The following is a 72,089-nucleotide window of genomic DNA, read 5'->3' as shown; positions in this document are numbered from 1 at the left end:
ACCGTTGCCGAGCAGTGAACTGATGCACTCATGGAAAGATCCATTCGCAGGAACTAGCAGTGTACTTCTTGGGCGTGCCGAGGGGTGACTGGCCACAGGCGGTAGATGCTCGGCCACTAGCTCAGCCTGAGGAGGGTGCCATCAGCGCATCGTTGGAATTCAGAGGCATCGACACTGGTCGGATGGAGAGTACTCCCCAGTGTCAGAGAAAGTCCGGGGAAGAGGGCAGCGGCAGATGAGCTGGCCCGAAAGAAGAGGAAGATGGCAGGTGCCGTTCCCCGCAAGCCGGGCCGCATATCTCTTGGTGGTGACCAGACCACTCGGACGTGGAGTGTGGTGATGTCCGAGTGGTCGGATGATGACAAGGCTCCAGTAGCTCCTCCTCTGAGCACTGAAGTGCCTCCACGCAACACGCGCGTGGAGGAGCGATCGAAGGGAGGGAAGGGAGTCCCCGAGTAGCCGACGAAGGGAGTCCTGAAGCGGCAGGCAGAGGAGAGGCCGATGGTGGAGACCGTGAGACCTCCACCCCAAGGCACAGGAGTCGATCCCAGGGCCGCGCCTGGGGGCTTGGGTAGGCAGCGCTGGTTTAGAAAAGTGTACCGGCAGGCCAACACGTAAGTATCCTTACCTTAGAGTTATTTTGCTGTCAGATCCTTATCACGGTGCTATTGACGAGCTAATCTGATGTAGAGCGAGGCGTACGGAGGAGTTGAAACCGTCTGCCTAGACCGGCGAGCAGCTAGGGGCTGGTCTCGGCGTAGAGGCGACGCCGGTAGATCCCATCCTAGAGTCTCTAGGTGCTTGGTAGCCTACGGAGGAGTCAAACGCCCCTGCTGATGGACTTGGGGCAGCGAACGGTTGGCACCGACGGCAGACGGGTCAGCGGCGGTGCCTGGGGCTATGGCGGTAGCCGCCAAGTCTTTGGAGGTGGACGCTAGAGTTGCTGATGATGCACCAGAGTTTGCAGCGAATAAGCCAGTGGTGCCCGAGGAGTAGACAACGCTCCCTCAGGCATAGGAGCACATGGTCGAACACGTTGTCCGGCCACCAAGCCCCTAATGGTGCCGCCAGCTGTGGAGGAGGAGGACAAGGTGGAAGAGATCAAACATGAGGAATCATGACCCCAAGCTGTCTGAATCCTCTACAAGCAAGGCGATGAAGTGGTGGTCGTTGAGGAGGAGGACACCACCAGGGATTTTAGGAGACTAGAGTCTACCCTGTCGACGGTGGTGAAGTAGATCAAGGTTAGCATTGCGTCATCAATGTTCATCTTTAACGTTGGAGATTAGAGTTCTTCATAGTCTTGGTGCTATTGCAGGGGATAGCTCGGACTGCCGAACAGTGGCACTAGCTGATCAAGAGGATGGAGCCCCTTGCCGAAGAAAACGCGAAGCTGAAGGAGGCGATGAAACTTATGGAGAAGAACGTCTAGAGGGCCTAGCGCGAGCGAGATCTTGCTGAGTCTCAAGCGCATGATCTGGAATACCAGAAGGGGGCTCTATCCGAGCAGCTAGCGACTGTGTTCGAGCAGTTGTGGGGCTGGTCCGAGCAGCTAGCCACCATCTCCGAGTAGCTAATGAGTGTTTTGGAGCAGCTGGAGCGGAAATCCGAGCAGCTCTGAAACGTCTTTGAGCAGAGAAAAGGCATGGCATATCGGTGACTTTGCTTTGCATTGTTGAATAGTCATGTTGTTGTTGATGAGTGTTGTGCTTGTAGAGCAAGATGCGGAGCACGGCCAGCTGCGCCAAATCATCGGGCAACTCCAGGAGGAGAAGAAAGCGACTGGGTGAGCGGAGAAGCTGGCCAAGGAGCTAAAAGGTGAGTACTTTGTGGTCGGGGTTACTAGTGGAGTAATTTCTTTGGTTGACAGATCCTTGTGATGCCTGCAGTGTACCATCGAAGGACCAAGGCACAGTTCGATGTGTTGGAGTAGGAGGCCAGAACCTAGAGGGGCAAGCTCGATGCCGTAGTTGCTGGAGTCAAGCCGGTGCTCGACTGTGTCGACCTTGAGGTGGCTCCTTAGCTCGACGGTAGGCCGTCGTGTCCAGACACCATCATTGATAGGTGCAAGGCAGCGTGGGAGAACTTCAAAAGCTTCAACCGTGACACCACCGTCACTGCTGTTACACACGCCCTAGCGGTGGTCTGGTCCCACTACCCTGCCATTGACCTTCAAGCGATGGGGGCTAGGTTCGCCAGAGGGACGAGCACGACAGAGCATCAGCAGCTGGAAGATGAGGTCGAAGACGTGGCGAAGATACTGGCCAGCAACATCGACCTGTTTGGTGAGATGGACGGCGATGGCGGAGCCCAATGATCTGCTCGAAGAATATTCTGTAATAACTAGAGAGGGTAGTTAAAACGCGCAAGAGCGCAGATAAACATTTATGGATATGTATAAATGTTATAAAGTGACAAGTGCATGTTTATGCAGTTTGCTAGTATTGCGGTGAAAAAATCATTGTAGTGTTAACCCTAACGCAGTTAGTTCGTTACTGAACTCTTGGCCTTGGCTAGCCCATAGTCCATAACATCGAGCGCGGAGCCCATGCACATATAGGAGGAACAGGCGTGACCGAGGAACCACAGTCGACCACCCATAATGTAGAGCGCAGAGCCCGTAGCACGTGTAGGGAGAGATCGGAGACTGGGTCTTCTCCATAGAGAACAGAGCAGAATAGGTGTTGCTCAGCGGTTGACGAAATAACTTGGAGATATACGTAGTATAAGTAGCGTCCGAGCAGTTAGTTCTTTACTAGGCTCCTGGCCTCGGCTAGCCCATAGTCCATAATGTCGAGTGCAGAGCCCGTGCACGTCTAGGAGGAACAGGCGTGACCAAGGAATCGCAGCCGACCATCCATAACATAGAGCATGGAGCTCGTAGCACATGTAGGAGAGATCAGAGACTAGGTCTTCTCCATAGAGAAGAAAACCGAATGTGTGCTGCTCGGCGGTTGGCGAAGTATCTTGAAGATATGGAGAAACGCGCCAGAGCATTTATGGAGATCACGTATTGGAGTTTATTAAGGAGTAGCTTAGAGCTGGCGACCGCAAATGGAGATTAAATCATAATGGAGAAATAATGGAGACAAATTATGGCGACCAAAACTTCATTCATTGTGGAGTGAAGAATACATATCTAGAGCATTTCAAGGATAGAAACATATAAGGTGCTCGATGTGCCATGAATTGGGGACATCGAGTCTGTCCAAGTCGCATAGCCGGTAAGACCCTGGTCGAGTAACCTCCTTAACCACATAGGGCCCTTCCTAGGGGGAGGACAGCTTGTGCATCCCTTCGGTTTTCTGTTTTCTATGGAGAACAAGGTCACCGACAGCAAATGAATGACCTTTGATGTTGTGGTTGTAGTATCTCCGCAAGCCTTCTAGATATTTGGCTGTGCGGACGTAGGTGATCAGGTGTTCTTCCTCGGCCCTGTCGACGTCCTTTATCCGAATAGCTATGGCTTGCTCTTCATTATAATATTCCACCCTAGGCGATTGGAAGGCAATGTTCGCTGGTAGTATGGCTTTTGAGCCGTAGACCAAGAAATATGGAGACACACCGGTGCTGCGGCTAGCTTGAGTGCACAGTCCCTAGACCACAGCTGGTAGCTCTTTGAGCCATCTGCCCAGATGCTTTTCTTCTTTCTGATATAGCCTCTTTTTGAGGGCATCAAGGATCATGCCGTTCGCCCGTTCGACCTAGCCGTTGGCTCTAGGATGGGTGATGGAGACGTATTTGACGGAGATGCATCGGTCTTCGCAGAAGTCCCAAAAATGATGGCCAGTGAATGTAGTTTCGAGGTCGGTGATAATGTTGTTCGGGAGACCGAATCTGTGGATGATATCTTCGAAGAGCTCAAGTGCTTTCTTTGCGGTAGCCGAAACAAGCGGTTTGTATTCGATCCACTTGGAGAACTTGTCGATGGCAATGTACATGTACCGGAAACCACCTGGCGCAGGCTTGAAAGGCCCGATCATGTCTAGTCCCTAGTATGCAAAAGGCCAGGAAGGTAGGATGGTCTGCAGTTCTTGTGCCGGCACGTGGATTTGCTTGGCGAAAAATTGACATTCTTCACAATGTCAGAACAAGGTCTTCTGCATCAGAGATGGCTGTGGGCCTATAAAAACCAACTCGTAAAGCTTTGCCGACCAGGTTTCTTGAGGCTGCGTGGTTGCCGTAGGAACCAGAGTGAATTTTGAGAAGTAGTTTCACTCCCTCTTCTTGGGTGATGCATTTCTACAGTATCCCTTCCTTGACACTTTTCCTCATCAAGTTCCCGTCCACTAGCACGTAATGCTTGCTTCGTCGGATTAGGTGTTCGGTTTTAGTCTTGTTGGTGGGTACGTCGGAGCTGGTGAGGTACTTGATGAGTTGTTCCCTCCAATCGGCGGCCGACGAAGGTACTGTAAGTACCAGCTGCTCGGTGGGGGGAATTTCTTGCACTTCTTTCTCTTCCTTAATAGACGATGTAAAGAGGTCTAGAACGAAAACCCTAGGCGGAATCGTAGCGCGAGAAGAGCCTACCTTAGATAGGTGGTCGGCGAGCTAATTTTGATCTCGTACCACGTGGTGGTACTCGATACCGTAGAACTTCCCTTCGAATTTCCTAATTTTAGCGCAATATACGTCCATCTTCTCACTGGAGCAGGACCAGTCTTTGTTGAGCTAGTTGATGACCAGTGTGGAGTCCCCGTATACCACGAGGCATTTGACGCCGAGCTCAATGGCTATATGGAGTCCATGGAGACACGCTTCATATTTGGCGGCATTGTTGGAGGCCAAAAAATGTATTCGGAGAACGTATCGGAGTTTATCCTTGGTCGACGTAGTGAACAGAATGCCAACATCAGCACCGTTAATGTTGAGGGCACCGTCGAAGTACATCACCTAGTGCTCGGGGCAAGTAGCGGGGATGGGCTCTTGGATCTCGGTCCACTCAGTAACAAAGTCAGCGAGCGCCTATGACATGATAGTAGGCCTGCTTCTAAATTCGATGGGGTAAGTGTTGAGCTCAACAACCCACTTGATGATGCGGCCATTGGCCTCTTTATTGTGGAGAATGTCCCCCAGAGGGAACTCGGTGACCACAACGATCTTGTAATGCTCGAAGTAATGGCGGAGCTTGTGTGACGTGATCAGAATAGCGTATAGCAGTTTCTGAACTTGAGGATAACGAGTTTTGGGCTCATTAAGGACCTTGCTGATGAAGTAGACCGGACATTGCACCTTGTAGGCCTACCCGGCCTCCTCGCGTTCGACGACGATAGCTGTGCTAACGACGCACGAAGTGGCGGCGATGTAGATCAGTAGAGTTTCGTCTGGTCAAGGCTCCATCATGATCGGAGGCTTCGTTAAAAACAACTTGAGCTACTCAAAAGCTGTATCTACCTTCTCCAACTAGGAGAACCACTTAGAGGCCTTGAGGAGTTTGAAGAACGGTAGTCCCTTTTCACTGAGGCGCAATATAGAGCGGCTGAGAGCAGCCATGCAACCTGTAAGCTTCTGTATATCCTTTACGGATGTTGGTCGTTTCATGTTGGTGATGGCGGAGACCTTGTTGGGGTTGGGTTCGATGTTGCTGGCGCTGACGATGTAGCCCAGGAGTATGCCGGATGGAACTCTAAAGATGCACTTTGAATGGTTCAACTTTCATCTGTACCATTTTAGGTTGGCGAATGTTTCCTCGTGTTCGGCGATAAGATTGTCGACGGTCTTGGACTTGACGACCACATCATCGATGTAAGCTTTGACATTGCGGCCTATCTGTTGATCAAGGCACATCTGGATGGCCCTTAGGTAGGTTGCCCCAGCATTCTTGAGTCTGAAGGACATGGTGGTATAGCAGTACGCACCAAAAGGTGTGATGAACGACGTCTTGATTTGGTCATCTTTCTTGAGGGAAATCTAGTGATAGGCGGAGTAATAATTGAGGAAGGAGAGCAGTTCACAGCAGGCAGTGGAGTCTACAACCTTATCTATCTGAGGCTGATCGAAAGGGTCTTTAGGGCAGTGTTTGTTGAGATCAGTGTAATCAACGCACATTCTCCATTCCTTATTCTTTTTTTGAACAAGAACAGGGTTCGCTAACCACTCAAGATGATACACTTCTTTTATAAATCAGGTAGCTAGGAGCCATTTTATTTCTACCCTAATAGCCTCCTTCTTGTCTGGCGTGAATTGTCAGAGTTTCTGCTTGATCGGTTTGGCGGTCGGTAAGACATTCAAGGAGTGCTCGATCTTCTCCCATGGTACCCCTGGCATGTCTGCAGGTTTCCAAGCAAACACGTTGGCCTTGTCACATAGGAAGAAGATGAGCGCGCTTTCCTATTTGGGGTCGAGGTGAGCCCCAATCTTCACAGTCTTGGAGGAGTCATCGAGGCTGAGGCTGACCTCCTTGGTTTCTTTGGACTTGGCGGAGGCGCGAGGAGACTCCAATGATGGGATCTCCGGGTTGTCGGTAGGCACCGTCTTGGCGTCGGTGACCACACTAGCCATCTGGATGGAGAGGTTGCTGGCTTCGGCGAGGGCAAGACTCTCTGTCTTGCAGGTGTAGGTGATGGAGAGGTTGGCCCGTAGGGCCAGGACTCTTTGCAGGACTCAGCACCAGATAAGCGTAGTGTGGTACAGCCATGAACTTAGCTAGAGCTAGCTGACCAAGTATGGGGGGTAGGCGGTGTTGAAGTCGGCAACGTAGAAGTTGATGTGTTTGACACGGTAGTTGCTAGCCGTGCCGAACTGTACTGGTAGTATGATCTCTCCAAGCGATTTGGATGCCCTGCCAGGTAACACACCCCAGAAGGAGGAGTCGGAGGGTGTAAGATCTCCTATCCCAAGGCCCAGCTCCATTAGGGCTCCAACGAAGAGGAGGTTCAGAGCACTCCCATCGTCGACGAGCACTTTTCTGAAAAGCACTTTCTGGATGGTTGCGTCAAGGACAAGGGGGAAACACCCTATGTAAGGGATGTCCACCCACTGATCGGCCCTGCTGAAGGTGATGGGGACCTCGGACTAGGGGCGATAGCTGGGGTTGGCAACGGCGTCTTCTGCATTGACGGCGAGCACTCGGCGGGCGGTGAGCTTCTGATCTCTTCTATTTTTGGCGGTGGCAAGGCCTCCAAAGATGGTGGCAACCACCTTGTAGTGATCCTAGAAGGCATTGTTGTTGCCCCCAGGTGGTCGGCGGTCTCTGGCTCCATCATTGTTGTCGTCGTCCGGCTTTTTGGCCTAGAACTCCTTAGCCAAGCCTAGGCAGTCCTTCATCTTATGCTTGGCGTTTTTATGGAGAGGGCACGAACCTTTGAGGATCTTCTTATACTACTCATCATAGTTGCGCTTGACACGAGGTTCATCAATGGCAGTGACAATGTGGTCTGGTCGGCGGCGATGATATTGACTAGATCTAGATCCTTTTGGCCGATCACGACCGCTATCCCGATGGTGACTGCGGTCGTCATAGCGGCGGTCGCTATGGCATCGGTCGTCGGGTCGCTCGTCGTTGCATCGAGTTGGGCGATGAGTGCCTATGTCCTTGTTGAAGTGCACTTTGGCTTCTTTGGCGTCGGCATACTGGTTGGCAGTCGTAATCATCTCGCCAATCTCTATGGGTGGCTTACGGTTGAACTTTGAGCGGAGGTTATGGTGATGGAGTCCTTGAACGAAAGCAGTGATGACCTCGGCTTCCATGATATTGGGAATAGAATTCCTCATCTCAAAAAAGCATCTGGTGTAGCTACGGAGGAGCTCAGATGACTTCTGGTAGATGCGGTTCAGATCATGCTTGGTGCCCGGCCGAGTACACGTAGCCATGTAGTTGTTGGTAAAAACCTTCTTCAACTCTTCCTAGGATCCGATGGAGTCCAGGGCGAGGCTTGTGAACCAGTTCATCGTAGTTGGCGTAAGCATAATGGAAAGATAGTTCGCCATGACGCTGGTATCTCCCCCGGTGGCGCACACAGCAGTGGCATAGGCTTGTAGCCACTGTGTGGGGTTCATCCGTCCTTCATAGGGCTCAACCCCAGTGATTTTAAAACCAAGGGGCCACTGAAGTGTTCGGAGTGCCCTCGTGAATGCTAGGGGCCCTTCGGGATTGTCGTCGTCATGATCTACGGCGTTGCCGATGTTGAGTGGCTGGAGGGCTGAGTCTAGATCACTGAATTCTTGCTCATATTCTTGACGGCAACGTACTTCTTCTTCATGGCGACCAAAACGGCGCTCGTCGATATGTCATCACGCGTCTTGGAGATTGTTAAGGTGTACCCAGACATCTTGTTCGACCTCCTGGTCATGCTGGTGAGGGTGTTCAATGCGGTTGCCCCTAGCTCCCCCTGGAGGGGTTGTCCATCATCGCGGTGCTAGTTGGCAAAATGACTTTGGCTGGGGTGGCGATTGGATCTCAGCGCAGCTGATCGGCTAATCAAGCTCGTGGAGTATGAAGATCTCTGATCTTGGCGGATCTCGTTGATGTAGCAGTGCGTCGCTTTAAGCATGGTGGCAAGCTTGGCGACCTTCGGTGTCTGCGGAAGCTGGGCGAGCTCATTGGTGGCCATGGCCAAGTTGGCGCTTGGGGTCTTGTAGATGTCGTGGTCGTCAACACGGATAAACTCATCATCAAGGTTGCAGTGGAGTTGGTGTGGCCTTCCTTGTGAGTCAAGCTAAGCCTCGGCTAGCACAAGGGTAGCCTCATTTGCTCGGCGCTGCGCACGGTTGACGTTCCTATTGACGCGGGCAGCGCGGTCCTCCTTGGTTTCCCCTTCCCGCGGGGGGCTATCGACGCTGACATTGAAGATTGCGCCTCCACAGAAAGGAGGGAAGGGAGGTTGCTCGGTGGTGGTTTTGGCGATAGTCTCTATAGAGCCCTGGGACTCAGAGTCTAGATTCTCCTACAGGATGGTTTAGAGGGATGCTCCGGGGCATCGGCCGATGTGTAGCATGTTGATAGCCGATGGGAGCTGGTCGGCGATTTGGTCAGCGGGAGGATGGACAACTCCAACCTGGTTGGCGAATTTGCCCCTTAGGGCATCTTGGTAGGTAGCGACGACATTGGTGAGCCCAAAGGGTAGGGCCATAACCCTTGAAGTTTCCTCTGATAGATCTGAACTGGAGGGTGGTCGACGATGAACCAGAGTGGTCAGAGCCAATTCCGTGATGGAGAGGCAACCGACGAGCTTCTAGCCAACCTGATCGATGGATGCGATCATATCATCGTTGTTGATTTGCCTCCTCTGGTAGCGGGGGAGCGGGCAACGAATTGTCAGCAAAGATGACCTCAGAGGGGGTTTCGAGATTGGATCTGTAGTCACAGGTGTTGGGGTGATCGACGCAGTATTGATCTGCACCGGCTCGAAGAGCTCTCCGACTCCGTCAGCATTGATGATCCACGAGATCGATACGACCATGAAGATCTGGCCAGGTTGTGGGAGGGACGAAGAGCTTGCAGAACGTACCATCTTGTTCGATATGGAAACAGCATGCACACACCTACCTAGCGTGCCAACTGTCGATAGAATATCATCGACAGTCCTCCGAGGGGTATCCCACGAAGGTAGATTGATCGGCAGAGATGCGTGTAATCGAGAACAAGAAGGCAACAGAGACACATGAGTTAGATAGGTTTAGGCCGTCAGTATGACATAATACCCTACTCCTGTGGTCTGTTGGATTGTATTGGCTATCATATGATATTGCGTGAGTTCGGAGGGGGTTCCTGCCCGCCTTATATAGTCCGGGGGCAGGGTTACAAGTCGGTTAGATCTAGGAGATAACCGGAAAGTAATAACAGATTACAGGAATCATAGGATCATACGTATCCTAACAGATCTCGTAGTATCTTCAGGATATCTTCTCGGTGTCTTGCGGGAGACGCCGAGCAGCGTCGTGCCCCGCAAGGCTTCATCTTGTGGGCTGGGCCACCCCTGGGGGCGCAGCCCATGTGGTCCGCCGTGGGTATCCGAGGTTGTACCCCCCACACCATGTCAAGATAATTGCAATTGCAAATCCGACACCAAATCCCAATCCAGCAAAAAGGAATAGTACAATGTCTATTGATACCTTCTTTGACTGATGTAGAACCATATCTGGTGTCATATTGTTACATGCTTTGGACACTTGAAACCCACACAGATCAATATTTCCTAAAAATGAGAGATCGGAGAATGTCAAGAAGTGGGAAGACTCAGGTATTCTTCCCTGCAGTTTGTTGTAGGATAGATTCAACACTGAAAGAAAGTCCAATGATGCCAACTCCCATGGGATCTCTCCAGAAAGTTCATTTGAAGACAAGTCTAGTGACTCAAGTTGATGTAGCATGCCAAGCTGAGATGGTATCGGTCCAATGAGGGCATTATGTGACATATTTAGCCCACCAAGTAGAACAAGGTCCCCAATTGACTCAGGAATAGTGCCATAGAATTCATTATTAGAAACATCAATGATGACAATGGTCCTCAATATTTTAGAAAAACTAATATCAGATCCTTTGTATGTGATGGCAGTGGTGAACTGGTATGTTTGGCCAAGTAGATCATATTGATTTTCCATGACCAACGTCTCATTGACATCTTTAGTCATCATGGATCCCATTGACGTAAACCACTTGTTTCGCAATAATCCAGAGAAATTGTTTGAAGCCAAGTCAATAATTCGAAGTTTTCCAAACTCACAACTATTTTGATATTCTGAAATAGATGGCCCCACATCTCCAATGAACCTGTTGGACTTTAGAACAAGGACTTGAAGTTTAGGAAGCATACTCATCCAACATGGAAATGTATCATTAATAAGATTCTTCCCAATATCAAAAACCTCCAAGTCTTTGCAAGCAACTAGAGATCTAGGTAATTGTCCTTCAATCTGATTATCACTAAAGTCTAATGCCTCAAATGCACAATCTTGCTTCAGGCTATTTGGTAATCTTCCATGAAGTTGATTTCCTTTCAAATTTAATACATTGAGGCGACTCATATCCTCCATTAAACAAGAAGGGATGGAGCCAATCAAATCATTATTGGAGAGATCAAGGAGCATAAGGCTTGTTGCTTCACAGATTGATTGTGGAATTTCTCTAGACAACTTGTTTCCATGAGCCATGAGTAGGGAAATACTACTTAAGTGAGAACCAAAATTGAATGGCATGGATGAGAATTGGTTGTTTGAGCAATCAAATAGTTGGTTCTGCGGTCCTGGTATAGGTATAGGCCCATCAAATCGGTTATAACTGATATCGATAACAAACATATTAGCAAAAATGATAGGGCCATATCCAATACCACTACTAAATTGGTTGTGTGATATGTTCATCAAGATGAGAGAGTTGATCCAATTATCCCATGCCCACTGTGGTAGAGGGCCATGGATGTGATTGTTTGAAAGGTCAAGAACTTCAACAGAATACATGTGCTTCAAGGTATTAGGGAGCTTGGATATGTTACAAGATGCTAGACATAGAGTATCAAAGTTTTGGATGGATGCCCATGAAGAATTGTATTCTCCATCTACTACGGAAAGCTTGTTGTTTGAAAGATTCAGTATGACTAGGTTGGGCATTTTGAAGAATGAGTTGAGTTGGATGGTACCACTGAAACTATTGGAATGTAAATTTACGATGCCTAATTGAGTAAGATTAAATAGATGTGGAGGAATTTGACCAGAAAAATTACATGCATACAATTTCAATTTAATTAGGTTCTTGAGGTTACTTATGAAGGAAGGTACTTGACCAGATAACCCACAGTTCGAGAACTGTAGAGTTTCCAGAGAAGTCAAATTTGCAACCCAAGATGGTATTTCTCCTACTATACCAGCCCCAGAAACCTGTAGTGATGTTAATGATCTGAGCTCACCAATTGAAGTGGGAAGCTGCTCCTGGTGAAAGTCAGCTGCTGCAATACCTAATTTCTTCAAGGATTTGAGATTACTTATTGAACTCGGAATGGGACCAGAGAAGTTTGTGTTGCTAAAAACCAGTTCCTTCATAATACTATATGATGAGAAATTGGGAAGTAGACCAGATACCTTGGAATTATAACTAACATCAACAGCCGTTAAGTTTATGTTCTGGAAGATCCTCATCGGGAACCGTCCTTCGAGGCGATTATAGGCAAGCTTAAGAACACTGAGGGAAGGTAAGTCAGCAAAGGACTCTGGAATTTGGCCATAGACTTTGTTATAGTTTAGGTTGATCATGGTCAGTGAGCGAATGCTGGACAACGATTCACAAATTGGAGCATCGATGTGTGTGTTTGGTAGGCTAAGAACCTGAAGCTGTGGAGTGGAATTAGCAAAGGCACTGCACCATGTTGCCCCGTTGCCGGATAAGTCGACATTGCCTAGATAAAGCTCCTTGAGGTTGCTAAGGTTAGCGACGAATGATCCAATGTCTGGCTCTACGATGGGCCACCTTCCTTCGCCGAGTGGCAGGAAATAGTCATTGTCACCTTCAACAAGATAAATCCAGTTGGTGAAGTCCAGGGATACCAGCTTGTTGAGCCGCCGTATCCCGTGCGGTATGTTGCCTATGAAGTCGGTGTAGGAGAGGTTGAGGTAGGTGAGCTCGGTGAGCAGCTCAAACCCAACAACCGGGAGCTCCGACTCGTTGAAGCTGTTGAAGGAGAGGTCCAGGTACCTCAGGGAGGTGAGCTCAAAAAGCGCCGGGTGGAGGCCGGCGCTCTGCAGCCCGCATTCCGCGAGGTTGAGGGTGGTGACGCGGCCGTCAGCGGTAGCGCAGGCGACGCCCTCCCAGCGGCAGCAGTCCGTGCCGGGCCGCCACGACGCGAGGGTGCATGTGGAGTCGGTGGTGGTGGTGGTGGAGAAGGAACGCCGCAGCCGGAGCAGCGCCGCGGACTGGTCCGGCCGGCACAGAACGGCTGCTGCTGGTGGTATGGTAGTTTGGTTGCTGTAGGTGGCGAGGGAGTGCGAGAGCTGATGTTGGATCCCAAGGAACAAGTGAACGAGCAAGTGCAGGTACATCAGGAGCTGCTGGCGGTGGCTGTTAATGGAGACCATCATCATGCTGACTGCTGAGAACTTGGGACTGATTCGTCTAGCTCGGTCGTTGCCCACGCTCTGGGCCTCTGGCCTCGTATTTATATTTATATGAAAGCACAGACTAGGTCTCAACCAACAATAAGTATATCCGTAAACTGCATTGCACCAATTTTTTCGTCAGGCTACCTAACCCAAAAATTATATGAAAGCGGCGGCTAACTAGTTGTAGTATATGATTTTTTTTATATATATATAACTTCACTAGATAGTGCCTATATGTCTATAGAAAATGAGAAACTAAATGACACCTTCATTTTTCCATCAACTCGTCAGGCTACCTAACCCAAAAATTATATGAAAGCGGCGGCTTACTAGTTGTAGTATATGATATATATATATATATATATATATATATATATATATATATATATATATATATATATATATATAACTTCACTAGATAGTGCCTATATGTCTATAGAAAATGAACAAGTGAACGAGCAAGTGCAGGTACAGCAGGAGCTGCTGGCGGTGGCTGGTAATGGAGACCATCATCGTGCTGACTGCTGATGAGAACTTGGGACTGATTCGTCTAGCTCGGTCGTTGCCCACGCTCTGGGCCTCTGGCCTCGTATTTATATTTATATCGAGCGACACGGACACGGCACACGCAAGTCACCCACACACTTGTCTGGTGACGTTTTCAGAAACAGAAAGATATATAATACGTGGACAGCTACGCGTTCACGAATCTAATTAACCGCCTTTGCACGCAAGTAATAATAACTACGGTACAACAACTAGAGGCACTTTCAGGGCATATTCGTGGTGACCCCTGACTCGTGACCAAGTCCTGAATCCTGATGCCGTGATGCGGCCGGCCGGCCGGCCGGTCTCGATCAGTCGCGGTTGGTAGGACGTACTCTCAGTACAGGTGGGTGTTTTGACTATATATACAGTGTAAAATAATAACTCTTCTGTTTTCCGTCAAGAGCACGCGTCTACACGCTAGACAGCATTACGCCACAAAGTAATTTGTAATCCCCGAAATAGTATTGAACTTGAACCATTTTTGTCAGGCTCTGTGGCGGCCGGACCGTAGCCCAAAAACTAAGTGCCGGGTAAGTAGCTATAGTATATGAGTTTTTTTTATCATATATATAACTTCACTAGATACCGCCTATACGTGTTTATTGAGAACGAGAGAACTGATCGATGATGCTACCTTATGCACTCGTTTCGGCCCAACGTAGGTCTGCCCCTGGTGAGGCTAGCTTACCTGAGTGTGCCTTTAATGACGATTTTTTAGATGATCAAAAAAATATTAATTCCAGATCCAAATTAATTAACACCTTCATGGAAGGGACATCAGAGATAACGAATATTACAAGCACAGACTAGGTCTCAACCAACAAGTATATCCGTAAACTGCATTGCACCAATTTTTTCGTCAGGCTACCTAACCCAAAAATTATATGAAAGCGGCGGCTAACTAGTTGTAGTATATGATTTTTTTTTATATATAACTTCACTAGATAGTGCCTATATGTCTATAGAAAATGAGAAACTAAATGACACCTTCATTTTTCCATGAACTCGTTTTCGCACAACGACGTAGGTCTGCCCATGGCGTGATGGTAGCTTATCTGAGCAAGCATGTCTTTAATGATGATTTTGTAGATAGTAGAAAAAATATTTTAGTTTCGAACCTCCTCGTGGAAGGGGCATCACACCGTGATTATTACAAGCATAGAAGGTCTTAACTAACAAAAAAAAATGATATTCTTTACTGATAAAGAAAACAAAAGGCCATCCATATGAGCCGCCAAGAAGCCCATTGCTCTTTGGCTCTACTAGCCGACGACATGACTTGCCCATTTCCTCCTTTTGGTCATTGTGGTCATTGATGCGCTATAATAGAGCCTAAAACCGAATGCAATGCATTATCCTGAATAGAGCCCCAAAGAAACTTTTTTGTTCATTGTTGTTAAACACAATTTCATTTTTTGTGAGCTAGATATCCCAACAAAACACTGTTATGCTCTTGTCAATTAATAACAGAAATTATTTGTAGTTTCATCATCGTTTTTTTAGGGAATTGTAGTTTTGTTGTCACCATGTTTATACCAGTTGTTGAACATATGCTCTCTTTATTTTGTAATGGAAGTACTCACAACACAATATATACAACACGCCGTAAACATTTGGGATAATAACATTAAAAAAACAGGTGATAGATAATCTCTTTTTTACTACAAAAGCATCACTTCTTACTACCATTCGGGCTTTTTTACCTAGTTTGTCCTTAGTGCGAATGACTCCCTTTTTTAGATACCACAAAAAATCTTAGTCGTTTTCAATGCAATCTTCAAATGGAAAATTTCTTGCATAACCTTAATTCATTTATTGGCAAGATATTTACATACTGATTTAATTGAAAGTGTTCCATCACCGTGCAATTTCTACACAGATGGATCTAGATCCTCCATTAGGTTAATATTCACGACTCTTGTGCAATATTAATATTGTTCCAATCAGAAAGTTTATTCCCAACTAATGCCCTTCCGAAAGGTACTTGAGAGAATCTGAACTTAGCACTTCCACAATTGTTGCTTGTTTCCTTGGGACCCTAAGCATTTATTTTCTGAAAACCTAATATGGTTGCCACTTTTTAGGTTGTTTCTTTTCTCGCTACAAACAATGTACAGTATAATTTAATGCTTGGGGCCCTAAGCATTTATCTTCCCAAAACCTAATATGGTTGCCACTTTTTAGGTTGAACCTTCCTAGGTTTAGGAATTTGTAACTCCCATTAGGCTTGACCGAAAGCGTGAATCTCCTGCTCTTACTTACTTGAGTTAAAGTTTCCTTCTTGATAATACTGATGTTTGGGAGGGTCTAAAGAAGCCATTTTACTAAATGTTTCGCCAAAAGGTTTTAGTTTCACCAGGGAAGTTATTTCTCTAGCTAGACTAGAGGAGCCGGAGAGGTGCACATAGGAGCTAGCAAAGATAGTCGTGCAAAGTAATTTTGTTCACATAGAAGATGGCTTCCGTTTTGTGGTTCGTTTTCTGCTGAAGTTTTAATATATATATGATCGATGACATTCTGCATCCATGGTTGATGTGGTGGCTAGAATAATTTTATTCCTTAATTAAGATAACATATTTATCGCAACACAAGAGTAGTAGTTTGTACGTCTCAATCATGAAAGTTTCTCTCGATCGATCCATTCATGAAAGCAGGTGCAATATAATAGCTTGTTATAACGACCAACAGCTGAGTGGGACGAGGTGAAGGAGAAAAAAAGAGGAGATCGAGTACCTCTTGGCGCTCCTACACGTATGAACAACCAATATCGTCGATCTATTGCCAGCAGCCGGGGACGGTGATCGGGACGGTGTGAATTGTCAGCAGCCGGCCCAACCAATATCGTCGATCTATTGCTACCATTTTCTCGTTGCACTGTGAGAAGCGAAAGCTGACATGTTGGCATGTCGCGGACCCGTGCGGTGCATGCATGGATCCTTTTGAGAAAAGCGTCATGGATTTCGAAAAAAATAGTGGATTACGCTCGTCGCGACGGTATCATTGGCCACGCTACGTACGTTCCAAATCGCAGGTCGTTTTAGTTTTGTTCTACTCCTATGGGATCGATTCACATTATAAAAGACAATCAGGCAGGTAGTGTGGTGATTGGGGACCATCCCACTAAGCACAAAACCAATTTTAAGAAGCCTCTTTACTTTTAGAACGTCCACCAGACCGTAAGTCCGCTTCTTGGAGACGGGTCCTTTCCCATCTCCTCCTATTGGTACTAACTACTGATGTTGCCAGGTGAAAAAAAACCGTTCTCTTGTGGGACTAACCTTCACTACTACAGAATGGACTTGTTGTCCCGAGCGGTAACAGCCTTTAGTCCCGGTTACCGCGCCGGGACAACGATCCCGGGACTAAAGGTGGAACCTTCAGTCCCGGGTCATCGAGCAGGACTAAAGAGGGACCTTTAGTCCCGGTTGGTAACACCAACCGGGACTAAAGGCCCTCCAGCCGAGCAAACCTGGCGCACCCTTTAGTCCCGGTTGGTAACACCAACCGGGACTAACGGTTCACCCTTTAGTCCCGGTTGGTAACCCAACCGGGACTAAAGGTTCCTTTTCTTTTTCTTTTTTTTTGTTTAATTTGTTTTCAGTTCAGTTACACGTATTTGTTTAATATATAATATGTTTTTATGTACGTATTCTACGCTGCTAATATAAATACACGCATGCGTATAATTACATCTAATTCTCATCTTGAGCATTATTATATTCGAATAAAGTATGAAACTATATATATTATAGATATATATATATATATGTATATATACAACACTTTCATAATCTTGTTCTCGAAAATAACGATATCAATAAACATTTAATTTACATCATTTATTCCTTAGGATCAAAGTAGAACTCGCCGTTGGGATTTAGCACTTTTTCTAGAAGATATCCTGCTATTGACTCTTGAACTGCTTTCAGATGGTCTTTTTGCATGACCCTTCGTTTCAACCATTCAGTCTTGCATTTGAAATAAAAGGAAAAGTATTAATACACATATATGTATATATATTCATTTAAAAATAAATAAAAATTGATATATACGTACTCTGAGGACATCTTCAGGAGTTCTTCTTATGTGCGCAGTGATAAATTCACAAACGTAGTATCCACACAAGTTATTACCTGGTTCCTGCCGCAAACACCACTGTACGAGAAGAAGATTATTCTCATCATCTCACACGTAAATTGAAGTACGATATAGTAATTAAACACGTGGGGAAGTGTATATAGTACAACTTACTGGTATTTCAACTACATTAAGTGGTGCCTTGCAATCCTTGCGATGTTGCCGAATAAACTCTTTCCAAACCCTGTGCGACCAATAATGTACGATCGTTAATAAATTATGGCAAAGTCTATTCAATAATAGTTGTGCGCGAGAGATCGAAATTACCCCTGGATAATGTCTATCATATCTTGGTATAGTGCCCGTTCTTTTCTCAACGAGTCAAAGATTAGTAACCGACTTGAGTTTAACTCAATGACAATGAGTATCCAGTGAAAACTGCATTGGTTTATACACACACGTACATGCATATAAGTTGTATTGATATTACATAAAATGTGTAGACTACATTATTATTAACACTTACTCAAAGTTGTACGGGAAAAGTATTGTTGTCTTGTCGTGCTGCTTCACGAAGAACATCATGATATTCTCCTGTGCTTCAGATACCCATCGCTCCTTGACAATAATACCGGTTTTGAATACGATATAAGGATCAATGAAGCCAACACTGGTGTCTTGTATTCTTTGGAGCTCTGACATCTGGAATCTGTATATAAATATAAGTTACATGTGAGGATAATTATATACACGTACGCATGGAAGTGAGTTTATTAAATAAAAGTAAGAATCACTTACAAACAAAAGGAGCTAATGATTGATTTGTCCAGAGCGTCCATGTGGTATAGTTGATGCAATTCTTCGAAACTAATATGTAAGATGTCATCGCCACGGAAGTAATGATGGTCTCTAAATCTGACAAAGATCCACTGCTCACCCCTGCCACACGCCTGCATGTACCACTTGTTGAGCAAGTACATTTGCGTACCCAATTCATTCAGAGCCGCAGGGTTGTACAGACTTTTGCCATATTTATAAGTCTTCCAGGTATCAACTTCCAGGTTCTGGATTGGAGCTTTGCCCGTCAATTGATCCAAGGTTAAACCAGTATCTTGAAAAAAAGCATTAAGGGCTTGAACCGACACTTCTCCAGAGTTGTCTGGTCGATAGACTTCTATGTTGGAACCATATTGATTAGCAACAACAAGATTTTGCATTGGTTGCTTCTGTTGTCCGAGCTGTGGGACATCCTTCCCTGATGCTCTTTTCCTTTTCTTATCTGCATCATGTGACTTCACGAGGGAGCGGTCATAGTCTGATAGTGGCGAAGGCTTACGAAGTTCAATCATCTTTTTCTTGTGAGCATCGACCTTCTGCCTCAGCACCTCTCGTGGTAGGTAAAAGTACGGCTTCTCCTTAAGCTTCGCTTGACTCTTCTTTTTGGTATCTATAAAAAAATCTTTCACTTTTTTGTCTTCTTCAGCTGCTATTTGCTCATCAGTCTTTTCAGAAAGTATTTCTTGAGAAATAACTCTTTTTCTCGGGGTCTTCTTTGCCGCCGGGACCTTAGACGTCTTTGTAGTGCGTCGCTGTGGAGGGGGTGGGGGCGGTGTTGGAGACCGGCGTGGAGGCGATGTGGCCGGTGTTGGTGGAGACCGGCGTGGAGGCGTTGGAGATCGTTGTGGAGGCGGTGGGGCCGGTGTAGGAGTTGGAGATCGTTGTGGAGGCGATGGGGCCGGTGTAGGAGTTGGCGATCGCCGTGGGGATGAAGTCGTCTCGCCCCCCGCGACGCTGTGATGAGATGGGGAATGAATGATTAGGCTAGGCTGGGGGGAGACCCTGCTACAAAAACAAGTTGTGTGTCAATTATTTTTTAAGCCAATAGAAAATTAATGGAAAATAATATTTCATTCACTTTCATTCGTACCTAGGGTGAGGTAGGGGAAGCGGTGGCGCCCCAGGAATGATGATGAAGCGTTTGCGCCATTGAATAAATGTCTTCTCTGCTTCTCCTAGTGTCTTCTCCCCATCACCGCCTTCAATGTCAAGAGGAACATTGCTGTAACCTTTGAGCACTCTATCGACCGAGACGCTAGCATATCCAGGTTGAATAACTGACCCATGGATTCTTGGTGTCTTCGTTCGGTCTATTGGAGATACAACCCCGACAGCCACCATGATTGATGCATTATTACCATCTGGAATGTGCAGCTCACATGTTGTTAGAGGCTCGGTAATGTCATCAACAGGGAAGCGCAACCCAGCGTCGTCTTGAATAACTGGCAGCTCCGTAGAAGCACAACTGCTTTTCATCTGACCAACGGGGCTAATGGTGACTCCCGGCGTTGATTGCGATTGCATTTGACTCATTGCTAGCTGCACTTGCCTCTTGATCTCCTCCTGCATTCTTGCCTCAAGAGATTTTTCTCGTTCACGTGATTCAAGCAATGCTTGTCGTGACTCATCAACAAATTGCTCCAATGCACGGATTCGTTCTGCCTCCTCATCCTTCTTTCTCTGGCGGCTTCTGTAGGTATCCTTGTCTGCTGGGAATGCGTGTAGCCACGGAACCGCCCCATAGCCTCTTGTTCGACCACCGTGTTCGGGATTCTCTAGGGCATATGTCAATTCATCCTTCTCTCTGTTGGGCTTGAAAACACCACTATCAGCTTCTTCCCTAGCACGAGCTAGTCTCTGTGTTGCTCTCTCAATTTTTTGGCCGAAAATTAGCTTGCCAGTGTCTGGGTCTAGGCTTCCCCCATGAGCGTAGAACCAATTCTTCGCGCGTTGAGGCCAGTTCTTCTCTATTGTTTCAGGTATGATTCCCTTGGCAGTAATCTCTGCTTCTAGGTTCTGCCACTTGGGAATAGCACTCTTATAACCACCTGATCCCATGCGATGATGGTATTGCTTCTGTCGGGCATTCTGCCGATTCCTCATCACACGTTCCTCACTGTCTTGGGATGTCTTGTATTCTACGAAGGCATCCCAATGGGACTCCAACTTGACAAACGCCTTAGCATTGAAATTCGGCGTAGCATTCTTCAAGATAAACTTTTTATACAATGTCTTCTTCCAACTCTGGAACAATGTTGCCATCTTCTTCATTGTCCAATCCCTCACTAGCTCCTTCAAAGCATCATCTGCTTGTAATGTGAAATGCTGAGTGATATCTCTCCAAGCTAGGTTCTTGTCACGATCAGATACAAAACTAACATTAGGAGCGGATATCTTCTGCTTCCATTCACGAGCACTAACTGGGATCCTATCCCTTACAACGAACCCACATTGATTGACATATGTCTGAGCATGTGGTCCCAATGGTTTGCCGGTGTCGGTGTCGAATTCTGATATTATGAAACGGCCCTCTAATGGCTTTTTTGGCCCTCGGACTTTCCTACTTTTGTCGGTGGTTGATGTAGATCCAGAGACCGGCTACATGAGTAGAAACACAACGATTAACAACAAATATACGTACGCATGCATCTATAAGAGATGATAGATAATCGAATATACCTCGCCAGTATTTTCTTGCGCGACAATTTGTTGATCTTCAACCACCGGCATATTCAGGATATCCTCATAATCAGCAAAGTACTGACTCGTGTCATCTACATCCACATTGGTGCCGGCGTTGATAATATCCGCCATTATGTCATCACTCAAGTTATCATCCGGAGCAGCCATTTGTATCTTCAAGATAACACATAGATAGAATTACTATGGTACATAACATAAGTACATGTGATAACACATATAGAATTACTAAATCCAATTAAATATAATAACACATAATATTTCATCAACATGGAAATAAGTACATGTATATATATACACATAGAATGATACAATATATTTTCTCTCTCTCTCAACACATAGAAATAAGTGCATATGTCTATATCTCTAGATATGCATGTGATACACATAGAATGTCTCTCTAGATACAATTTTCTCTCTCTCTCAACACATGAAAATAAGTACATGTATATATACATATAGAAATAATTAAGTACATATGTATACATATAGAATCTCTCTCTAGATATAATATATATAGAGAGATAGAATATATAATTACTAAATCCAATTAAATAAATCTAACATGAAATTAGATAAACTAGTAATAGATAATACATTTTAATCTAACATATATCAAAAACTATAATAAAAAACTATCTAAAAAACTATCTAAATAAAATACTAATTAAATTTTAATACATTTAAATCTAATATATCAAAAACTATCTAAAAATAACTAAAAAACTAACAATAAACTACTAATTAAAATTTAATACATTTTAATCTAACATACAGCCGAGACTTTGTAAAAAAAATCTAAAAAACATGGCCGATCGAGAGCAGCAGATCAAGATCGAGTTCGACGGAGGCCGTACGGCGTGGGCGCGCGGGAAGCGTCGGCGACGGAGGGTGGGGTCGGGTGCGGCGGCGGAGACGGGATGCGGCGATGCGGGCCTGGAGAATGGCGCGGCCGGGCGGGGGTAGACGACGACGGCGGCGCGGCAGAGACGAGCTCGACGACGGCGGATGGCGCGGCCAGGCGGGGCTGAGCGACGGAGGCGAGATCGAAGATGAACAGAACAGACGTTCGATATATATAGCCCGCGACCCTTTAGTCCCGGCTGGTAACACCAGCCGGGACTAAAGGACATTTAGTCCCGGCTGGTAATACCAACCGGGACTAAAGGTCCAACCCTTTAGTCCCGGTTGGTCTTACCAGCCGGGACTAAATGTCCTGTTAGTCCAGCTGGGACTAAAGGTATTTTTTGGCGGGCACCGAAATTGCCGCCCACCCTTTAGTCCCGGTTCTTGGTCTGGGCCGGGACTGAAGCCCTGAAAAATTTTGCCAACCCGCCAGCGTAATTGGAAAGGCCTGGGATTTTGATTTTGTTTAATACTAGGTTAATCAATTAATTCCATAGCAACTTCAATACTTTGCAATATTTATTTTAAAAAATACTATTAATTAACTAATTATTTATTGTAAATAGGAAAATTTTGTAACCTAAAGTTTTTAATTTCTTTTATGAATATAGAATATAAATGTTACTAATACTAAGTATTTTGTTAATGCAAAAATATATTTGTAACTTAAAATTAATAAAACTAATATTATTCGATAGGAAATTTATTATCACATTATTGTAACGTCAATGTTTCAATTTTTTCTCGGTTTTTGACCAAAATTGACAGGAATTTTTTGTTGAACCTATAAAAATAGAGAAAATATAGTATTTTTTGTTCTACAACTTTTTCAAATGAAAAAATGGCCTATATAAGGATTGTATATATTGATGAGCTTAACAAACTCGGTATTCAAAACTTTTCAATTTGAGACAATCTAGGGTTCCGAAAACTAGTTTGTAGGCGTCGAAATTTAAAAATCACAAATTTGAACCGTCCAAACTTTCTCAAATGGAAAGTTGACCAAAACAACAATTGTAGATCTTTTTGAGTTTAACAAACTTGGTATTCAAAACTTTTCAATTTGAAGTCATTTAGAGTTCATAATACTAGAGTCAAAGTGTTGTTTTTTTATTTGACCAAATTTGACTTGGTCAAACTTGCTCAAATGAGACACTAAATGACCTCAGATGAAAAAACTCTGAATACCAAGTTTGATCATCTCAGCAAGATCTACAATTGTTACATAGCTCATTTTCCCATTTGAGAAATTTTTATCAAACACTAGTCACAACTTCTTGAATCTCATATATACTTTCTAAAACTATGTCACACACTTGTGAAATTTGAACTACATTTTGTTCAAGCTTTCTCAAATGAAAAAATGGCCTATATAAGGATTGTATATATTGATGAGCTTAACAAACTCGGTATTCAAAACTTTTCAATTTGAGACAATCTAGGGTCCCGAAAACTAGTTTGTAGGCGTCGAAATTTAAAAATCACAAATTTGAACCAGTCCAAACTTTCTCAAATGGAAAGTTGACCAAAACAACAATTGTAGATCTTTTTTAGTTTAACAAACTTGGTATTCAAAACTTTTCAATTTGAAGTCATTTAGAGTTCATAATACTAGAGTCAAAGTGTTGTTTTTTTATTTGACCAAATTTGACTTGGTCAAACTTGCTCAAATGAGACACTAAATGACCTCAGATGAAAAAACTTTGAATACCAAGTTTGATCATCTCAGCAAGATCTACAATTGTTACATAGCTATTTTCCCATTTGAGAAATTTTTATCAAACACTAGTCACAACTTCTTGAATCTCATATATACTTTCTAAAACTATGTCACACACTTGTGAAATTTGAACTACATTTTGTTCAAGCTTTCTCAAATGAAAAAATGGCCTATATAAGGATTGTATATATTGATGAGCTTAACAAACTCGGTATTCAAAACTTTTCAATTTGAGACAATCTAGGGTCCCGAAAACTAGTTTGTAGGCGTCGAAATTTAAAAATCACAAATTTGAACCAGTCCAAACTTTCTCAAATGGAAAGTTGACCAAAACAACAATTGTAGATCTTTTTGAGTTTAACAAACTTGGTATTCAAAACTTTTCAGTTTGAAGTCATTTAGAGTTCATAATACTAGAGTCAAAGTGTTGTTTTTTTATTTGACCAAATTTGACTTGGTCAAACTTGCTCAAATGAGACACTAAATGACCTCAGATGAAAAAACTTTGAATACCAAGTTTGATCATCTCAGCAAGATCTACAATTGTGAAGTCATAACATATTACATAATATCCGTCTCTAAAACATAATATATTAAACATGCATCGTTGTATCATGCGGGCACAATAGTGAATTTCTTCTTGACGTATGACCCTTGGTTATGATCTTGTCGTAACCATGGAGTGTCTTCATCATTTAACATGATGCTTGGATCTTTCTTCACTATGAAGGGTGGAATTCGACATTTCTTTCGTAATCTTCTGACATGTCTGACTTGTCTTCAATTCCCACTATATTTATTTTCCCAGAAAGAATTATGTGGCAGCTTTGGCTCATTGATCATTGAGTTGATGTCTTCGTTTTTTCCTCTCTTTGATTTTGTAGACATGTCTTTCACATAGAACACCTGACTCACATCGGCAGCAAGGACGAATGGTTCCTCTTTGTACCCAATATTGTTGAGGTCCACTGTTGTCATTCCATACTCTTTGTCGACTGTTACCCCTCCTCCGGTCAGCTTCACCCATTGGCACCGGAACAAAGGGACTTTAAAATTAGGTGCGTAGTCTAGTTCCCATATCTCTTCTATGCGGCCATAATATGTTTGTATATTCCCATTTGGATCTGTTCCATCTATGCGAACACCACTATTTTGATTGGTGCTCCTTTTATCTTGGGCAACTGTGTAAAATATATTCCCATTTATCTCGTACCCTTGGTACGTGAGGATATGCCACGATGGCTGCCTAGCCAACAAATACAGTTGCTCATCAATATTGTCATCGCCTTGACATTCTTTTCGCAACCAACCACTGAAACTTTCCATGTGCTGACGCCTAATCCAAGCTTCAGTCTTCCCTGGAAATTTGGATCGTAAGAACTCCTTATGTATCTCGATGTACGGATGCACCAATGACGAGTTCTGAAGAACTTATGTAGTGTGCTTTATTGAAATAATCGTCTTCCATGCCGATATATGTTTTCTTCCCTAAAGTTCCTTTACCACTGAGTCGCCCCTCGTGTCGTGATTCGGGAACGCCAATCGGGGCAAGGTCAGGAATAAAGTCAACACAGAACTCAATGACCTCCTCTGTTCCATAGCCCTGGGCGATGCTTCCTTCAGGCTTAGAACGGACTTTCACATATTTCTTCAAGACTCCCATAAACCTCTCGAAGGGGAACATGTTATGTAAGAACACAGGTCCAAGAATACTAATCTCCTTCACTAAATGAACTAGGATGTGTGTCATGATATTAAAGAAGGATGGAGGGAACACCAACTCAAAGCTGACAAGACATTGAACCACATCATTCTGTAGAGTAGCTAGTTCCACTGGATTGATTGCCTTCTGAGAAATTGCATTGAGGAATGCACATAGCTTCACGGTGGCTAGACGTACATGTGGAGGTAGAATTCCTCTTAAAGCAACTGGAAGCAATTGCGTCATAAGCACATGGCAGTCATGGGACTTTAAGTTTAGGAATTTCTTATCTGGCACATTTATTATACCCTTTATATTGGAGGAGAATCCCGATGGGACCTTGATGCTGCTTAGACATTCAAACATGCTGTCCCTCTCTTCTTTGCTAAGCGTGTAGCTAGCAGGACTTAAGTAATGATGTCCATCATCTGTCTTCTCTGGATGAAGGTTGTTTCGTTCTTTCATGCCCTACAAGTCCTGGCGTGTTTCAAGTGAATCCTTTGGCTTCCCGTACACATCCATGAATCCTAACAGGTTCACACAAAGATTCTTTATCAGGTGCATCACGTCGATTGCGTTGCGGACCTCTAGGACTTGCCAATAGGGTAGCTCCCAAAAGATGGACTTCTTCCACATGGGTGCGTGTCCCTTAGCATCTTTGGGAACAGATTCACTGCCTTGTCCCTTTCTAAATACTACTTTCACATCCTTGACCATTGCGAGTACATCTTCTCCGGTTCGGTTATGAGGCTTCTTCCGATGGTCTGGCTTACCTTTAAAATGCTTTCCTTTCTTTCTTACTTGGTGATTCAATGAAGGAATCGACGATGGCCAAGGTACATGACCTTTGACATCTTTTCAAATATATACTATCAAGGTCATCAAAACAATGTGTGCATGCATTATATCCTTTGTTTGTCTGACCTGAAAGATTACTTAAAGCAGACCAATCATTGATTGTTACGAACAACATTGCTCGTAGGTCAAAGTGTTCTTGTTTGTACTCATCCTAGACATGTACACCTGGTTTGTTCCATAAAACTAGAAGTTCTTCAACTAATGGCTTCAGATAGACATCAATATCGTTGCCAAGGTTGCCTCGAACCTTGGATGAGGATCGGCATCATAATGAACTTCCGCTTCATGCATAACCATGGAGGAAAGGTTGTAGATACATAGAGTAACTGGCCAAGTGCTATGACTAGTGCTCTGCTCTCCAAAAGGATTTATACCATCTGTACTTAAGGCGAACCTTAAGTTTCTAGCCTCATTGCAAACTCTGGAAATTCCCTGTCTATCGCTCTCCACTGGGACCCATCAGCTGGGTGTCTCAGCATATTGTCTACCTTACGGTCTTCTTTATACCACCGCAATAACTTTGCATGGTCTTTATTTCTAAACAAATGTTTTAAGCATGGTATTATAGGAGCATACCACATAACCTTGGCAGGGATTTTCTTTCTAGGACATTGTTCACCCTCGACGTCACTAGGATCATCGCACCTGATCTTATACCGTGATGCTTTACATACCGGGCATTCATCCAAATTCTCGTATTCATTGCTATGGTAGAGGATGCAGTCATTAGGACATGCATGTATCTTCTGGATTTTTAATCCCAATGGGCAGACAACCTTTTTTGCTTCGTACGTAGTGGTGGGCAATTCATTTGGCTTCGAAAGCATCTTCTTTATGAGGTTCAATAAATTCCCAAATGCCTTGTCGGATATACCATTCTTTGCCTTCCACTGTAGTAATTCCAGTGTTATACCCAGCTTTTTTTGCCCCTCTTCGGCCGTCGGGTATAGCAACTTCCTATGATCCTCAAGCATGCGCTCGAACTTAACTTTCTCTTTTTCACTTTCCCATTCTTGTTGTGCATCACGAATGGCATCGCCAATAGCATCACCGAAATCATCTTCTACCGCTACCTCTTCTTCATCTCCCCCCATTGTAGTATCATCAAAGGCACCATACTGAGCAATAATGTCATCAATGTCTAAAGCTTCTCCTTCACCTTCTTCCATCATGACCCCGCTTTCTCCATGCTTAGTCCAACATATATAGTTTGACATGAAACCTGACTTAAGCAAATGTGAATGAAGACTCATTGAGCTTGAATATTCCTTTAAATTCTTACATAGGGCACATGGACAGCACATGAAACCATCCCGCTTATTTGCCTCGGCCACACCTAAGAAATAGTACAAGCCCTCAATAAAGTCTTGGGAGCGGCGATCGGCATTGTACATCTAATAGCGTGACATAATCTGTATTACACGACAAATTATGAAAACCTTGAACATAATTTAGTATTTTATTACACAACATAAATGACACACACACGGTTGATTAATTAACTAAGTCTGGCTATAACGTAAGCAATCCCAACTATCACTAAACAAACTAAAACTACAATGCACTTCAGTAACATAATTATTTCGTGATCATACGCAACTAAAACAGATAAATCATTCTTCTGTTGAATATCAATAAGCTTTTCCTGCTGGCTCACTGCCTCATCAGCAGCAGCCGCTACCTCAAGCGCACCCAAATTCTGCACGTATGTAGCATAATCTTCCTCCCAGTACCAACTATCGCATCCATTGTCCTCCCACTGTAATTAAAGCCAAAAAATATTTAGTCAAAAATATTCAAGAAAAGCAGGTCAATTAGCCATAATTATAAAATGCGTAAGAAACTCACATCGCGATCCGGGCACTTGTAGAAAACACGACCCTTGTTGGGTCCCTGTCTCTTGACTCGGTACTCTATCACAATCTTCTGCTTACACTTGCCGTAGATAATGAGAGGGAGTTCTGGCCTCAGTCGTTTCGTAACCGAACGAGAGGCCGATGATCCGGTACCAGTTGTCATCTACTTTCTATACTTATTTTTGCAAACTAGTGTAAATTTCATATTTTCTAAAATGATATATTTAAACAAAACTAGTACGGATTTCACATGTTTCAATAAATAATTATCCGTACTAGTTAACCTTGCTTACGTAATTATCTCGGTCAGCATTTTCTCCACCGGACGGCACCATACTTGGCCAAGGAAGAGCTCCGATTCTACGAGAAAGAGAACACGGTCTTCCACGACCGTTGCCGCTCTCCCTCGTAGCATCAAAGTTTCTCCTTGACGTCCGTTACCGCTCGGCAGAGAACATGTTGGCCGAGCTGAACACGGTCCACAAGTTCAACTAGTACGGATTTTCTATAATTTTCTAACTATTTACTAAGTTTTTTATTTCATGGAAAATTTAATTCTAAAAAAAGGCATGATTTCTAAGTAGTTCATTTCATGGAAAAAATAATTCTAAGTGACCTGCTCGATATCGGCGAGCTCGCGGACGTTTAGGTTGCCGAGGATAATAACATTTGTAGATGACATTTGTAGGTCTGAAGTTATCAAATATCCATCAAATTATAGCTCAAAAACATGTTTCAATAAATAACCATCCGTACTAGTTGACCTTGCTTACGTGATCAACTCGGCGAGCATTTCTCCACCGGACGGCACCGTACTTGGCCAAGGAAGAGCTCCGATTCTACGAGAAAAGGAACACGGTCTTCCACGACCGTTGCCGCTCTCCCTCGTAGAATCAAAGCTCCTCCTTGACGTCCGTTACCGCTCGGCAGAGAACATGCTCGTCGACTTGAACACGGTCCGCAAGTTCAACTAGTACGAATTTTCTACAATTTTCTAACTATTTTCTAAGTTTTTCATTTCATGAAAAATTTAATTCTAAAAAATAAAAGGCGTGATTTCTAAGTAGTTCATTTCATGGAAAAAATAATTCTAAGTGACCTGCTCGATATCGGCGAGCTCGCGGACGTTTAGGTTGTCGAGGATAGTAACATTTGTAGATGATATTTGTAGGTCTGAAGTTATCAAATATCCATCAAATTATAGCTCAAAAACATGTTTCAATAAATAACCATTCGTACTAGTTGACCTTGCTTACGTGATCAACTCGGCGAGCATTTCTCCACCGGACGGCACCGTACTTGGCCAAGGAAGAGCTCCGATTCTACGAGAAAGGGAACATGGTCTTCCACGACCGTTGCCGCTCTCCCTCGTAGAATCAAAGCTCCTCCTTGACATCCGTTACCGCTCGGCAGAGAACATGCTCGCCGACTTGAACACGGTCCGCAAGTTCAACTAGTACGAATTTTCTATAATTTTCTAACTATTTTCTAAGTTTTTCATTTCATGGAAAATTTAATTCTAAAAAATAAAAGGCATGATTTCTAAGTAGTTCATTTCATGGAAAAAATAATTCTAAGTGACCTGCTCGATATCGGCGAGCTCGCGGACGTTTAGGTTGTCGAGGATAGTAACATTTGTAGATGACATTTGTAGGTCTGAAGTTATCAAATATCCATCAAATTATAGCTCAAAAACATGTTTCAATAAATAACCATCCGTACTAGTTGACCTTGCTTACATGATCAACTTGGCGAGCATTTCTCCACCGGACGGCACCGTACTTGGCCAAGGAAGAGCTCCGATTCTACGAGAAAGGGAACACGGTCTTCCACGACCGTTGCCGCTCTCCCTCGTAGAATCAAAGCTCCTCCTTGATGTCTGTTACCGCTCGGTAGAGAACATGCTCACCGAGCTGAACACGGTCCGCAAGTTCAACTAGTACGGATTTTCTACAATTTTCTAAGTTTACATATAAAATCATAATAAAGTCCAACATATAAAGTTACACATGCATCTACATCGCAAAATGAGATAAGCTACTGATAAAACATAAGAGGATTAAGTTTGTTACCTCCAAAATCGAAGAGCAACACCAATGGATGGGGAGAGAGCAAGAACAACAGCAAGCTGAAGAACAGAGGCAGTGAGTTTGAATGGAATGGCTCGGGCTCGGGGAGAAAGAAATGAGCTGAATTATAGGTCGGGATTATTAGTCCCGGTTAGGGGTCCAAACTAGGACTAAAGATTAATCTTTATTCCCGGGGCATCACCCAAATCGGGACTAAAAGCTTTAGTCCCGGCTGGTATTACCAACCGGGACTAAAGGTAATACCAGCCGGGACTAAAGATCCCTGCCCCGCGGACGACCGTTGGGCAGGGACCTTTAGTCCCGGTTGGTATTACCAACCGGGACTAAAGGGTCCTTTAGTCTCGGGGGCAAAAAATGCCGAGGCTAATGCTAAATTGGGACATCGTTCTAAAGTCTGTTCTGTAGTAGTGCTTGTCGGCGCTTTTTAGCGTCGTTTCCTCCTTAGAGGCATTGCTAGGCTTTCTACTTCCGCGGTTGCTCCTTTGGCGTCTGGCCATGGTGGTGGCCCAAGCTATGCTATTTGGTGGCGCCCCGACAGGTCGTCGTGTTTCTTCAGTCCTTGTTAGTTGTTATTTGAGTTGTTAGTTGGGTCAATTCGACCAAGTTGGAGCAAGTAGTGGCGTGTGTTTTTATAGTTGTTCGGTTGTTGTACCAAAGTTGTATAGGACACACTAGTAGAGAACAGACCTTTCATCCGAGGCCAAAATGGGCTCTAGTCCCGGCATTTTTTGCGCCCAGGCCTAAAGAGACCTTTAGTCCCGGTTGGTGTCTCCAACCGGGACTAAAGGTCCCTGCCCAACGGCTACTGCTCTCGGCACAGTGGTAGGGGACCTTTAGTCCCGATTAGAGACACCAACCGGGATTAAAGGTGGACCTTTACTCTCGATTGGAGCCACCAACCGGGACTAAAAGTCCTCCAACCTTTAGTCTCGGTTGGTAACACCAATCGGGACTAAAGGGTGACCTTTTAGTCCGAGTTGGTATTATGAACCGGGACTAAAGGTCTCCCACCCGAGACTAAAGGTCCCTCATGGGTCAATTTAAAAGTAGGAGCGCAGAGGACTATGTCACATGTGGTGTGCAGTTGAGTTGGTAAGGAATCTATGCGTGATGATAGAGGTCTTGTGTTCGAATCCCACACAGCGCAAGCGAGGGTCTCAAGAAATTCGTTTATTTTTTCTACTGAGGAGGGAGCTTTACTCCCGGTTATTGACCCGGGACTAAAGGGAAGCACCCTTTAGTCCCGGATTCTTACTCCCGGTTGGGAAACCGGGATTAAAAGGGGTTCCCAACCGGGAGTAGAGCCGGTCTCTCTACCAGTGACAAGTGTCTGCTCAGTCTTCAGGCGGCACATGATGTCATCGGAGAGTCTATAACAACAGTAATGTGGTAACACAAATAAATAGCAATTCAATATGAGACATTATACATAAACTTAAGTTGCTATTCTTAGGTTTCGGTTAGTTTTTCGGTTTTGGTTAACTATATGCCCACCTCTAGTTTTTTTACTAAGCTTTTAGGCCTTGTCTGGATTATATATATACGTTGTCCTAGCCACCGACATCATATTTTACAGCGCGACAAGCTTTGCGTCGACGTCATTGTTGAAGGCAATTATTGACCTTGACACTGACGCCCGTGCCAGCGTTCCCACCATGACTGATTCAAACGTTGATATCCTCGATTTTTTTAGCGGTACAAATCTGCTACCAATTTAGTTTACACTGCAATGATATGCATTATTGTCATCAAGCTAGTAGATCTACGACAATATAAAATGCCTTGTGCGGTATATATGTATCTACAGATAACTACCCTACGCAGCAAGCTGAAGTAGATTATTTGGCATCAATTATTTAAATCATGCAGTAGGTTAAGTTTGAATTTGAATTTCAGCCTCCGAGTTTAGACTATCTATATTTAATATTCCATACATATGTTCAAATATTCGATGGGACAACGTCTAGAATTTAGGAGGTGAAACCAAACACCCCTTAATATAGAAGGCAATAATGCATGGCCGTGCATCCCTGCAGGAAATATATAAACAAAGCAACTCGAAGGCTTCTCCCACAAGCTTACACAACTACTGTCGGCCAGAAGTCAAGTCGTCAACACGTCACGGCATCGGCCAACCGCTCACGCTCTCATGCACGCGGTCGTGCTCTTCGTTTCGGCCTAAACAATCGTGGATTATTACTGCTGACTGATTTAATGTGAGAGAAAAATACTGTTCTAACTTATAATCCACCATCATTTACGACCAAACGAACAGGCCGCTAGCTCCGTCCTGCTGAATCCAACGTTGCAGCTACCTCCGTCCTGCTGAATCCAACGTTGCAATAAGCCGCTGCTCGGACGCGCGCGAGCACCTTGCGTCGTGCAATCCATGTTGACAGTTGACACCCCTTCACGCAGCATCCACCGAGTACCATCCGCCATCGATCTCGCAGCCTTCTCCTTTGTATCCTTCTCATCGCGACGACGCCCACAGTGCCGCACGCATGGCGGCGCCGTTCTAGGCTTGCAGCCGCAACCAGCAACACGCCTGGGCCTGGCTAGAATCGCACGGGCCAAGGACATTGTAAGCTGACATTTAGTGAGCCGGCCCATGTTTATAGATGAGAGCCTGTTAAAATTTTCCACACGCCTAACATTGGTCTTGCTGCGTCACCTTACTTCATTACTCACCCCAACGCAAAGAATCTAATTCTCATTTTTCAATGAGCAATCGATTTCAAATTTGATCAAATATGTATTAAAAATAATATTATTTAGTATTATTAAATCAATCATGAAATATGTTTTTACAACAAATATATTTGGAAATACAAACGTAGGATATTATTTTCTACCAACCTATTCAAACTAAAAAATGTTTGATTTATTCAAAATCTAGGATTACACTCTTTTAGGCCATGATTATACTTCTCCACATATTTAGCTAGCAAAAATGATATATGTGATCTAACATGTGAAGTCCCCCAAATTGGTGGTGAATTAGGCATGAGAATATTCTTTGATTGTTATCCAAATCTGTACCTATCCATCAATGCCATGGAAAATTATATGTTTCTTCCTCTTAATGAAAAATGCCTGCTCTCAAAAAGAAATTTTTTTATAGGTTTCTTCGATACAATTGATTCCTAATTTTCTATTCCTAACGTGCCATCATTGTTATTTACATATAAACCATGTCGAAACATGACCACCTTTTTAACATAATGCGCATTTTACCCCTTTACAATCTTATCTTAAGCTGCCAGCCACAAGTCTTTTCATTCTCCTCCAAATCGGTCACATTCTTGTATAGATGACCAAATGGGTGGGACGACCCTATTAGCTGCATGCTCGTGTCGTGTTTGCCCATGGGTTGTGCCATTAGCCAAGACAAGACTCTACTACAGTTTAGCCGGGCCGGGTCGAGATCGACCTGATGACATGCTAAGGCCGCGCGTGCCAAGCTGCACCACCATGCCACCGTCGTGCTCGAGATGCGCCACCACGTGGGCATTGTCATGCCACAACGTCGTCACGTCCCTAATCCGTAGCACCGTCGTCGCGTTCTTGCTCCACCACGCGTCATGGCGCACGCGCCCCTGTGTTGTCGCTACTACAGCAAACGTTGGGCACAGGGACGTGGCCCAGCACCACCATGCCGCGAAGACAAGGGCCAGGGCCTCGCAATATTTCTCTCCACACGCTGTTCGGGGCCACCCGCCATCGTCGCCTCAAAGTGCTAGCCGAGGTCGTGTACCGCCCTCGTGCCGAACGGGGACGAGGCTACGTCGCTTCTCTGCATGCGTCGAAAATACAAGAGAAGGTAGAGAGAGAGAGGATAAGAAGTGGCAGCGGTAGTGGAAATGACAGGCTAGAGTAGAATGAAGGCATGTTCGCTTATCTTATAATTCATTTTTTTTCAGCTTGTTTTTTCAGTTGGAACAGTGTTTTTCTCTCACAACAAATCAGCCGGAACAATGTTTCAGCTTGTTTTTTCAGCGAAGCGAACGGGTCCGAAGACAGGTTAGGATTAGGTTATAATTGCTTCAGGGCAACACTTTGTGCTAGAGGAGTGGTCCGGACATGATCCTATAGTCGAGCTGTGCCGACAGGGGCGGGGCTTCCTAGTTCAAAAAAAAAAATGGGCCATGACCCCCTCTCAAACACAATTTGCACTAAGTACACACCGCATAGTTACATATGCCTTGTTCGTTTGGCTGATAAGTCATGACTGAAAGTACTGTTGGCTGATTTATTGTGAGAGAAAAATATTGTTCGTTGGCTGAAAAAATATGGCTTATAAGCGAGCGAATAGGGCGATAGACGGATCCCTCTTGTGATTTCTTATTAGTCAAGCTCTGCCTCTGCGTGCGGGCCCGGGCCCGGGCCCGATGACCATCAGGTCGGGTCGGGCCGTGCCTAGATAAGGCCGAAACATCAGGTCATGGGCTGTGCTAACGACCGTGGGCCATGGGCCTTATGGCTATCTAGATTGCACAAGTCTGTGCCGGACCACACGAGTGAGGAGCGCAGGCTCAGGGTGGCAGGACTAGCTGGCCATTGACGAGGGAGAGCCGGAGAGGAGAGGAGAGGGGCTTGACGCTTGGGGGAGGTAGGAGACAAGCGCCACGTAGGGCAGCAACAAGCAAAGGTAGGGTTTAGGCCGGGTGCGCGCGCTCTCACTCTCTCTCTCGCGTGGCGCAGCGCCGCAGCTGGGCGACCGCCGTTGCAGACCTATGGCAGGCGCCCAGGTCTAGCCTCGTCGGTTCCTTCGCCAGGTCTTCCTCGGGCCGGGGACGAGCACCCACCAGGTATGCGCATCCCTTCTCTTCCCTTCCTGTTGTGCGAAACCGAGCACGCGAACCCTAACTTAACCTATATGGGTATTTGTATATTCGGATCTGATCTAATTGCAAGTGTATTTATGTATTATTATGCGTACCAGCTGCGATTATTTTGGCGAAAAATATGGACCGTACATTTGTACATCTGGACACCCATGTACTTTACTGGGTCCGCCCCTGACCCTGAACTCATCATCTTCCTGTGTTACAATTTATTAAGTTTGTTAGGATTTGTTGGAAAGGGCATCCTTGGAGTTTCAGTAAGAAATGGAGATGGTGAAGCAGTTTCCTTCTTCATGAAATGAAATGCTCCCATGTTGTGTTATGTCTTGCATCAATCTTTTTCATGGTTTGTTTTGGTATCATAGGAGGTTAGGTCATGCTGTTAATGCCATATCAATGGAATTCTTAAATAGAACTGCACAATATTATTGGGATATGATTGGATTTGCCGGTTACCACTTTTTTGAGAAAAAGAAAGTAGTTCTGAGGTTGCTTTGCAAGCTCTAGTAGTCTAGTTTGAAGCTCTGTTTGATCACATCATAGAGGCTACTTTATGCCATTTTGACTCATATGTACTCCTCCAGTCACAAATAAGTGATATTTTTGGGCTGTGTGCAAAGAACCAATCTAAACTTGGACAGCAGATCATTCATAATATATCACAACAAGAATCAGTGGTCAAAGTTGTGTATTCAGGACAGTGCCGATGTCTATAGCATCACTTAGTTTTGACCGAAGGGAGTAATACTATGACAAATATCATAGGCTGTATTCATGAACAATAACAGAGCCTTTGAAAACCCGCAAATATTTCTTCAGTAATTTCTAGGCCTGTACAGATTTTATGTGGTACGTTAGACTTCCCTTCTTAATATTCGGTATATTTAAGTTGTAGTACAAACCTGATTTTCTTCTTTAGCCAAGCATGGCAGGATGTTGTACATATTAAAACAAGAATTTATTTATGATAAGTTTTTGCACATGTTGGATTTGTTTGTTACCAAAATATTCTTAGAATTGAGTTTTCAGATGATTCAATGTTTGCAGTAGTGTTAATCTATTGTAGTCCAGCAGTTATATTCCTTCCAGTTTTACAATGTTCTAATGGATTGAATTCACAATCCAGGTTAGAAGGTATACATTCGTCTTCATATTGTATTTGACTGAAAAGATTGGGCCTACGCATGGGGGCTCCAAAACAGAGGTGGACTTCTGAGGAAGAGGCTGCTCTTAGAGCTGGAGTAGCGAGACATGGAGTTGGAAATTGGCGTATGATATTGAATGATCCAGAACTTAGCTCCACATTGCGCTACCGCTCGAATGTTGACCTAAAGGTTAAAACTATTCACTCGATTCCTTTTTTTACGTAAGTTTGCTTTAGTGAAGGGACTGCCATATTTGGGTATTCCTTGAAATCATGTGTCTTTTGGTTTTTAAATTTCCAGATTCATCTTCAATCTTAATGCTCATATGTTCTTTTCTATTAATCACTACTTAGGACAAATGGCGCAACATGAATGTAATTGTCACTTCATCGAGTGCTCGTGACAGGGGGAGAACTTCCACGAGGAGAACCCGAGCTGCTCCTAAGAATAATGATCACTCGTTGGCATTGAGCACAGTTACTTCTGATGTTGATGATGAGATTGTTGATGTAAATCCTATTCCTATAGCATCAGTGCCTGTTGAAGCGTGGAATACTTCAAATTCAAAGAAATCTCACTCAAGGTGATTGCATATGCATAAATGTAATAATACATAATTGTGCCGTTTAACTTTTTTTCCTCTCTTTGTTATCTCAATAGAAAACTAGATAGACTGGAGTCTTCACTTAGTTTAATGGCTTTAATGCAGGCTAGACAATATTATAATGGAGGCTATAAAGAACTTGAATGAGCCTACAGGGTCACACAGAACTACTATTGCTAATTACATAGAGGTGTGCATTCTTCTCTTGTTTTTGTTTCTTTCTAGGACTTATAGACTTATAATATGCTTTATGGTCTGTCTACATTTCCATTTTCCTTTACTTTTGAATGTCAACATTATTTGCCTTTTTGTTTGTATTTAGTCAGCCAAAGCTTTTTATACACAAGATATCTTGTTAATAGTAAATTTATTGTTTTTATTTTGACAAAAGTGTATAAGAAATCTACTAGGTGGCACTACCCAGCCGTCATGAACTCATGATTTTGCCCAAGTTGGCAGGTTGCCTGCCTATGCAGTGATGGCTGGTGCCACCCATATCTGTTGCAAGGATCATTACTCCTAAACACCTAAATAAATAGTGAACACCGTTTCATACAGAAACAGAACTTCAGTACACCTGATTTGACTGTATAAAAATGATATATCACAGATATCAAATATTAGAATCCAATAAAAAAAAGCATGTCTAGCTACATTAGATTTCGTCCTTTTGTTGGTCAAAAGTTAGCTATTGCACTATGTCTTCTTGCAGAGTTCTGATTTCATTTTGAAATCATCATGTTCTTTCTTATTAGCTAATAAAAATTCTTGGCCAACTGGGTCATGGTCTATGTGCACAATCAGGTTCTTACCCTGGTTTTATGTAGGAGCAATATTGGCCACCTAGTGATTTTGATCACTTATTGTCTGCAAAACTGAAGGATTTAGCTACCAGTGGGAAATTGTTAAAGGTAAATATGATTTTTGTAGCTCTCTACATCATTTTATGCTATGAGAAATAAAGTTAATTCAAAGATGAAACTACTAGGTGATACCACGTGAGTAAATTCAATTAATGTTATCACCAAAAAAACCTCTTCTTGGGGGAAAGTTCTCCCCCAAGGCACTGCATTAAGGAGAAACCGTAATTACAGGGTCAAGAAGGCCATGAAGGCTGACTGCCCAGGATGCAACTGTGTATATCTCTGAAAGCAGTTACACAGTGAGGGACCTTTTGTGAAAACCAGGGTTCAAACCCTGGTCCTATGGCACCACAACTGGGTGGCCACTGGCCAACCACCACACTAGTGCATTCTCATGATATCATCTAATGAAGTAGTCCTAGATAAGTAAAATCTGTGCATAACACCATCAGAAGCCTAGTTTTCATCCAACTGGAACAACTCATATGCCATATTTGTGAATACAAGTATATGAAGGTTTATCATGACACATATGTTTGGCCATAAAGCATGTGCTCTGAGAAGGTGCACACGCATAGGCTTGTTCAGTCATGCACCATACTCTACTATCTGTCTATTATTACAGTGCCAAACATGTTTATCAGTATTAGCAAGCACTGATTTCTTGTTTAGTGATGCACAATACTCCACTGTTAGTCTATTACATAATGATTTCTTGTTTAATTTCATGTAGAATCCTTGTTAGACTGCAGGTTTCCGGCTGATCTTACTTTAAATGCTATTTTCAGCACAACTCAATTTGTGGGCTTTATGGTGTCCATGAGCCAATGAGCCATCTTTCATTGCTGAATGTTCATATTTTGATCCAATCAGAAGTTGCATGTTCTCAAATTGAAGAACCTTGAGCTTTTCAGCATGACCAGTGGAAGTTTGCAGGTGAATCGGAAGTACAGGATAGCACCTAGTTCACCACGCTTAGAGAGCCGAAGCCCCAAGATGATGCTGCTGGAAGACGTGCAAGGAGAACCCTTGAAATTAGGGAGTGATGCTAGTAGAACCCTCACGAGATCCCAAGTTGATGCTGAATTGGTTCGTATGGCAACTATGACTGCTGAGGCAGCTGCGGCTGCCGCTGCTCATGCAGTTGCAGAGGCAGAGGCTATCATGGCAGAAGCTGAAGCAGCTGCTAGGGAAGCAGAGGCTGCAGAAGCAGAGGCCCGAGCTGCACAGGCCTTCGCTGAAGCAGCAGTTTTGACACTGAAGAACAGAAATGCTGCGAAACTGGTATAGCTCTAGTCCATGAATCTTTTAGATATGCCCTCTTGTCCTTTCACATGTAGAATCCAGTTCCGTAGCCCCTTACGCAACTGATTGGTTACTAAAAGAACCTGAAATCAGAAGTTATCATGAACCCGCTGGCTTATTCACCAAAGATTATGATTTCCAAAGGTAATTATGCCATGGCATAGGGAAAAGCATTCATTTGAACCTACTTTTGAAAAACAGAGTATGCGGGAAGCAGAATCAAACTGCTTTTGAGAAGTAAGAAACAACCAATGGAATCTGCGGCTCTACCGAATTCTGACTCCTTGATGTTCATGTGCAGATGGCCCAAGCTTGATGCTACTCGGAACTGTTGCGTTCCAGCGGTGCTGCAGGGGCAGGCCACCTATGCATGTAGTTCATGTTAAACTGTTGTTCAGGTAAACACAGCTGTCCCTGTAGCCGTATAAAGTTGTGTTATTGGATCCATGTGGGTTCCAACACACCAACAGCGATGCCGGCAGCTTGGTTGTATTCCCCCATTGGGACACCATTTTCAGAACTCGGTGCCGTGGGTAAACTCAACATCAACATGCCTGTTTTCGCTGATTCTGAGCACGAGCGCGTGGACTGTACCAACAGCATTTGCATCGCTGCATGTGTTTGGACCTATCATGAAATAGGCAGTCTGGGGAGATAGCGATAGCATGGTCGGAGCTCTGCCATTCTGTCCTGCAACTGCAAGAGGAGCTCTCCTAGGGCTAGGAAGAATACTGGTCCACATGCAGTCTGACGACTGTGCGTCTCTTTGTAGTTTGGATTGGACTTTGGTTGGCTTGTTGGTGTGCCGCCGATACGGCCATATGCGTCGGCGTTTACCCTCCATAGAGGGAACACGCTTGTCAAACCTAGCGAAGATAACTAGAAACTCTTTATATATAAAAAGCAAACAAACTAGAAACTGTGTTTGGCAATTGGTCTAGGCAATTGGGAGGCGAAATGATTGCTTGATCAGGATCGGTTGGCAATCGAGAATAGCTAAATATCAGAATAGGAAGTGATGACAAGCTAATTCCTTAATTTTAGACTTGTGCCAAGTGTGTGGACATTTAAATTTCCATTTCATTAAAAAAATACTATATACATAGATGTACTCATGGGCCCCTCGTGGCATGGGCCCTGGCCGTCGCACCGGCTGCTGCCCAGCTACAGGTAGATATATGTTGCCTTTTGTGTTTATAATATGTGCGAGGCTGACGGACTGGTGTTGGATGGCAGAAAAATCAAGAGAAAACCGTGTCGGAACCTAACGATGGAACTGTGCGTGTGCGATCATCCTGTGCGTGATGCTTTCTTACCCGTGCGACACGGTAAGTCGGTACCTAACGATGCGCGGCAGTACATAGGACCGTTTAGGGCCTGTTTGATTTCTTCCTCGAAACTTTAGATGTTTAAAATTTAGAGCTGATTATAAAGCTTCAAACAAGTGATCTAAAATTAGATCTAAATTTTAGCCCACCTCCTCCAGAGCTCTCACCTTTCTCAACCGCCTGTTTCCTAGATTCTACACCCTTCATAATCTCTCTCTACTACATGTTAGCCTCCTAAGCTTGTTTCTGACCTTGACCATTCTGCCTAGGTGCTTGTTGTTGGCGCCCTCTTCACCTCGGTATCCACCCTCTCTTGGATGTCCCTCAAACTGCCTGTTGAAGCCTGGTGGTGGATGCTATGGCGGATGCTGCATGTGGGGTTGATCGGGTAAGAACTAAGAAGCCATATGGCAGCGGCGGCGGCTAATTGAAGAAGTGTGGTGGGGGTTGTGGCGGCGGATACTGAGGGTATTGATTCCACCGTCCGCCTCCACCTCCCCATCTCTCCCAATCTTCATCTGGACTGTGCGGCCTTGGTCCGCGTCCTCGACCTCTTCCCGCCATGGATTCCTTCACGATCCTAGTGAAGCTCTTCTTCTTACCCTTTCCCCAAACCTCTTCCGCGAAAATTCAACTTCGAAGGTGGTTGAATCCAAATATCTCCATCGCTCACGGGGTAGCAATCATTGATATTGAAGGATTTTGAGCTCCAAATGTCCTTCTGGATCCACACTAAAATGCGCTTGGAGCTAACCCTAACCTCTGGCTTGGACTCAGGGATGAACTAGAGTTGCCCCCAAAAGCTTTGGATCTCCTCCCCCCCTTCGACCGGGTTGCGGTTCCTAGATCTGTTCTCTCTCCCACCTCCAGTCCGACTTCGATAAATCCATGGCAGACAGCGCGCCACCTGCCTCTCTTCCCGACCTCCACGCCACTCTATTCCTTTGGTGTCTCTTACCAGCAGGCCTCTCCTCCTGGTTTCGAAATCCAGGAGACGCGGGGGAGTCCCGTGCTTTCTCACTGGAGATTCCTGGAGGCTGGGGGCCACGTCACCTCGGCGTCGCCGTCCCCGCCTTCTCTTCGGTGTCGCCCTCTGTCGTACTCATTTTTATTACATGAAAATTCAGTTGATACAAGCCGATTTCCCCACCACCATTCTTCGCCTTGTAATTGAAGCTTCCACGAATGTACCTCAGCTTCGCATTGTAAGCGATGACGACTACTTTATATATTTATGACTGAGTGCTCTATATGAACAAGACATGTATGACCTAGGTAAAGACTTAGAGAAACTCCAAGAGACTCTCTATATCATTCCTAAATGCTAAGAATAGAGTTTTTTGTGAAAAATTACTCTTCAATAGCTTCTCTAAATGATTATCCAAATATAGCCATCTTCTATTTTGGATTTTTCGCTAGCCAAAAATAGAAGACGAGAATGAGTCTCTAGAGTGAGCACGACATATAGAAAAACTTATGGAGAGTGAAAAGATATATAAATCGATTTTTATGCAAATGACTCTCCAAATGATAATTTAGAGAGTGAGATTTTGAAAGGCTCTCGGAGATGCTCTTGCTCTGTAACCCATGTCTCGTCTACGCTCGATCCAGGGAATCCGTTGGCATGGCCTCATGGTTGTGACTGCTTTGACTGGTAAGTAAGTTGCAATCAGAGAGCCGATTGGCCGAGCAGCATGGCGCCAGGGCCCATGGTACCGACGCTGCTTTGACTGCTAAATGATCGGTAAACGTAAATCAGAAGAGCTACGCTGATGTATAAAACTGGGGCACGGTGGAATCCTCCCTCTACACTAGGCATACTCCCCTCTGCCCCCACCCACCCACCCACTGCACGGTAGGTAGTGCACACATGCCCTCCACAATGGCTTTTCATGAGCTGCCGGTGTTGCTCCTCCAGCTGCTACAAATAATACAGCTCGTAGTCGTCCTAGCCTTATGCTCGCTTGTACCTCCAGGCGCAGGCGGTGGTGCGTACACCAACCACACGACGATCACCGCATCGGTGCTTCCATGCCTTCCCGACCAGGCCTTAGCGTTGCTCCAGCTGAAGCAGTCCTTCTCCGTCACCAATTACTCCACCATGCCCTTCCGATCGTGGAGGCCCGGCACCGACTGCTGCGGATGGGAGGGCGTCCACTGCGACCACTCCAACGACGGGCGCGTGACATCTCTCGACCTGGGCGACTACGGCTTATTGAGTGGCGGGCTCAGCCCTGCGCTTTTCAAGCTGACCTCACTCAGGTATCTCAACCTTGGTGGCAACTGCTTCAACGGGTCTCAACTCCCAGCTGCTGGGTTCGAGCGTTTAACTGAGCTCACCCACCTCAACCTCTCTAGTTCCAGCTTTTCAGGGGAGATACCAACTGGTATCGGAAGTCTAAGGAATTTGGTCTCCCTCGATCTCTCTGCTGCTTTCGATATCCTTGACCTAGCCGATGATGGTTACAGTTTCAATTATGCTGGGAATAGGCTTGTAGAGCCAAACCTTGCAAGATTGATTGCGAACCTTAGTAGTTTGCTGGAGCTCCGTGCTGGCTTTGTGAACTTGTCAAATAACCCTGCGATGGAGTGGTGCAATGCCCTTGCCAATTATACTCCGAATCTTCAAGTTCTTAGCTTACCGTTTTGCCATCTGCATGGGCCAATCAGTGCTTCACTGTCTCGCTTGAGCTCGCTCGTTCTAATTGACCTACGCAAAAATCATTTGGATGGTCCTATTCCCCAGTTCTTTGCCAACTTCTCCTTTCTGGAAGTACTCCAGCTCAGCCGTAATCATCATGAAGGGTGGGTCTCCCCGAAAATATTTGAACAAAAGAAATTAAGAACGGTTGATCTTAGCAACAATATCGAAATATCTGGCATTTTACCAAATTTCTCTGCTGATAGCCGATTAAAGAATCTGCTTCTTGGTAACACCAACTTCTCTGGTACAATTCCGAGTTCCATCAGCAATCTCCAACACTTGAAGAAGTTAGCCCTTGGTGGTCGAGGGTTTTCCGGGGAGATACCCTCATCGATGGGTCAGCTCACGTCCTTAAAACTATTAGAGGTCTCTGGATTCGGGCTAGTAGGGCCAGTACCAGCATGGGTGACTAATTTAACTTCTTTGTTGGTTCTCCAGTTCTCAAATTGTGGTTTATCAGGGCCAATACCTTCTTTCATCGGCAATTTTCCAAAATTGAGAAAACTAGCACTCTTCAGATGCAATTTTTTGGGGGAAATACCTCAACATATTTCAAATTTAACGCACTTGAACATGCTCTTGCTTTATTCAAATAATTTGGTTGGTACAGTGCAACTCACTCCATTTTGGAAACTACCAAAGCTATTTGATTTGAATCTCTCAAACAATCTACTAAATGTGGTACCAGAAGACCAAGACAACTCTTCATTGGCATCCCTCCCCCCAATAAAGTATTTGGGTTTAGCTTCTTGTAACATATCTGAATTCCCAAATGACTTGAGAAATCTGGACCAGATTCATGGGCTGGACATTTCAAACAACTACATAAACGGGGCTGTGCCCCAATGGGTATGGGAGAAATGGTCCTCTTTTAGCTTTTTGAACCTTTCACATAACAATTTTACGAGCATGGGTTATGATTACCCTATTCTTCCTATATACGTCCAGTATTTTGATCTCAGTTTCAACAATTTCCAAGGGGCAATACCTTTACCACAGGAAGCAAATTGGATGCTGGATTACTCAAGCAACCAATTCTCAACTATCCCATCTAATTTTGGCACTTTCATCGTTGATACTGCATCTTTCAAAGCCTCTGGAAACAAACTCTCTGGAGAAATTCTAGCGCCGATATGCACTGCATGGAGACTGAATCTCCTTGATCTCTCTTACAATAATTTGAATGGATCAATCCCTACCTGCTTAATGGAGGACCTCAATAGTCTACAAGTGTTAAATTTGGCGGGAAATCAACTTCACGGGGAGTTGCCACATAGCATGAAAGAAGAATGTTCACTCCAGGAATTAGATTTTGGTAGCAACAAGATTGAAGGGAAAATACCTAGATCTCTGGTGGCTTGCCAATGGTTAGAGATATTTGACATCGGAAACAACCAGATTAGTGACTCTTTTCCATGTTGGATGAGTAAACTTCCTAACCTTCAAGTCCTTGTGTTGAAGTCTAACAATTTTACTGGGCACCTGGGACTGGGACCCTCTGTTGCAGAAGATAGGAGCAATTGTGATTTCTTGGAACTTCGAGTTGTCGATTTAGCCTCAAACAACCTTTATGGTACACTGCCAGAAGAGTGGTTTAGCAATTTGAAGTCCATGACGGCCAGTTCTTCTAACGAGACATTTATTGTGGAAAATCCATATCCTCATGGACAGGCATACCAATTTACTGTTGAGGTCACACACAAAGGGTACGACATTGCATTCTCAAATAATTTAGTGGCCCTTGTATTTATTGATGTCTCAAGTAACCTGTTCCATGGAGACATCCCGAAGTCAATAGGTGATCTTGTCTATCTCTCAGAATTGAACATGTCACATAATGCCTTGACAGGCGCCATACCCAACCAACTTGGCCGTTTGAACCAGCTTGAGTCATTGGATCTCTCGTCAAATGAGCTTTCAGGGGTGATCCCGCAAGAGCTAGCATCACTGGACTTCCTCACAACATTAAATCTATCTAACAATATGCTAGTGGGGAGAATACCAGAGTCAATTCATTTCGGCACATTCACGAATGACTCATTTCTTGGAAATGACGGTTTGTGCGGGCCTCCGTTGTCAAAAGGGTGCAGCAATGGTTCGAATATTGTCCTGCATCCACTGAATAAGAAACCTGATGTCATACTATTCCTCTTCACAGGATTAGGATTTGGTGTTGGGTTTGCATTTGTAATCGTGGTGACATGGGGAATATGCATTAGAAAATGATACTGAGAGACATCCCCTCTCAATCATGATGTATTGAATTTTAATCTTCTTTATGGAGATAAATGTGCCATGAATATGTATGGTAAGCAGGGGCTATGTTATGCTACTGTCTCAAACAGATCAGCTATAAGAAAATCAGAGTTTTTCTCTGGTGTTCCCTTTCTAGAGAACCTTGTGAATCTTTTTAGCGATGGTGCTTAGCAAGTATTTCATTAAGAGAAATAGAGGAGCTTTACTATGGTACTCCCAAATAACTATGGACCGTCGATCTAAGAGACTAAATAACATATTACTTTCTCGAAAAATAATTTTTTATATATTATTTTATTTGGAAAGAGGCAAAATATCTTGTAATTAGTCTCTATTAGCCAAATTACTGAAACACTTATCCTTGCGTGATGGCCACATGCATACAGTGTTGTACCATTCACGTTAACAACTTTGGAAAAAAACATTTATGTACTCCAAGTTTTGAAACTTTGTACTACAACATTTGAAACTTTATACTCTTAGGCGTCAGACTTTACAATCACGAAAATTGTTCAAAACATATCCAATATGGATCAACTTTTATAGATCTCATCATATTGAACGTAATAATGCAAACGGAATTAAAAATATATGTTTGACAAAAAAATTATCACATTTTTAAGTTTATGTACAGCATGCATATTTCACAAAAACATATCTGACACAAAGTGCACGTGCCGTCCTCCTCTCTCCAGCATACACCCTCCACGCTCAGTCCCCGCTCTCCCCTTGCGCCACGCGTGCGCTACTACAAGGCGCAGCAGGCGCGCCAAATAGTATTTGGGGGTCCTCACACTATTTTCTATACCATGTGTACTCCACCAATGTCCTCACATCCTTTCCTATACCATGTGTGTGATCAGGATTCACGACCTATTTAATACAAGTTGGAATAACGTGTATTCAGCGATGGTATAAAATCCGATTCCAATACGCGTTAAGTGACGATATGGAATTCGTTTCCAAAATGTATTGGAAAATGATAAACGGTGAATAGATCTCGCAGCTGCAAATCGTGCATATGTGATCGTGCAATAAGATGTACGTTCTGTTTCAACACATGATTAGTATATTTCCTAATCTATATACCTAATATTAAAGACAAAAAATGATTCTTCTATCTGTTTTTCACTTCTCCCAATACCCTAGCACACCTGTTTGTCCTATTTATGAACTAAACTTATGACCCATACTCATATAAGTGAGAAAAATATTTGTCTAGGCATGGCATGGAGTTTGATTTCAAGATATATTGAAATAGAGGATGCGGTACGGAGTTCGATTTCAAGACGTATTAGAACTTGATAACTGCATAATAAATCTCTGATTCTCATGTCAACTAGATGATCACACAACAAGGTGTACAATCTGTTATGGATATGTTTGTTAGCTATTATTATGTATGAAAACTCTCTGAGGTGAGTTGTTGTCGTGCATATATCACTACTAGAAATTTTATTTATAGAGGCGGCTAGGATACCTCTATAGAGACAGGTGTCTCGACCACCTCTGCTTTTCTGTCTCTAGAAATCAAGGCTTTTTACTCTATAAATCGGATTTCTAGAGGCAGTTTGGAATAGGAGGCGCCTCTAGAAATTGTTGTGCAGAAATTAAAAAAAATCAGGCCCAAAAATAGCATTTTGTTTTTATCCCGGGAGACCCCCCGGCAGCCACATGCGCGTGCCGTCACAAGTCATATGATTTTTCGTGCGAAAAAAGCGTTGCGCGACCGGCCTAGCGCATTCCTTCCCTAACCACCCTGCCCATTACACACTTTTGTCTATTTGGGATATTCATCATCCTCATTTTATCTTCATCCGATTTTAAAATGACTATTCGAGACTAAACGATTTCAAATGAAAACTTTGTCAACTACAAAGTTGTATAACTTTTCGAGACTACAACTTTGGTTTTGGTCATTTCTTCATCCGAGGTCGTTTAAAAATTTTGGAATTTCAAATGTGTTAAATTCAAACATAATTTTTCATGCATAGATGATTTCAAATGAAAAAGTTATCAACTACAAAGTTATATAACTTTTCAAGATCTACAACTTTTGTTTTGGTCATTTCTTCATCTGATGTTGTTTGAAAAATTCAAATTTCAAAGTGATAACTTCAAGCATAGTTTTCCAATGAATAGATGATTTCAAATGAAAAAGTTGTCAACTTCGAAGTTGCATAACTTTTTGAGACTATAACTTTTGTTTTCGTTGTTTCTCCATCTGAGGTCGTTTGAAAAAAAAAACAAATTTTAAATATGAGAATTTCAAACGTAGTTTTCCATGAATAGATGTTTTCTAATGAAAAAAGTTGTCAACTATAAATTGTATAACTTTGTGAAATCTACATCTTTTTCATTGGTCGTTTCTCCATCCAAGATCGTTTAAAAATTTGAATTTTACTATGCAACTCATATTTTTAGAGTCGGCTGGAATTGATTTCTAGAGGCAACGGGAAATAGAGCCACCTTTAGAAATCGATTTTCAAAGGGAGCTGGGAATATATCCGTCTTTGGAAATAGGGGCATTTGTAGAGGCGGTTGGGAACAACATATGCTCTACATATGCATTTCTAGAGGCGGTTTGGAGCCACAATTGAGGCGGCTGTAAATTGACCCGCCTGTGAAAAAAAGCTCCCGTCGCTGAAAATCGATTTTGTAGTAGTGTATATCATGCTGTAAAACTTGATGCGGTCACGCTGCGCTGCCTTAAGCATGTACCACAACCTTGCCATCAATGAGAAGTGGAGGAGCTTAAGACATACTAAAGGTGGCTATATCTTTATGGTCTTTGATATTCTTTCAAAGTAAATTATCATTATAAGGCTTAAATATTAATATCCTCTTGAGGTTTAGCATTGCTTCCTTATCCTTTAAGCAATGTGGTGCAAGTTTCTAATGACTATTTATACCATCGTAGTACTTAAAAGAAAAGAGTGTACTCTATGACCTAATCTTTCATTTTTAAAGTAAAGAAAAAGAGTAAATAAAAGGACACAACAGGCACATGAGCCTCAACTTAATTTAAGGATAAAAACGTTGTAATAACTAATAGGATTAAAAATTGAAAAAAAAATTAGATCCATGAAGAGGTTAAGTTTTTAACAAGATAAGTAACTGATTAGTTTACCATAACTGAATAGACATCACATAATATATATTATGCCTATTATGTGAGAAAATAAACAAAGAAAAATATACCATTCAATATATGCAATTTTTATTAGTCAGCAATATTAAATAATAATTAATGCTTCTGTCTCCTAAAATTGTATAGCTTGTGTGAGAGCATTGGTTGATGGACTAGTTTACTTCAAATATAATGTTTGCTATACAATGTTTATTAAGATATGGAAAGTACTATCCACTGGCAATAAAACTTATCACTGTATCTCAACGCAGATAATGAAATAATAGAAGGATTTGGGAGATAATGCTGATGAACAACGGTCCTGTTATACCCATCTATATCCCCATCCTGATCACTTGACAAACGGCCAGCTTATAACAGTTTCATGAGCTGTTGTGAGCTTTTTTTTTTTCTGTCAAACACTCATTTCCAAAACAGCTTCATAGGTGAAGTTGTTTTTCTCCTCCTCTCACAAAGACACGATGAATAGCTTATCCCAGCTTCATCTCACATATTATCCTCATTGTATTCCTTGTTCCATCATGTGAAGCTGTTTTACCAAACACTTGCTCCAAAATAGCTCAACTTTAATAAAAAAACTGCTTATGAAGCTATTTTACAAAAAAAAAAACACCTTATATATTTAAGTTTAGCTGTGTCAATCGGGCCTTATTACCCCAGCTCAGGTTGCTGTTAAGCCAGTGGGGTACTACTGCGTGAATTATTGGGTCTCCGGCGACTTGGACTTGGATCGCGCGGCAGATAGTAATAATGGTATAACAAGTTGTGACTTGGATGGTATTGTGAGTCAAATCATTTTGACAGCAAAATATTTGAACTGGTCCACAACCACTAATTTGTTTTATCGTGTATGGTTCAGAGCAACCGAAGAATCTAACGCCATTGGAGTGGATCGGCAGACCACACGCTCCTGCTCCTGCTCCTGTTCTACTAATCCACAAAAGCTGCAGCCGTGATCAACAACACCACAGCCCCTTCTCTCCAAGATCACCACAGCCCCTTCCGGTCAAGCTCTTGCAAATAAATTTTATTCTCTCCCATGAAAAATCTGAAGGTGTATATGGAGACAACCAATCATGTGGTGACTCTGGACCCCATCAGTCCCTGTCACAAAGCCTTGCCTCTATGTAACGTCCCGACCCGGGAAGACGGCTAAAGCCCACTCTACACGTTGAATGAACCATACCTGCTAATCAATTCTCTTGCGCTTTCGTCATCGCTTCGCACAAAAGGATCGATCCGGAGTTAACAGCCTCCCAAGTCCATGCTTTTAACTTGCTCGGTTCTCCTCCAACTTCCGCGAGCTACAGTACCCTGAAACTACAGTGTCGTGAATTCGGTGCGGCCCAACTTGGCCCAATGGGCTGGGTCTCACACTCTCCATTCTCCAACCCAAGAAAACAATCGACAACCAAGAAAAAAATTTGGGGCACGTATAATCAAGATGAACTCACCTGAAATTTGAGGTAGCTGGAGTCTGAGGAACCATGTTGGACAGCTTCAGAACGCAGCTTGCAGTTCCTTCTTCCCTGGAAATTTGGTCTGTGCACAATGACCATATCTTCAGAAATAGACCTGTCTCACTTCTGCGATGCAAGCAAATTTTCAAGGATGAGTTTGCAGGGGTTATCCTCTGGGCAAAGCAAGCACTCCGACCTTCACTTAGTTCATGGCTAGACAATTATGCGTGATCTTCCTTTTTTTGTGTCCTTTGTTTCGTGAACCTGTATTTGTACCCTTTTGTTTGTGTGTTTAATAAATCCCAGTAGGGGAAACCCCTCCTGTTTTCCTCAAAAAAAAAAAGTTGAACCTATCTTACAACAAGCTGGAAGGAAGAGTACCGGAATCACCTCATTTCATGACATTTTTCAATGACTCATTTTGGGGAAATGATGGTTTGTGTGGGCCTCCGCTGTCAAAAGAATGCAACAACACAACACCAGCAACTGTGATGGTGCCACATCATTCCGAGAAGAAATCTGTAGATATTATGCTATTCCTCTTTGTCAGACTAGGATTTGGTGTTAGGTTTGCCATTGCAGTAGTTGCAATGTCTTGGGGATTTCCCACTACAAAACGATTTTGAGAAGGCAGGAAGCCTTGTTATTAATTATGTATCGATCTCAAATAAATTTCATGTACGAGGGTCACTTTTTTTATTTGCTTGCAATAATCATTGTATTCCTGGGAACCGTTATTGCCACTGCTATCACTACGGGAAACAGGGACTTTGCCGAGTGCCTACGGCACTCGGCAAAGGCCTAAAAACACTCGGCAAAGGCTTTGCCGAGCGCTGCGCTCAGCAAAGGCCACTCGGAGAAAAAAAAAATCGGCAAAGCCTTCTTTGCCGATTTTCATTTATCAGGCACCCGGCAAAGCCTTTGCCGAGTGTCTACCAGACACTCGGCAAAGAAAAGTAGCCGTTAACGGTGACGGTTGCTTTGCCGAGTGTCTCACGTACGACACTCGGCAAAGAATTTATATAATTTTTTCCCCGAAAGTGTTTGCCGAGTGTCGGCTCTCGGCAAAAAAAAAATATATATTTTTTTAAAAAGTCTCTTTGCCGAGTGTCTGCAGGGACACTCGGCAAAGCCTTCCCCTTTGCCGAGTGTCGTGTCCTGACACTCGACAAAGAGCCCAGCTTTGCCGAGTGTCTTTGCCATTACACTCGGCAAAGCTGGGAAATCTGGTTTTTTCATGCAGTTTTTGCCAGCTTTGCCGAGTGCAATGGCCGTTGCACTCGGCAAAGAGGTCTTTGCCGAGTGTGACACTCGGCAAAGCGTCTATAATTGCCTATTTTTTTTCTTGTTTTTACATTCCAACACTTCCATCACACATTCAAACAGAAAATTTCACAGATATTCATCACATTCTTCAAATCCATGACATTCATCACACATCCATCCCATTATCACACATTCATCACTTACATATCACAAACACCATTTATAAATCACAAACATAAGTGTCTGAATATATCACATCGAAATTCACAAGTTCAAAAGTTGTTCATCATCTAACATCCAGTTTATTACCACAATTCCATGAACATGGACAAGTTCAAACTCATTACCAAATACGCCTTTGATCGGGCGGTGACTGATACGGATCCTGACGATTAGGCGGATTATTGGAACCCGCCGACTGAGGCTGCACAAAGGAGTATATATTCTATGTGTTAGACATGTACTTGGCTAGCCAATTAGAAATTAGTTGCATGTAAGAGACTACAATTAACTTTCATACTCACAGGTGTAAGTCCATCACTGGGTGAGGCTGCAGGTGGAGGTGGTGGAGCGAGCAGCTCAGGTGGCACAGCAAGACCCGTATGTTGCCCAAGGCTTTGAAGAAAGCCCGTGATGCTCGACAACCGATTCTCATAGGTCTCTGTGATGCCCGTCAACCTACTCTCATAGGTCTGACACTGGGACATCAGCTACGCCTGCAGCTCTTGACGCTGCCGAGCTTCTTCTTCGAGCCGGGCCTACAATATTTTACTCCAATGTTTCAGTAATGCATAGCTAATTACGGTGTGTAAAAGTCAATATACAATGAGTCAAACTGAAATTACCTCGAGGACGTCGGCCCGCTGTTGTGCAACGGTCGGCCGTGTGCGTATGGCCGGGCTCTCGCTCGTGCTCCGGGCTCGGATCGTGGAGAGGTCGGGGACAGCGGTGGAGTCGATTGTGCCATCGGCAATCCACATGTGGCCGTGCTTCTTCCCTCCTCCCAACCTCATGACGAGCTCCGTATCAATCTCCTGCGTGCACGGGTCGAAGTCTGGCCCATGGACTGACCTTGCCGCCGACGTGTACTCGCTGATGCGGGTGTGGACGCTCGGGTTCGTGTACTCCTGAGGCCCATCCTCTAGGCTGAAGGAGACGTCGGACGTCGCCTTTCCCTTGTGGGACATGCACCATGCCTGGAAGTCCGAGCACTCCTGGCCTTGATGTGCCGCCCTCTACGAGAAAGACATCAAGAAGATTAGAAATCAGTCATAATTGAGCATCAGAATAGATAAATGAATTCGTGTACCCATGCGTCTCTGTATCCAGCGAGGTTGCGGCTACCTTGATGGTGTGCTGGTCCTTGCATCTCCAAACGCCGTTCCCTTGCAGCGTTGTGCGTCGAGGCATACCCCTCCGTAAACCAGTTGTCCACGATCTTCTACCACGCCTCGGGATACGATCCGCACCACCCGGGAATCATCTGCATGTCATCCGGTAATTGACATATAAGATGATCGAATTAAACCTACTTATTCTCAAAACGAATCAATCTGGATGTTCTCATGTACCTCAATGTACTGCTCCAGGGTCAGGTCCATGGTTCTGGCGTCGGCCTTTTTGACCCTCTGTCCAAGCTTCGACCCGTAGTAGGTGACAATGGCCTGGATCTTCGCCTCGTGAATCATGTCGACGACGAGCTTTTTGCAGGCTTTGGTCGCCACTTGATCCTTCCAGCCCTCAAATCCCTCCTCGCATTTGAAATAAGCCTGCGGAGAAACACAATATTTGTATGGATATTTTTAAAGAAAAAGTTCAATGAAAGAAGCAATGCTATGCGAGGAGACTTATCCAGAACTCCCCAATGACCCATGCTGCCTTGTTGGGGTACGACTCCGTATCAGCGGCGATGGCGTAGTGGTCAAACAAACAGGCCGCCAACGTGTTGTTATTGTACGTGACGACGCCGTGGTAGTGTTGTGATGTGTACAGGCCCGATCTTCCGAGAGGTAGTCGGTAAGTTCGATTTGTGGAGATCTCGACGTTGGCGATCCGGCTTCAAATCAGACACGATTCGAACCCTGCAACCGTTACACCACTGCTCCGTTGGTTATCAACCAAGCACAACTTGATTGACCTCGCCAAGAAGGCTTTTCCTGCAAGCGAATCGAAGAGCACAAGCAAGAAGGTAAAACACGCAATCTGAAATTGCAAATATGAATGACGCGAATATCAATAGAGGGTTCAAGAACTCGGTTCCAAAGGACTAATCGACACAGTGGAGGAGATCAAGAACGGGGGCCCTGGATCACTGCAAAAGGATTTGTCACCACAGTTACAATGAACGATTCAGTTTCTCGATGGAAAACTAAACTCTAAACAAAACCCAATTGTGTAGCAGCGGCGGCGGCTGTGTTTATAGTCTAAGACTCGACCTAGGGTTGGGGACGGCCAGGGGTTGGGCGCCCACAACTTGGGCTTAAGGCCCGACACGATACATGGCCAAGTTGGCCCAAATAGGTGACGCAGCACCTTGCCGTGGTCACACAGAATGATCCACGGACCTTCTGGAGCTGGGACCAGATCCAAAACGACGGCGTCGTCGTCCCCTTTCCAACGCATCCAAGAACGGCCCGTTTCGATGTCGTATGAGGAAGTTATGACCGAAACAGTGACGACGTGTCTGCTGAATCCGAGGACGACGTGGCAGCTGAGTTGGAAACGAATTGCAACTTGGGGAAGACCATGGCGTCGATGTGTCCAGCGTGGCGATGTCCTCATCATGTTGCCTGCACAGAAGACCCAGAATGCCATTGGGGGTGCGTGCACCAGCACCGGACACAACCACCCAGTTCCTGCACATGTGATTAAGAAAAATTAGCAGTTCATCTTTGTTTGAACTTATCATATGAAGTAGGGGCAAATAAAATGTCAAGTTTACTTACTTTTGCCCTTCAGGGCGAATCACTGGGCGGCGGTGAGGAAGCGGAAAAGCAGGGAGGCTCGCGGGACCTCGTAGGTACACCCTCGGAGCAGAGGAAGAGGAACCCGTGCCTCCTGCCAATGCCTCCTGCTCGTCGAAGGGCGCCTCCTCCTCCTCCTCCTCATGCGCCCTCTCCACGGGCGTCACCGGCTGCGCCTCCTCCTCCTCCTCCTCATGCGCCCTCTCCACGGGCATCACCGGCTCCGCCTCCTCCGACACCTGGAGACGTGCCGGGGGCCTCCTGCTCCTCGGGTTCCTCCTCCTCCTCATGTCCGACCCCTCGGCCTCCTCCCCCGCTTGGTAAAGCGACCTGACGGGCCTGTGGCGCCCACCTGCCATCTTTGTTGAATCACCTGAAAAAAAAGAAAAGTATTACATGTATTAGAAATAATATTCATGCTTACAAAACACTTAATTAGAAATAGATGCAAAATGATAATCAACTTTAGTATTACATTTATTAGAAATAATCGTCATTATTTGGATTAGCTGGATCATAGGTCTCATCATCGCTATCAACATTGTCGAAATCATCAACACTAATTGAAGGAGGAATGTTGTCTTCATTGTCATTGCCTAAACGTAATCGCTCAAGCATTTGTAGGTCATCCACATTTTGGACCTCATCTCCAACATCCTCATCATCAACCCTTTCATTGTCTACTTCCATTTCTATCGCTTCGGTTAAGTCTATCACAAAGCTTCCTTGTAGCCCCTCTTCTTGAAAGAACTCTCCCTCATATGTGCTTGGATTGAAGTTGTAATCTTCATCGTTTGGGGCAGGTAGTTTACCATGTGGTGATACCTTGTGCACAATAGCCCAACCCTTAAGCTCTTCGTCTTGGCACGCGTATGGCATATAATACACCTGGTAGGCCTGTTGAGCCACAATATAGACATCTTTTCCTGGGTAGACAGAATCTGGTTGAATCTCCACTAGCCCAAGATTAGGGGTTCGTCTCGTTGCTCTAGGATCAAACCAGTGGCATTTGAATATGACAGGATTAAGAGCTTTGGAACCATGAAATGAAAGTTCATAGATTTCCTCAATTCTTCCATAATATTGGACCTCATCAGTGCCTGGTGTTAAAACTCCGCTATTTGTGGTCTTTCGATTGGGCCGACTCTGCTCGTAGCATGTTGTTTGAAAGCGATATCCATTCACGTCGTAGCCGTTAAATGACTTGACCCTAATGGCACAGCCATTTGCAACCTGTCTTAACTCGTCACTTATAGTAACATCAGTTTGGGCCTTCCGTTTGAACCAAGAAATGAAATCGGGCCTCCCTGGTCCCGCACCCTTTGAAAGAAAGGTATCAGTTTCCTACGGGGTTAGATCACTTCGTCCTTGCTAGGTTTGATGAGTGAATTCCCTGTACCAAAGAGAAATAAGGGGGATGCGAAATAGTGTGACGGCGTATCAAAACAAGGGGGTTGAGAACTTACCCAATGAACGGCTGCACCTCGACAAGGTTGGTCAACACATACAGCATGATACTGCGCTTCCGAGCTGCCCTTGGAAAAGGCTGAGCTTCGATTCATTTTCGCCAGCATTGTAACGAGGGGGTGGATTATGCACGCTAGGAAGGAGGTTCGGTTTGTAGTATTTCTGTGTGAAGGTTCCCACCTCCTCCCTAATGGTTTCCTCTGCAATGGAAGCCTCAATTTTGGCCTTATTTCTACATTTTGTTCGAATAGTCTTCAGACATCTCTCGATTGGATAGCACCACCGGGCCTGCATGGGCCCCCCCATACGTGCCTCATAGGGGAGGTGCACAATCAAATGCTGCATCGGCAAGAAGAAGCCAGGTGGAAAGATCTTCTCCAACTTACAGACCAACACATGTGCCGCTTTTTCCAAGTCACGAACGACGGACCAGTCAAGCTCCTTTGCACAAAGCTAGCGAAAGAAATAGCTCAACTCTGCAAGCACTTGCCATATATGATCAGGGACATAGCCTCAAACCATCGCTGGAAGAAGCCGCTCAATCCAGATGTGGAAGTCATGACTCTTCATCCCGTTGACTCGCAGAGTGCCTAAGTTGACTCCCCTCCTCAGATTCGTTGCATACCCATCAGGGAACATTAGCGTTTGGATCCATTGAAGTACTTCCCTCCTCTAAGCCCTGGTCAAGACAAAATCGACCTTAGGTTGCCTCCATGTCTTGTTGCCTCTAGGAGGCTGCATCTCTTGCTTTGGTCTATCACATAACGTTGCCAGGTCCACTCTAGCCTTAGTGTTGTCCTTAGACTTTTTAGTGTCCATGAGTGTTCCCCAAAGTGCCTTGGCGACATTCTTCTCGGTGTGCATTACATCGATGTTATGTGGCAGAAGAAGGTCATCGAAATAGGGGAGCCTCGTCAAGCCTGACTTATGTGTCCACATATGTTGCTCACCATATCCCACAAACCCACCATCTGGAGCGGACACGAGAGCATCTATCTACGCATGAACCTCGGCACCAGTCATCATCTGCGGTGGAGGGTCTGTCACTATGACACCTTTCGTAAAGTTCTTGATGTCTTGTCTGAATGAATGCTCAGAAGGGAGGAATTGCCGATGTGCGTCGAACGATAAATACTTGCCACCCTTCCGTAACCAGATGAACCTCAAAGCTTCCTTGCATACTGGGCATGGGAGCTTCCCGTGAACACACCAACCGCTGAATAACCCATACACCAAGAAGTCATGCATGGAGTACTGGTACCCAACGTGCATTTTGAAGCTTGTCTTTGTAGCTCTGTCGTATGTCCATACCCCTACCTCCCAAGCATAGATCAATTCATCAATCACCGGCTCCATGAACACACCCATATTACTCCCCGGGTGTCCAGGAATTATCAACGACAAGAATATGTTATGTCATTCAAAGGAGACACCGGGGGGGAGATTGAGGGGGATAACGAACATGGGCCAACATGTGTATGGGGCAGCCATCATTCCATAAGGATTGAACCCATCTGTTGCCAACGCAACACGTACATTACGAGCCTCTCTAGCTTTTTCACGATATATGTCATCGAAGTGTTTCCATGCTTCACCATCGGCTGGATGCACCATCTTCTCCGGACTGTACCGTTTTCCATTTTTGTGCCATGTCATCTGTTTCGTGGATTCCTCGTTCATGAATAGCCATTGGATCCTCGATAGGAACGGAAGGCGTCGTACGATCTTCACTGGGACTGTCGTCTGACTCTTCTGACCATCACCAGAGTCTGTCTCCAGGTACCTAGATGATTCACACTTTGGACAGTACTTTGCGTCCACATGTTCTTTCCAGAATAGGACGCATCCCTTCGGTCAAGCATGTATCTGCTCATACGACATCTTAAGTGCCCGAAGGAGCTTCTGTGAATCGTACATGCTCTTTGGCAGAATGTGGCCCTCCGAAAGCAGGGTGCCAATCACGATCAACATCTTATCGAAGCCGTCTCGACTGATGTTTAACTCGGACTTCAATGCCATCAAGCGTCCAATGGCGTCAAGTTCAGACACCGAGGACCGATCATAAAGGGGCTTCTGAGCAGAGTTCATCATCTCGTAGAAAGCCTTTGTGGCTGCCTCCATCTCCTCCTTCTCGCGTTCGTCAACGCCAAGTGCTTGGTGAACATCATCTAACAAGTCTGGTACACTGGCATCATCATCAAAAGCTTCGACGCGTGGTCTCACCACCTCCTCTCTCATACGATGGGCTTCACCATGGTAGATCCACCGGGTGTAGCCCAGCATATATCCATTCTTCACAAGATGTTTACCCATGTCGACCCTGTTTATCCTTCTCCTGTTTGCACATTTGGAGCAGGGACACGGCTCTAGCAGATGTGATGACGAAGCCTTGCCAAATGCCTTGTTCAAAAAAGCCTCAGTCTTGCGAAACCATTCATCTATGTACTCCATTTGACTTTTCCAGCCCGTGTACATCCACTGACGGTCATCCATCCTCTAAAATGCCAGTGAGTAATGCAACCATCAACTACATCTACACGACTTTCATACTGTCTAATAGGTGAGGATAGGTCCTAATCCCACCCGCGGATGCGTAGATGAGGTTAGTTACCATGGTCTGCTCCTATCCCAGACATAATTTCGGTAGCACCTCCCCGCTGTTCTCCCAATACACGTCCTGGCAGGGAGAGTGTGTATTCGGAGAACAACGGGGACGGTAATGCCGAAACCCTGTCTCAGATCGGAGCGGACCATGGAAACTAAACTCATCTACGCATCCATGGGCTGTCCAAATAACGTGGACAATCTGAAAAAGATACGGCCGTAGATATGCAAAGATATGCATACCACCAACCGTATCTCTTTCGGATGGGAAACGCCTAACTTGGTTACGCGATCTACGACCAAGGTACGCAAAAGAGGGGTTATACCTAGGGTGTCGGTGGAGTCAGGCTAGCGGGGCGGTGGTGAGTCGGTGCAGTGGCAAGGCGACGCGGTGCAGGCAGACCCGCAACGCCGAGGAAGACGATCGGTGTAGCCAAGGTGCTCCGGCTCCGCTCAGACAGCTCCTTCACCTGCATGAAAAACAAATAGATTTGGGTCAATTCTAAATTTTGGTAGCACCTCCCCTGCACGGGGAGGTTTCCAAAACCTGCAAAAAACAACGGCACGAAGGTCGATAATCACAACGGCTCGAAGGCCGACAATCACAACGGCTCGAAGGCCGACAATCACAACGGCTCGAAGACCGACAATCACAACGACTCAAAGGCCGACAATCATAATGGCACATCATTATACCTTGGCAGCAGAGGCGTCGACGAGATGGGAACACGGGGAAGATGGCGCTGGGAACGGAACGGGAAGGCAACCTCCTCTTTCCTCTCCTCCCGGCCTCCTCCTTCTGCACCGGTCATTCGGTGGGGCGTGTCGGGGCGGGGAGCGGCGGGGTAGCGACCGACAGGGCCTGGTGCGGCGCTCTTTGCCGGTCGCGGCGGCGGAAAGCAGGGCCAGACACGGCGCGGCGCAAATCGGCGGCGGGGAGGGTCGGGGCGGGGCTTGATGCCGGCGTCGGGGCAGTGCGCGCGTGCAGCGGCGGCGCGGGGCGGGGCGCCGGGGCAGCGCGCGCGTGCAGCGGCGGCGCGGGGCGGGGCGCCGGGGCAGCGCGCGCGGGCGACGCGGGCGCGCGCGGGTGACGCGGGCGCGCGCGGGGCGGGGCGCCGGGGCAGCGCGCGCGGGCGCGGCGGCGGCGCGGATTGCGCAGGCAGCGCGCGCGGGCATCGGGGCAGCGCGGGGCGGGGCGCCGGGGCAGCGCTCTCGGGCGCGGCGACGCCGCGGGCGCACGCGGGCGGCACGGGCGCGGGCGGCAGGCGGCGCTGGCGCGGGCGGCGGTGCGTAGGCGGCGGGGAGCGGTTGGGGATAGGGTTTGGCCGGGGTGGGCCGGCCGGGGCCCATTTTGATGTTAGGTCCTTTGCCGAGTGCCACGGGCCGGCACTCGGCAAAGCTGCTTTTTTATTTTTTGTTTATTTTCTTTGCCGAGTGCCAGGTATGGCACTCGGCAAAGGAAATTTTTTTATTTTTTTATTTTTGCTGCCAGATTTTTTCTTTAGGGTTTCTACAGTGATTTAAAGTACATGTTAAAATTTGGTTGAATTTTGTGACTTTTTACTATACTTTTAGAATTATTTTTCTTTTGTTGATTTATTTCGCAAAAAGCAAGTTTGAACTGCAGGTGCATCGAATAATGAAATCTAATCATTCGAAAAATGATTGTCATGCTAGTGAGTGTGTTTTGAGGCCGTATCCAGGAACTTGCGGGATATTTTTCACATCTTGTTAACGAAACATGAGGACAAAGTTGCGGCCAAAGTGTTTTTAAATTGTATAAAATTCAAACGAATTCAGAAAATCACGAAACTTGTGGATGCATCGTTATATATCATGTGGAGCCTATGGTAAAAATTTGGAAAAGTTTCGTGCACGTTGTCACATACGGTGCTTAGAAACCAGGACATCTCCACATGTGATAACGTAGAGAGAGAAGCGTAGAGAGAGAAGCGGAGGAAGCGAAATGACCCTAGGGTTTCCGATCGGAGGCCGCGGCTGTGGTTTTGTTCGCGCGAAATTGACACGCAGCCGTCGATCTCCATTGGACGGCTCAGATCGAGCGGGCTGGCTTTTAGCCTAGGCGGGTGCGCGCGCCAGGCCGAATTCCCGGCCCAGGCCCAGGTTGCGGCCTGGGCGCGGGGGAGAGCGCGGGAAGCGCCCACGCAGGCGTGGGCCGTGGGCTGCCTTGCTGTTTTGGGCCGAAAGAACAGTACAGAAAAGAATGAGTTTTTCCTTTTTACTATTTCCAGCAAATATTTATTTCTGGAAAATGAAAAATAGCTCAAAAAGAAAAATAGAAAAAGTAATTTTTCCCTGTGGGTAAAATTCAAGAAATTGAGTGAAAGTTTTTCCGCTGCTAAAGAAGTTGTTTATTCTCCAGTTATTTTGAATCAATGTGATATTTAATTGGAGAAAAAGAGAGTTTTTTCCGCTGCTAAAGAAGTTGTTTATTCTCCAGTTATTTTGAATCAATGTGATATTTAATTGGAGAAAAAGAGAGTTTTTTCCGCTGCTAAAGAAATAGTTGATTCTCCAGTTATTTTGAACCAATGTGGTATTTAATTGGAGAAAAGGAGTTTTGACATAGATTATGATGTGGTTATTTTCTGACCAACGTTGTTAATAACAATATCATAATTTTAATAATTTATGCATTAATTCTACTTCTGCCCAACGGTGATGTAGAATTAGTGTATAAGAAAAGTTGATAATTTTAATGATTTATGCATTAATTCTACTTCTGCCCAACGGTGATGTAGAATTAGTGCATGAGAATAGTTATAAAAGTTAATGATTTATGTATTAATTCTATTTTTGCCCAACGGTGATGTAGAATTAGTGTGTAAGAATAGTTGTGAAAGTTAAAGATTTATGCATTAATTATATTTCTGCCCAACGGTGATGTAGAATTAGTGTATAAGAATAATTGTATGTTTTGATTTTAACCAACGTTGGAATCAAGGCATGCAAATGGTGTTATTTTTATGTTAAGAAAAGTTTTGACCTGATTTTCATCTTGTCTAAGGTGGACTGGGTAGTCACCTCACCATGTTCCACTGAGATTGTGGCACCGGTGAGGGAGACAAAAAGAGAATGATGCCACTTGGGCAACTAAAAGGGATTTTGAATCCCAAAAGATATCCTATGGCTTTTGAGCATAGGAAGTGGGTCACTGCAAATAAGAAATGTTTGGCTGTGATAAAGAATATGATTGAACCTGCAATTGTGGGCTCAATCCCAGAATGTGACACGGTCACCGAGTACCTCGATAGAATAAAGAGTCAGTTCACTAGCTCTTCAAAGACATATGCCACTTAGCTGATAAAGCAGCTGGTCACAGAGTGTTAATCTAGAAAAGGTGGCATAAGAGAGCTCACGATGCGTTGTTGAAATTATGGCACTGTCGTTTAGGCCATATTTCGAGGGGGAGAATAGAAAGACAAGTTAAGAATGATATTCTTCCTCCATTAGAGCTCTTAGATTAAGAGCAATGCAGAGAATGCATAAAAAGAAAGTATGTAAAGAAAGATGACAAATGAAGCACAGGAATTTTACAGATTATCCACACTGACATATGTGGTCGGTTTTTCTGTAAAGAGTGTGGATGGTTATGATTCGTTCATAACATTCACAGATGATTACTCCCATTATGGCTATATTTATCCAATCAAAGAAAGAAAAGATGTATTGGATAAATTTAAGATATTAAAGATTAAGATAGTCAGATCTGACCGTGGAGGAGTACTACGGTCAGCATACCCTAAAAGAATGGCATAGTAGCCCAGTATTCTGCACCGAGCGAACCTCAGCAGAATAGAGTAACTAAAAGAATCAATCGTACCCTGATGGATATGGTGGGCAGTATGATAAGATACTCCACCTTATAGTTGAGCCTATGAATGGAGGCGTTAAAAACCCCATTCATACTCTCAAAAGAGTACCAAGTAAGTCGGTGTCCAAAACACCGTATGAGTTGTGGACAGAAAGAATGCTCTCACTAAACCACTTGCGTATGTGTGGGGGAGCCCTGCTGAGGCTAAAGTATTTAACCCAAACATTGGGAAGTTATATCCCAAAATAGTAAGTTGCCATTTGTTTGGCTACATAGAAAAGTCAAAAGTTTTTCGTTTCTACTGTCCAGAGAGACATACAAAGTTTGTGGAAACGAGACACGTTGTTTTCCTAGAGGATGAAAAGATGAGGGGGAGTATGGTAGCTCAAGAAATTGTCCTTGAAGTGAAGCGGGTGTATGCGCCCACTCCAATGATTCATGAGCTATTTTTCTCACTACCTGCTGTAGCTGCACTAAAAAGTCTAAGGACAGTGGTGAAATTGAAAGGAAATCAACTTCATGGAAGATTACCAAATAGCCTGAAGCAAGATTTTTCTCACTCCAATGGCAGTGGTGAAGTTGAAAGGAAATCAACTTCATGGAAGATTACCAAATAGCCTGAAGCAAGATTGTGCATTTGAGGCATTAGACTTTAGTGATAATCAGATTGAAGGACAATTACCTAGATCTCTAGTTGCTTGCAAAGACTTGGAGGTTTTTGATATTGGGAAGAATCTTATTAATGATACATTTCCATGTTGGATGAGTACGCTTCCTAAACTTCAAGTCCTTGTTCTAAAGTCCAACAGGTTCATTGGAGATGTGGGGCCATCTATTTCAAAACATCAAAATAGTTGTGAGTTTGGAAAACTTTGAATTATTGACTTGGCTTCAAACAATTTCTCTAGATTATTGTGAAACAAGTGGTTTACGTCAATGGGATCCATGATGACTAAAGATGTCAATGAGATGTTGCTCATGGAAAATCAATATGATCTACTTGGCCAAACATACCAGTTCACCACTGCCATCACATACAAAGGATCTGATATTAGTTTTTCTAAAATATTGAGGACCATTTTCATCATTGATGTTTCTAATAATGAATTCTATGGCACTATTCCTGAGTCAATTGGGGACCTTGTTCTACTTGGTGGGCTAAATATGTCACATAATGCCCTCATTGGACCGATACCATCTCAGCTTGGCATGCTACATCAACTTGAGTCACTAGACTTGTCTTCAAATGAACTTTCTGGAGAGATCCCATGGGAGTTGGCATCATTGGACTTTCTTTTAGTGTTGAATCTATCCTACAACAAACTGTAAGGAAGAATACCTGAGTCTTCCCACTTCTTGACATTCTCCGATCTCTCATTTTTAGGAAATATTGATCTGTGTGGGTTTCAAGTGTCCAAAGCATGTAACAACATGACACTAGATATGGTTCTACATCAGTCAAAGAAGGTATCAATAGACATTGTACTATTCCTTTTTGCTGGATTGGGATTTGGTGTCGGATTTGCAATTGCAATTATCTTGACATGGGGAATCTCAAGGAGCTCATCGTTACATTCCTAATCCACCATTGTTGAAGATAATGTTCCATCTCCAGTAATCTGTCCAACTACTTCACCTAATCAACCATGCCATCTCAAGGAGGATGAAGGCCACCTTCCCATTGTTCAAGAACTAGAGTCTAGTAGGCTTCGTTGTATGAGTTCCTCTTCAGAACATATTTTCTCTGGTTAGGGCTATGCACATTTTGGCCCTTATTTCAAATAGGGAGTATGCTCACCTTGACATCTCTCTACCTAATATGGAGAACCTGATGTTGTTCCTGGTAATAACCTCGCCATCCAATGGGATTTCTAGACTATTGATTGTTGATTGATGATAAGGGTTATGTTCCATTCATTGCCATGCATGAAACGTGGATCAAATCTACAAATCCTAGGCCATATTGGAAGAGGGATTCTAGCACCTACAATTAATGACATTTGGATTTAAGGTACCTAAATGTGTTACTTTAAATTCTTGTGTCCATTCTAGTTCTAACTGATATTTTGTTTCATTCTAACAATTATTTGAAATGCAATCCAGAGCATGAACTTTTTCCACTTTGGATGCATGGTGTGTTTCAACGGTCATGGTACTTGTCTCTGAAGGTGGAATCTCCATCTCCATATTTAATGAGTGTGCCTAGTTTCCATCATACACTACTATGTTTGGAAATACCCCATACCATCGTACATGCTTATCATAGCTTTACTCTTTTGACTTTGTTGTTTATGATAATCCATTTTACTTACCAATGTGCCCACCTTTATACAGTCCAAAGGTTGTTTAATACAGGCTTGTATATGTACCAAACTTTTGTCTGACAAATGTACCCCCCCCCAATATTGTCTCCGCTGAACATTTAGACACAATTCAAGATTATGATTAGGGGCAAAAGAATGTTGCCAATGGATTCAAAAGGGAGGAGCTCCACTGCCCTAACTCTAGTGTCGTTATCTTTCCTTTGCTCACGTGCGCTCCTTCCACCCCATAGTTTCAATGGTCATGATATCTACTCGCGCAAACCCCATTCCTCCATGGTCATGATATCTACTCGCGCAAACGCCATTCCTCTATGTGGTCCACCTCCACTTTCATCTGTTTTAGGATCCAAGAGTAGAAGTCCACCAATCCTTTGCTCATCTATGTGCATCCATGCTCCCGTGCACACTACTATATCTATGCTATCCCAATCCATCCCTATGATATGCCACCCCTCCAACCCCCTCTGCGCATGCATGATTCCTTAGTCCTGGCAGGATGTCTTCCTCATCCTCTACATCCAGTGCTATATCTTAGCTTAATAGCATTTCCATGGCCAGCGAGATAGTCATCGTGTTCACCAAATCACTTGTGTCCATCACCCTACAATCTAAGAATCCCAACGTTGCCAAATGGTCCACTTTCTTATGTTCCATGTGTGGTAATTTTTGACTACTCAAGCACATCAAATGGCACTACAACACCATTGCCAACCAACCCTGTTTGGGAGATGAACAATCACATTGTGCAAAGTTAGCTCTATGGCTTTGTCACCCCCGACGTCCTTGATCCTGCTATGGAGCCGAATCAAAACCAAGTGCCCTGTGGACAACCATTGAGAACCTTTCCCAAGCAAACAAGGAACCACCGACAATTTTCTTGAGTCACGAATTCCACTTCACGACTCAAGGCGATCTCCCTATGTCTGAGTACTGTCAACACGTGAAGATCCTCACCCATTCTCTATTGGACGTTGACCACACCATCTCCAACCCACAATGAGTTATTCTGCATGGCATCAATAAGTGCTTCTTCAACACGATCGACATATATATTTCCAACACCATACCACTGCCGACCTTCAGTACTACTCGTAGTATATCCTAGCCCTCAAGGAACTCCGATTGGCCAATGAAAGGAAAGTCTCCTATGAAATAGCATTATTTCTTGTCGGGTGTTCCTCCACTACTACTTATTGTATGATCTATCGCACTTCTTCAGCATCGATCATCGGGAGTCACTACGGGATACAGTTGCTTTGCCGAGTGCCAGGGGCACTCGGCAAAGGCCCAAAGACACTCGGCAAACACTTTGCCGAGTGTAACACTCGGCATACAACACACGACATTATTTTGTCGGCAAATAGTAGTTTGCCAAGTGTTTTTTATCGCGCACTCGGCAAATAGTTTGCTGAGTGTCAATAAACACTCAGCAAAAAGAAACTCTCGGCACAAAAATGATAACGGGATGGCACGGTGACGGCGATTTTGCCGAGTGCACGATGGAAAAACACTCGGTAAAGTTTCTCAAGTTTACCGAGTGTCAAGCCCAAAACACTCGGCAAAGTTTGTAAACTTTGCCGAGTGTCATCTCCAAAACACTCGGTAAAATGCTAAAGTTTGCCGAGTGGAAGACCAAAACACTCGGTAAAGGTTATAAAGTTTGCCGAGTGTCAAGACCAAAGCACTCGGCAACGTTTACACACTTTGTCGAGTGTCACGCCCAATACACTCGGCAAACAAGCGCGCAACGGGCATATTTTATGGTCACTTTGCCGAGTGTCCATTTGAATACACTCGGTAAAGACAAAACACTCGGCAAAAAAGGTTCTCAGAATAACAAAAATTGGTTTCTTCGCCGAGTGTTTTGGCTCGACACTCGGTAAAGCGTCTCTTTGCCGAGTGTTACACTCGGCAAAGTGACCAATATCCCCCTTTTTTACTAATCTGTCCCGTATAACGGACCCCTCTCAATTCACAATAAACCATCACAATTCACAATAAAGGTCACAAGCATAATTATATGTCACAGACATAATTGTATTTCACAGGCATAATAAACCATCATCACAATTTACAAACCATCGTCACAATTCACAGTAAACCATCATCACAAGTCACAACTAAGTCACAATAAGCCACAAAGGCAAATGCAATCACTGCGGAGGCCCTTGGTACCACTGCGACAAATCCGAGTCTTGAGACTGATTATTTGATGCCGCTGATTGATTCTGCACAAAAGAGAAGAGATTGAATGTGTAAGCTGCAGATATAAAAAACTCACTGCAGTCAGCTCATAACAGTTTTTTTTAATGAAAGTCTGCTCCTAACATTTGTACAGAGCTGTCACAGCTTACTGATGATGGTAGTCAGTTGTCACTTAAGCTCAAGGTACTATCAGCACAGCCACTTAAGCTCAAGGTGGTAGTCAGTTGTCACGCCTCGCCTTGATAACTATGAGAGTGTACTTTTGTTACTGCAGTTTTTATGTAGCTGCATCTCTATAATGATAAGCAGGGATGGGATGTAGCATATAAGTGTTATAAGTGTTCTGATCTACTGCTAGCTGTTTACTACTTTATTCACACCCTACGCTCAAGGACCAATGATGAATTAATTCTGCATCTGTATTTCTCCATGCATCAACGCATATTTCAACAAGAAACAGGTATGGGAAATGTTGTTCACTCTCCATGTAGAGATGCGGATGAAAGATCCGGTTCAATGCTTCATTTTGTTCATGATCCAGAGAAAGTAGAGATGGCATGTAGCAACCTTTTCACATAAATATTCAGAAATAGTGACCCCATATTGCCCAAGACAAAATGCAATAAACCATGACCAACATATGCTCTGCTGACACAGAAATGGAGTAGAATCGCATAAACTCTTGTAGAACCTATAAGCTACTGTAGCACTGCATAGTAATCATTGAAACGAAGGATTTATGATATCTTATCGTACAAATAAGATTTTGTTGAAATGGGGAACTTCGAAAACCATATCACAGTGTTGTAATCCTAGCCATTTATCAACTGCTTGCCAGTACATCCATCTAATTTTGGTTTGCAACACATAATAACTGTACTGCGAAGGCGGTCACTGATAGTAACTCCAAATCCCTACCGTTTCATCCTTGTCAAATTCCACATTAAAATTTTCATCATTTTCTGTTCTCCTTGCCACAGCAAATTTCTGAATCGGAACTTGCTGTACTTCTCGGGTTTTCTCATAAGGAGGAAGTGAAGCTAATAGAAGTAGACCAAACAAACTCGCTAATAGCAGGAAAAAAAACAGAGAATGCCGAGAGCGAAAACATCTCACTGTGTACAGCAGCCTGCTTATCATTGGTCTTGAGACTCATTATTTTTCTACATTATGCCATATATGAGTTCTTAACTGAACCCGGTGCTAGTTATTATGAAAATTCTTAGCTAAAGGCAATGTCAGTTTAAACATGTATAAATTAAGTTCTTTCAGGTTTGATAGTCTTGTTTTGGTACATAAAAAACATGTATAAAAACTTACTACCACGTTGATGGTACATAAAAAGCAAGTTAACTGAGAGTTGGGAGCTATCAAAAAGTTGTTAACTGAGAGTATTATCAGTATTATCAAAAAGCAAGTTAACTGAGAGTATATATATATAGTGTATTCTATACTACATATGCATGAGTATGTATGTATGTAGTAAAAATCATCAACTTGCAAGGTAACCATCCATCTAATATCTTGGCATAAAAAATAATAATAAATAGATCTAACATAAGGTGTCAAGTGACTCACAGGAGTAGTTGTGGGTGGCTGAGGTAGAGGGAATAGCACCGGTGGCGGTGGCAAAGCTTGACCCATACTCGATGCAAAATTCTGCATGTATTGGAACATTTGGTCCATCCTCAACCGATTTTCTTCCTCTATCCTCTGCATTCTCCGCCGTTGTTCTTCCTCCATGTTATGCCGCTCGGCCGCCATCTTCGCCTCCATCTCCGCCATCCTCGCCTCCATCTCCTCCCGTTGCTTCATTTCTACTTCCACCCGAGCCTATAACATTTCATCCCAATGTTACAATGCAAAGTTAAAGTACGTAACAATCAACGAATGATGAATAAATAAGAAATAACCTGGAGAGCCTCCATCTGGTACTGTGTAGCGGTTGGCCGAGGGCGTATCGCCGGGCTCGCGCTCGTGCTTCTTGCTCGGATCTGGGAGAGAGTGGGAGTAGAGGCCGTGTCGATTGTACTGTCGCCAATCCAGTACTGGCCATGCTTCTTGCCTCCTCCCACCCTCATCACGATTTCTCCATCAAGATCCTGGGTACTCGGATCGAACTGTGGCCCATGAACCTGCCTTGCCATCGCTATGTACTCACTGACGCGACTGTGGATGCTAGGATCGTTGTACGCTTCGGGCGGGTCCTCCAAGTTGAAGTCGATGCTTGCCGTCGTCCTTACCCTTTTTGGACAGAACCCATGCCTTGAACTGGGAGCAAGGCTGGCCATCATGTGACGACGACTGGCAAAAATGCAAAATGATTAGAAATTATGCAGAATTAAGTGTTAGAATAAAGAAATGAATTCGCGTACCCATTTTTCCCTATATTTGTCGAGGCTCAGGCTGCCTTGATGGTATGATGCCCGTGGCATCAGCAAACGCCGGTCCCGGCAAGCGGTGTGCGTCTCCACCCACCCAGGCTCCAACCACTTGTCCACCATGTATTCCCAGCACTAGGAATGCTGGGCGCACCAGTACGGAGGCACCTACGTGATCAAGTGTATGACATATGAAAAAAATGAAATTAAGCGTAATTAATCTCATAAAAAGTAAGTATTAATGTTCTATATGTACCTGCAAGAATTGTTCCCGGGTCAGGTTCATTGTTCTTACCTCTTCTTTTTTAACCTTCATCTGTCTGTGTTGAGCATAGTAGTCGATGATGGCCTGGACGCGCGCCTCGTAGTGCATGTCCTTCATGAGCTTCTTGGTGGCTTCTTCAGTGATGGAGGCCGCCTTGGCCTCGTACCCCTCCTGGCATCTGTAGAAGTCCTGCATATAGACGCGATGTATACAGTCATTACTCCAAGAATGTCCAGTGAATGTGATGTATTGAGCAATGTAGTGCGAGGAATACTTACCCACAGCTCACCCTTCACCCGCTCCGCCTTGTTGGGGAATACCCTGCCGTCACGATCAGCGGCGTCGAGGGCGGTGATGTAGTGGTCCCACGTGTAGGCCGGCTGCAGCTCTTTGCGCAACTGCACTAAGCCAGGGAAGTTTAGCCTGCACAAAAGGCCAAGGATGCCATTGACCTTGCGGTTGTGATCACCCCCACTGACCTGAATCCAACCCCTGCCCAAGTGATTAAGATAAATTATTAGTTTCCATTGTAATTTTCAACATATCAAATGAAAAATTATTGAGAACATCTAAAGTTACTTACTTTTTCCCAGAGGGTCGAATCATCGGGCGTCTCAAGAGGTATCGGTCGCCTCGGGAGGGTCAAGGGACCTTGCAACCAGACCTCGGGACCCACTACCTCCTCCTCCACCTGCTCCTCCTATACCTCCTCCTCGTCACCAGAGGCGTGCGCGGAAGGTACCTCCTCCTCGTCACTAGAGGCGTGCGCGGAAGGTAGCTCCTCAGACTATGACGAGGGAGCTACAGGCGACGGGGGCCTCGCCCCTTTACCCTTCCCTTTACCCTTTCGCTTACCCTTCCCTCCACCCTTGCCTCGACCCCTCCCTGAAGCTGACCCTGAAGCTCCGCTCTTTCTGTAAAGCGCCGTGATCTTCCTCGTACCGCCCACCATTGTTCAATCACCTACAATTAAAAAGAGTAAACCAATCAGCACAGATAAACAAAACATACTTAGAAAGTTATGACAAATAATAAATAAATTAGTACAGCTCATACATGTATTAGAAATAATCATCATGATCGGGATTAGCTGGATCATAAGTCTCATCATCACTATCACGCGTGTCGATATAATCATCATGATCGGGAATGTCGTCATCACTATCATTTCCTAAATGTAATCGCTAAAGTAATTCTAAGTCCTTCACATTCTGAACCTCGTCTCCAGCGTCCTCGTCAGCAACCCTTTCATTGTCTACTTCCATTCCGATCGCTTCGGTTAAGTCTATCTCAAAACTCCCTTCGAGCCCATCTTCTTGGAAGAACTCTCCGTCATATGTGTTGGGGTCTATGTTGTAATCTTCATTGTTTGGTACAGGTAGTTTACCGTGTGGCGATACCTTGTACACAACATCCCAACCCTTAAGACGGTCGTCGGTTTGGCACGGGTATGAGAGATAATAAACTTGCATGGCCTGTTGAGCCACAATATAGACATCGTCTCCTAGTAAGACGGATGATTGTCGAATTTCGACTAGCCCAAGATTAGGGGTCCGTCTCACTACTGATGGATCAAACCAATGGCATTTGAATATGACTGGATTAACAGGTTTGCAACCATGAAACATGAGTTCGTATATTTCTTCAATTCTTCCGTAGTACTCGACCCCATCTAATCCTGGCGTAAAAACTCCGGTATTTGTGGTTCTTCGATTGGGCCGACTCTGCTCGTGGCTTGTTGTGTGAAAGCGATAGCCATTCACGTCATAACCGGTAAACGACTTGACCCTATAGGCATAGCCATCGGCAACCTGTCTCAACTCGGCACTCATAGACGCATCAGTTTGGCCCTGCAAGTTCAAGCAGGTTGGTTTGTTATATTATTTGCATGTACGAGCAACTTGTAATGTCAAACTAAGTACGAGCTAAATTGGACTGTACCTTCTGTTTGAACCAAAAAATGAAATCGGGCATTCCATTTCCCGCACCCTCTCTGAGAAGGGTCTCAACTTCCTGCGGGGTAGGCTCCCTTGATTCACACCAGAATTGACGATGAAATTCCCTGTACCAACGAGAAACATGGGAGTTGGACATAGAATAGTGACTACTTGAGAACAAGTTTGTTGAGAACTTACAGCATGTATGGCTCCACTTCGGATAGGTTGATCAACACATACAGCATGATAGTGCGCCACTCTTCATGTTTCAAGGTCTTGTTGGTCGCACCACTTGCACTTCCGAGTTGCCCTCGGAAAAGGCTAAGGCTCGATTCATCTTCGTCGGCATTGTAATGAGGGGGTGGATTATGCACGCTAGGAAGGTTGTCAGCATAGTATTTTGTTGTGAAGTTTGACACCTCCTCCAGAATACATGCCTCTACAATGGATGCTTCAATTTTGCATTTATTTTTACATTTAGTTCGAAGAACCTTTTGACATCTCTCAATTGAATAGCACCAACGGCCCTGCATAGGCCCCCCCATTCGTGCTTCATACGGGAGGTGCAGAATCATATGCTGCATTGGATTGAAGAAGTCGGGTGGAAAAATCTTCTCCAACTTACAGAGCAACACAGGCGCCATTCTTTCCATTTCTGCAACCATGGTACGAGATAACTCCTTGGCACAAAGCTGGCGGAAGAAATTGCTCAACTCCGCTAGCACCTGCCAGACATGCTCAGGGACATAGCCTCGAACCATCACCGGAAGTAGGCGCTCAAGCCATATGTGGTAATCATGACTCTTGAGCCCGTTGATTCGCATAGTAGCTAAGTTCACTCCCCTCTTCAGATTC

At 44.5% G+C, this 72,089-nt stretch overlaps 3 protein-coding genes across 3 annotated transcripts; 2 read left to right on the top strand and 1 right to left on the bottom strand.

Annotated features, from left to right (window-relative positions):
• Positions 1-9,607: 9,607 nt before the first annotated feature.
• On the bottom strand, positions 9,608-13,106 carry LOC136449548 (receptor-like protein 7). Its single transcript, XM_066449596.1, has one exon. It carries the CDS (start codon positions 13,009-13,011, stop codon positions 9,895-9,897), a length of 3,117 nt encoding a protein of 1,038 aa, XP_066305693.1. The 5' UTR covers positions 13,012-13,106; the 3' UTR covers positions 9,608-9,894.
• A 21,736-nt stretch (positions 13,107-34,842) lies between these two features.
• Positions 34,843-39,966, top strand: LOC136449551 (single myb histone 5). The gene is made up of 7 exons (XM_066449599.1): positions 34,843-35,135; positions 36,298-36,505; positions 36,670-36,899; positions 37,026-37,110; positions 37,748-37,831; positions 38,720-39,067; positions 39,390-39,966. Exons 2-7 carry the CDS (start codon positions 36,356-36,358, stop codon positions 39,402-39,404), a joined length of 912 nt encoding a protein of 303 aa, XP_066305696.1. The 5' UTR covers positions 34,843-35,135; positions 36,298-36,355; the 3' UTR covers positions 39,405-39,966.
• Positions 39,967-42,255: 2,289 nt separating this feature from the next.
• On the top strand, positions 42,256-45,432 carry LOC136449550 (receptor-like protein 7). The gene has a single exon (XM_066449598.1). The coding sequence runs from the start codon at positions 42,287-42,289 to the stop codon at positions 45,344-45,346; it is 3,060 nt and encodes a 1,019-aa protein (XP_066305695.1). The 5' UTR covers positions 42,256-42,286; the 3' UTR covers positions 45,347-45,432.
• Positions 45,433-72,089: the final 26,657 nt, after the last annotated feature.

Source organism: Miscanthus floridulus, chromosome 5 (assembly GCF_019320115.1).
Source record: "Miscanthus floridulus cultivar M001 chromosome 5, ASM1932011v1, whole genome shotgun sequence".
In the NCBI taxonomy this organism is placed as follows: Eukaryota; Viridiplantae; Streptophyta; class Magnoliopsida; order Poales; family Poaceae; genus Miscanthus; species Miscanthus floridulus.
The sequence above is the reverse complement of the archived record's forward strand: the minus strand, read 5'-3'. Positions and strand labels throughout refer to the sequence as shown.

Bases quoted from the DNA above. Each gene is read 5' to 3' on its own strand.
- LOC136449551 (XM_066449599.1), top strand. From the start codon at position 36,356: ATGGGGGCTCCAAAACAGAGGTGGACTTCTGAGGAAGAGGCTGCTCTT. The intron at 36,506-36,669 runs GTTAAAACTATT...ATCACTACTTAG, and splicing joins GCTCGAATGTTGACCTAAAG to GACAAATGGCGCAACATGAA. The intron at 37,832-38,719 runs GTAAATATGATT...GGAAGTTTGCAG, and splicing joins CCAGTGGGAAATTGTTAAAG to GTGAATCGGAAGTACAGGAT.
- LOC136449548 (XM_066449596.1), bottom strand. From the start codon at position 13,011: ATGATGATGGTCTCCATTAACAGCCACCGCCAGCAGCTCCTGATGTAC.
- LOC136449550 (XM_066449598.1), top strand. From the start codon at position 42,287: ATGCCCTCCACAATGGCTTTTCATGAGCTGCCGGTGTTGCTCCTCCAG.